Raw genomic sequence first — 72,089 nt, forward strand, 5'->3', positions numbered from 1 at the left:
CCATCGCTCTCATTCTTTAATTCTCCCTTGTTCACATGTGGCAGCTGTCAATTTGCCTCCAACACTTTTCCTTTCACTTTTTCCCCATTATGTAGATAGGGGCAAAATTGTTTGGTGAATTGGAATGCGCAGGGTTAAAATTTCACCTCACAACATAGCCTATGACGCTCTCGGGGTCCAGACGCGTGACTGTGCAAAATTTTGTGGCTGTAGCTGCGACGGTGCAGATGCCAATCCTGGACATACACACATACATACATACACACACACATTCAGCTTTATATATTAGATGGATGTCTGACTGGTTAGTGACCCAAGAACAAGGATTCCAAGGTCCCTGGTGTGAATGGAGCCTTAGTGCACAGTCCTGATTATTGCTCTGCTCTATTCACTTCTATGATAAAAAGGCCATCTCCATCAGCCCTGACGCTGTGATCACACAAATGCACACCGCCGCTCCCGTCACACCATTGACTCTCTGGGAAACCGCATCACTGGGGATCATACATTTATCACCTATCCTGCTGGTAGGTGATATATGTATTTATGGGATCCTGCGGCAGGTCTATGGCATTATGGGATCCTGTGGGTGAGTGATGTGTATATGGGAACCTATGGCCGGGGGCAACGTCTTTATAGGATCCTGTGGCCGAGTGATGCGTTTATGAGATCCTGTGGGTGGGTCATGTGATTATGGGATCCTGTGGGTGTGTCGATTATGGGATCCTGTGGGTGGGTCATGTGATTATGGGATCCTGTGGGTGGGTCATGTGATTATTGGATTCTGTGGGTGGGTCATGTGATTATGGGATTCTGTGGATGGGTCATTTGATTATAGGATACTGTGGGTGGGTCATGTGATTATGGGATCCTGTGGGTGGGTCATGTGATTATGGGATTCTGTGGATGGGTCATTTGATTATAGGATACTGTGGGTGGGTCATGTGATTATGGGATCCTGTGGGTGGGTCATGTGATTATGAGATCCTGTGGATGGGTCATGTGATTATAGGATACTGTGGGTGGGTCATGTGATTATGGCATCCTGTGGGTGGGTCATATGATTATAGGATCCTGTGGGTGGGTCATGTGATTATAGGATCCTGTGGGTGGGTCATCTGATTATGGGATCCTGTGGGTGGGTCATGTGATTATGGGATCCTGTGGGTGGGTCATGTGATTATGGGACCCTGTGGGTGGGTCATGTGATTATAGGATCCTGTGGGTGGGTCATGTGATTATGGGATCCTGTGGATGGGTCATTTGATTATAGGATACTGTGGGTGGGTCATGTGATTATGGGATCCTGTGGGTGGGTCATGTGATTATGGGATCCTGTGGGTGTGTCGATTATGGGATCCTGTGGGTGGGTCATGTGATTATGGGATCCTGTGGGTGGGTCATGTGATTATTGGATTCTGTGGGTGGGTCATGTGATTATGGGATCCTGTGGGTGGGTCATATGATTATAGGATCCTGTGGGTGGGTCATGTGATTATAGGATCCTGTGGGTGGGTCATCTGATTATGGGATCCTGTGGGTGGGTCATGTGATTATGGGATCCTGTGGGTGGGTCATGTGATTATGGGACCCTGTGGGTGGGTCATGTGATTATAGGATCCTGTGGGTGGGTCATGTGATTATGGGATCCTGTGGATGGGTCATTTGATTATAGGATACTGTGGGTGGGTCATGTGATTATGGGATCCTGTGGGTGGGTCATGTGATTATGAGATCCTGTGGATGGGTCATGTGATTATAGGATACTGTGGGTGGGTCATGTGATTATGGCATCCTGTGGGTGGGTCATATGATTATAGGATCCTGTGGGTGGGTCATGTGATTATAGGATCCTGTGGGTGGGTCATGTGATTATGGGATCCTGTGGATGGGTCATTTGATTATAGGATACTGTGGGTGGGTCATGTGATTATGGGATCCTGTGGGTGGGTCATGTGATTATGAGATCCTGTGGGTGGGTCATGTGATTATGGGATCCTGTGGGTGGGTCATGTGATTATGGGATCCTGTCGGTGGGTCATGGGATTATGGGACCCTGTGGGTGGGTCATGTGATTATAGGATCCTGTGGGTGGGTCATGTGATTATGGGATCCTGTGGATGGGTCATTTGATTATAGGATACTGTGGGTGGGTCATGTGATTATGGGATCCTGTGGGTGGGTCATGTGATTATGAGATCCTGTGGGTGGGTCATGTGATTATGGGATCCTGTGGGTGGGTCATGTGATTATGAGATCCTGTGGATGGGTCATGTGATTATAGGATACTGTGGGTGGGTCATGTGATTATGGCATCCTGTGGCCGGATGATGAGTTTAGGTGAACCTGTGACCGAGCTATACGTTTATGGGATCCTGTGACTGAGCTATACGTTTATGGGATCCTGTGACTGAGCTATACGTTTATGGGACCCTGTGACCGAGCTATACGTTTATGGGATCCTGTGACCGAGCTATACGTTTATGGGATCCTGTGACTGAGCTATACGTTTATGGGATCCTGTGACCGAGCTATACATTTATGGGATCCTGTGACCGAGCTATACGTTTATGGGACCCTGTGACCGAGCTATACGTTTATGGGATCCTGTGACCGAGCTATACGTTTATGGGACCCTGTGACTGAGCTATACGTTTATGGGATCCTGTGACCGAGCTATACGTTTATGGGATCCTGTGACCGAGCTATACGTTTATGGGACCCTGTGACTGAGCTATACGTTTATGGGATCCTGTGACTGAGCTATACGTTTATGGGCGCTATACGTTTATGGGATCCTGTGACCGAGCTATACGTTTATGGGATCCTGTGACCGAGCTATACATTTATGGGATCCTGTGACCGAGCTATACGTTTATGGGATCCTGTGACCGAGCTGTACATTTATGGGATCCTGTGACCGAGCTATACATTTATGGGATCCAGGGGCTGGGTGATATATGTATTTATAAGACAAACCCCTTAATGTGATGTAATTTTGGCAGGCTGCGAGCTTGGACAATTCCCTATATTATTGTGTAATGTATAAAAATCCCTCGCTCCTTGACGATCCATTTTACTCGGCGGCCACCCTCCTCTACACAACAGTTCATTCAGCCAGTACCACAGTCATCAAACACGAAGGTCCGTGATGTCTACGAGACAATCCCGCCCTCCTTGTTAGGCCACGCCCCTCCTTGTTAGGCCCCGCCCCCAGGCACAGCACAAGCGCCTTTAAGAAGTAGTCACATGGGAATGACGACGGTGCGGCTTTCGGCCGCGCATGCGCCATTTAAATTCCGTATATTTTCCTTCAAAATGGCTGCTGCGATGGATGTAGACATGCCGAGCGGAGCCAACAACAGCGCTGGAAAGAAGAGGTTCGAGGTGAAGAAGGTAGGGGAACCCTTCCCTGGAGACTGGCGTCTTGTCGGTAACTGGCGCTTGTTCTTCTGTCACCGTGCCGGCCTTACTTCCAGGATGGCGGGGTGAGGGAGGCCCTTGTGTTTAGCACCTCGGTATCTACAGATGAAGTAAGAGTCTCATGTGACAGCAGGCACGGCCGGCGGATGGCGCTGTAGAGCTGTGGCCCACACTGGGGCGGAAAGGTGGCCGGGATCACGTGATCCGTGCGCGGCTGCTCTGCGGCCCATACACGTCACATAGCGACTGACAGGGGTCCCGCTCCCGTACACAGGAGGACGCCCTCTGCCGGCTGCTCTGCGGCCCATACACGTCACATAGCGACTGACAGGTATCCCGCTCCCGTACACAGGAGGGCGCCCTCTGCCGGCTGCTCTGCGGCCCATACACGTCACATAGCGACTGACAGGTATCCCGCTCCCGTACACAGGAGGGCGCCCTCTGCCGGCTGCTCTGCGGCCCATACACGTCACATAGCGACTGACAGGTATCCCGCTCCCGTACACAGGAGGGCGCCCTCTGCCGGCTGCTCTACGGCCCATTTACGTAACGTAGCGACTGACAGGTGTCCCGCTCCCGTACACAGGAGGGCGCCCTCTGCCGGCTGCTCTGCGGCCCATACACATCACATAGCGACTGACAGGGGTCCCGCTCCCGTACACAGGAGGGCGCCCTCTGCCGGCTGCTCTGCGGCCCATACACGTCACATAGCGACTGACAGGTATCCCGCTCCCGTACACAGGAGGGCGCCCTCTGCCGGCTGCTTTGCGGCCCATACACGTCACATAGCGACTGACAGGTATCCCGCTCCCGTACACAGGAGGGCGTCCTCTGCCGGCTGCTCTGCGGCCCATACACGTCACATAGCGACTGACAGGTATCCCGCTCCCGTACACAGGAGGGCGCCCTCTGCCATGTGGCCCATACACGTCACATAGCGACTGACAGGTATCCCGCTCCCGTACACAGGAGGGTGCCCTCTGCCATGTGGCCCATACACGTCACATAGCGACTGACAGGTATCCCGCTCCTGTACACAGGAGGGCGCCCTCTGCCGGCTGCTCTGCGGCCCATACACGTCACATAGCGACTGACAGGTATCCCGCTCCCGTACACAGGAGGGCGCCCTCTGCCGGCTGCTTTGCGGCCCATACACGTCACATAGCGACTGACAGGTATCCCGCTCCCGTACACAGGAGGGCGTCCTCTGCCGGCTGCTCTGCGGCCCATACACGTCACATAGCGACTGACAGGTATCCTGCTCCCGTACACAGGAGGGCGCCCTCTGCCATGTGGCCCATACACGTCACATAGCGACTGACAGGTATCCCGCTCCCGTACACAGGAGGGTGCCCTCTGCCATGTGGCCCATACACGTCACATAGCGACTGACAGGTATCCCGCTCCCGTACACAGGAGGGCGCCCTCTGCCGGCTGCTTTGCGGCCCATACACGTCACATAGCGACTGACAGGTATCCCGCTCCCGTACACAGGAGGGCGTCCTCTGCCGGCTGCTCTGCGGCCCATACACGTCACATAGCGACTGACAGGTATCCCGCTCCCGTACACAGGAGGGCGCCCTCTGCCATGTGGCCCATACACGTCACATAGCGACTGACAGGTATCCCGCTCCCGTACACAGGAGGGTGCCCTCTGCCATGTGGCCCATACACGTCACATAGCGACTGACAGGTATCCCGCTCCTGTACACAGGAGGGCGCCCTCTGCCGGCTGCTCTGCGGCCCATACACGTCACATAGCGACTGACAGGTGTACCGCTCCCGTACACAGGAGGGTGTCCTCTGCCGGCTGCTCTGCGGCCCATACACGTCACATAGCGACTGACAGGTATCCCGCTCCCGTACACAGGAGGGCGTCCTCTGCCGGCTGCTCTGCGGCCCATACACGTCACATAGCGACTGACAGGTATCCCGCTCCCGTACACAGGAGGGCGCCCTCTGCCATGTGGCCCATACACGTCACATAGCGACTGACAGGTATCCCGCTCCCGTACACAGGAGGGCGCCCTCTGCCGGCTGTTCTTTGGCCCATTCACGTAACGTAGCGACTGACAGGTGTCCCGCTCCCGTACACAGGAGGGCGCCCTCTGCCGGCTGCTCTACGGCCCATTCACGTAACGTAGCGACTGACAGGTGTCCCCCTCCCATACACAGGAGGGCGCCCTCTGCCGGCTGCTCCCCTGTTTTGACAGCCGCTGTCACCTCTTTTAAAGGGGTTATGTAGTCTTGCAGTAACACCAGCCCTCCCCCAGCCCCCTCATCATAATACGAGATCTAATCTTCGTCTCCTTCGTGGAGCGCTTACCAGCCTGCCCTCTCCGCTGCCTGTGTGGCGCTGGCCGCAGTGCGATGTGGTCGGCTGCCTGCTACGTGTTGGGGCGCGAGGTGACGAGCGCTACTCTGCCACAGTGTTCAAATGTATTTTCTTCTAAAAGATGGGAATACATTTGAATATATGGAAAAAGGAGTCTACGTCCCCCTAAGTGCCACAACCAGCCCCTTGGCCGGCCCAAAGGCTGTATGTTGTGCAGACCTGGCATAAGAGATGGAGTTAGACACCGACCACAGTTTTCTATGCTGTGGCTGCCTCCTATGTGAACTGGGCTCCACCTGGGCAGCCTTTTTCACTGCTTATTTTCAGGCGCCATCTCGTTGTAGCCCAGTGCCCTCACTGTTGCCTATAGTGATCAGAGCAGCCATATCACTGCCAGCTGCTGTAATCGCTGGAGTTCATGGTGACCAGGGCTCTGGTGGTGACTACATCCACTGATCTGTACTCTACTGCACAGACCTGCTGTCACCACTCGCTCCCTGCTGACTACAGTCATTGCAGCGCTGCAGTCGGCAATGATATGGACGCTTTGCTCTAATCACTGTGTTATGGTGGGCAGTGAGCATGGCCGGCTAACTGCCCCCTTCTCTCCTCACTGAGAGAGCTTGTCCCCCAGCCTTCTCAGGGTCAGATACATTCTTCAACTGCTACTAGTTGTACCTGCGAAACATGGGTGTAATTTGGGCACCCATCACCACACACTTTCTCTCTACTGCACATCCTGGTCACTTCTCAATCCTATATAGCTATATAAATTATTAAATATATATTCAGTGATGAGCTCTATATAACCCCGCCCAATCACTGGCGGCTTTCTGCCTATGCACAGTGTACACAGAAAGCTGCCAATCAGTGATGTTGATGGGTTATTCAGAGCTCATGAATATGGAGGACTATATGGCAGCAGACTTACTAGTCCTCCTGTTTCATGCTAATAAAACCTTGATATTATCAATGCTACAGGGAGTGACCGCTGGAATTAGGGTCTCTGTGTCTACATTATCCAACTCTCAAATCTTGATGTCCAATTTCCCGCTCCGATTTGGATTCAATATCTGAAATAGATGTTCAAAACATAAAAACAAGCATGGACGACTTCAGCAGACCTCCGGCTGTTATGTCAATCCATGACATGTGACTGCAGACTTGTAAGTCCTCACAGCGTGCAATGTGTCCACTGTGAGGATTCTCCGGTGTCAAGAGCAGGTCGTCATGTGACTGCAAGTGTAAGGCTTGAATACTTCTGGCCACATTCTGACTTTACCGGCCTCCCTCATTCTCTTGCATTGAGCGAGGCTGGGCATGTCTAGTCGGCATGTGACCACATGTCTGCAAATTACATACTTGCAGTTATGTGCCCACCCGGCACTGAAGGATCCTGAGAATCCTGTGAGTAGTCACAAGTCTGGACAACCCCTTTAAGGCCTCGTTCAGATGAGCATATTATAATCATGTGTGCTGTCAGTGTTCACATCGGATAGCACGCTGACCAGTGTTATTGAACAGGGCTGTTCAGGTGACAGATATTTATTTATTTTTTTTCATGAAGACTCTCTGATTCAAGTCTATGGGAGTGTGCAAAAAAAAAAAAAACCCAAACTGTTCATTTGTATTACATCCAATTTTCATAGGTTCCATTTAAGAACTGGAATGTGTCAGCTGATACATGCCACCTATCCGTGGGCAGCCTGTATCAGGCAGGGGCTGTATGATCTCGGCCAGGTAAGCTTGACTCTGAAATGCTGCAGTGTTTTGGAGAAAAATGTACTTTAAAAGCCGCCAAGGGCCGAGACTGCATTGCTGTAGACTAGTCGGACAGGTGGGTCCCTGGCAGCTTCTCCCCACCCGCTGCCCCGGATTGTCAGGTCTCCAGCTATATGCACACATAGGCAGGTAGCTGCAGCGTTTCAGAGTCAAACATACCTGGCGGACTTATACAGCCAGTGCCGGACATCTGCTGCCCACTCATTTTAACATGGGAATGTTAGGACTAGCCTATGACTTCTATGTTAAAAAAATAAAAACGCACACTTGAGTTTTTCAAATTTTTTTTTTTTTTCATATGTGGGTTTTTGTTTTTGTTTTTTTCCTCTGTATGATTGTCTGGACCCGGCCTAACACTGGTGGGAACAGCCGGGACAGCGTGGAATCCATATAGCCACCTTACACAGCAGCCTGCTGGCATCGCTCGCATGCCTGGCCAATCACCGGACTGTTACTTGCGTCTGTCTACCCATGTGGCAGCACGGTGTATATGATGATGGTGTTTACATGCTTATATTTCCCTATATCTGGACATAATGTGTTATATTTTTTTTTCTCTTCGTCCATGCTCAGTGGAATGCAGTTGCTCTGTGGGCCTGGGATATTGTAGTTGATAACTGTGCTATTTGCAGAAACCACATCATGGACTTATGTAAGTACCTGTATTTAAAAAAATTTTTCAACCTCTAATTGTTGTCATATGGAAAGAAATGAACTTGTATGAGTTTGTAGCCTATATGGTCTCTAGGTCAGGAGGGTAATAGCCCTTATAAACCTTTAAAGGAGCACTCCAGCAGATTTTTGTTTTCTTGTCCCCTCTGTTTAACAATCAGTAATGTATTTGTGTGTGAAGAGTGGATTACCATACTTGCCAATCGTCCTCTTCTGCCGCATCAGCATCACACGGCTGAATTTGTGACCTACCTGCCATTGACATAACTAGACTCTGATGGGCCCCAGTGCAGAATTTGGACCTGGGCCCCAATGGACATGTTTGTCAGATGTATTGGCCCTTGTGACGTTCCAGATCCTGAGAAGACATACGTGTTCGCCCTCTTGTGTAGCAATGTCCTCCATCTTGGGCCTTTTCCTGGTATGTCTCCCATCCTGTGCCCCTTACAGTAAGACATAAGTGCTTGCCCTCTCATGTAACCATATCCTCCATCCTGGTATGTCGCCATGTGCCTCTTCCAGTAATGTATGTGTCCCCCCCCCCCCCCCCCCCCATCCTGGGCTTCTTCCAGTAATAATGTCTCTTTTCTGCTGCTCGTCAACAGATAAATACAGGTGCATCTCACTAAATTAAAGTATCATCAAAAAGTTAATTTATTTCAGTTCTTCAATACAAAAAATGAAACTCGTATATTATATAGTCATTACAAGCAAAGTGATCTATTTCAAGTGTTTATTTCTGTTAATGTTAACACAAGTCATTATCTCAGTAAACTAGAATAATTAACAAAACACCTGCAAAGGCTTCCTACATGTTTAAAAAGATCCTTTAGTCTGTTTGAGTAGGCTCCACAATCATGGGGAAGACTGCTGACTTGACAGATGTCCAGAAGGCAGTCACTATGTAAAGAGAGGAGAGCACAAGGCGCAATGGGTGACTCAGTATTGCAATTGTAGAGGGGTGTGGGGATGGCTACTAACCTTATGAAGTTGTGCACCTCTGCACAACCCCAGTGTAAAGCTCCACAAGCTCCGCTCTGTTGGTGGCTGTCATCTATTTCCAGCGGCGTTCACAGATCCTGATCTCTTGGTGGTATATCACGTGGTCAGGTTAGTAGCATGTAATGCCGAGATAGACGCCCAGCTTCACCAACACCCCCGGCAGCATTCCGGAGGGGTTAAGGCAGCGCAGCTTGGAAAACCAGGGTAGTGATTCTAATTAAATTGCTCCCACAGGTGAAAAAACAATAGGTTAAAGGCAGCTCTACCGCACCCCAACAGGGGGAAAGGGACAATCAGTGAATATGAATAGCACCTGATGAAGTGGCACCTGATGAAGGTGGCTGTGTCCACCGAAACGCGTTGTGTGTGTGTGTGTATTAATAAATCAGTCCTTTTAATATTTTTGCCCTGTTATTGGCGCTCTGGTACCGCTATTCATATTCACAGAAGGCAGTCACTGACACACTCCACAAGGTCCCAGAGTTCCAATTTTCATTTGGAAATCAAGGTCCCAGAGTCTGGAGGAAGAGTGGAGAGGCCACAATCCAAGCTGCTTGAGGACTAGTGTGAAGTTTCCACAATCAGTGATGGTTTGGGGAGCCATGTCATCTGCTGGTGTAGGTCCACTGTGTTTTATAAAGACCAAAGTCAGCGCAGCCGTCTACCAGGAAATTTTAGAGCACTTCATGCTTCCCTCTGCCGACAAGCTTTTTGGAGATGGAAATGTCATTCTCCAGCAGGACTTGGCACCTGTCCACACTGCCAAAAGTACCAATACCTGGTTTAAAAACAACAGTATCACTGTGCTTGATTGGCCAGCAAACTCGCCTGACCTTAACCCCATAGAGAATCTATGAGGTATTGTCAAGAGGAAGATGAGACACCAGACCCCACAATGCAGACGAGCTGAAGGCTGCTATCAAAGCAACCTGGGCTTCCATAACACCTCAGCAGTGCCACAGGCTGATTGCCTCCATGCCACGCTGCATTGATGCAGTAATTGATGCAAAAGGAGCCCCGACCAAGTATTGAGTGCAGTTACTGAACATACATTTCGGATTTTAAAAACATTTTTCAAGCTGGTGTTATAAAGTATTCTAATTTACTGAGATAATGACTTTTGTGTTTTCATTGACTGTAAGCCATAATCCTCAACATTAACAGAAATAAACACTTGAAATAGATCACTCTGTTTGTAATGACGCTATATGAGTTTCACTTTTTGTATTGAAGAACTGAAATAAATGAACTTTTTGATCTAATTTAGTGAGATGCACGTATGTGTGGGCATACATACATACATACATACATACATACATACATACATACATACATACATACATACATACATACATACATACAGTGCCTACAAGTAGTATTCAACCCCCTGCAGATTTAGCTGGTTGACACATGCGGAATTAACTTGGCATTGTGACATTTGTACTGTAGATCAGCCTGGAAGTGGGAAATGCACTGCAGCAAATTTTTTTTTTTTTTTTTTTTTTTTTTTAAACGTTAAAAGTTAATTCAGAGTGTCATTTATTATTCAACCCCTCAAACCACAAGAATTCTGTTTGGTCCCCCTAAAGTATTAAGAAGTAGTTCAGGCACCAAGAATAATGAGCTTCACATGTGTGGATTAAAGATCTTTTGCCAGCCTTTTCTGACTATTTAAGACCCTCCCCAAACTTGTGAACAGCACTCAGACATGGTCAACATGGGAAAGACAAAGGAGCATTCCAAGGCCATCAGAGACAAGATCGTGGAGGGTCACAAGGCTGGCAAGGGGTACAAAACCCTTTCCAAGGAGTTGGGCCTACCTGTCTCCACTGTTGGGAGCATCATCCGTAAGTGGAAGGCTTATGGAACTACTGTTAGCCTTCCACGGCCTGGACAGCCTTTGAAAGTGTCCTCCCGTGCCGAGGCCAGGCTTGTCCAAAGAGTCAAGGCTAACCCAAGGACAACAAGGAAAGGGCTCCGGGAAGATCTCATGGCAGTGGGGACATTGGTTTCGGTCAATACCATAAGTAACGTACTCCGCCGCAATGGTCTCCGTTCCAGACGAGCCCGTAAGGTACCTTTACTATCAAAGCGTCATGTCAAGGCTCGTCTACAGTTTGCTCATGATCACTTGGAGGACTCTGAGACAGACTGGTTCAAGGTTCTATGGTCTGATGAGACCAAGATCGAGATCTTTGGTGCCAACCACACACGTGACGTTTGGAGACTGGATGGCACTGCATACGACCCCAAGAATACCATCCCTACAGTCAAGCATGGTGGTGGCAGCATCATGCTGTGGGGCTGTTTCTCAGCCAAGGGGCCTGGCCATCTGGTCCGCATCCATGGGATGATGGATAGCACGGCCTACCTGGAGATTTTGGCCAAGAACCTCCGCTCCTCCATCAAGGATCTTAAGATGGGTCGTAATTTCATCTTCAAACAAGACAACGACCCAAAGCACACAGCCAAGAAAACCAAGGCCTGGTTCAAGAGGGAAAAAGTCAAGGTGTTGGAGTGGCCTAGTCAGTCTCCTGACCTTAACCTAATTGAAAACTTGTGGAAGGAGCTCAAGAATAAAGTCCACATGAGACACCCAAAGAACCTAGATAACTTGGAGAAGATCTGCATGGAGGAGTGGGCCAAGATAACTCCACAGACCTGTGCCGGCCTGATCAGGTCTTATAAAAGACGATTATTAGCTGTAATTGCAAACAAGGGTTATTCCACAAAATATTAAACATAGGGGTTGTATAATAATTGACCCACACTTTTATGTTTTAAAATTTAATAAAATTCAACTGAGCAACATAACTTTTTGGTTTGTAAGATTTATGCTTCTGTTCATAAAACCTACTCTCGTTTGCAGTTTGAAGGCTCTAACTTATTTGCAGCTTATCAAACCAGCTAAATCTGCAGGGGGTTGAATACTACTTGTAGGCACTGTACATACATACTTCTACTCTCCTTTCCTCACTCCCACGATGTGCGTAGTCTTCCCCCTATAGCTGACGTAGGAGTTGGCAGTGCATGCCTTTGGTCGGCAACATGTATTGCAGTGCAGGGACCCGGTGGCTGTCAGCGCTGCAGTACATTTCAGCTGTATGTGCCTCCGCATATCCAGCTGAAATAGTTGCTGGCACCGGTGGGCCTCCCTCCCTCACAGGCCTGGTTGCAGTCACACTCTTACGCCCCTGCTACCAGCTCACACAGTCTTGTGTGGTCCAGAGGTTGCTTCCTCAATATAAGATTAAATAAAGTCCGATTAGAGTAGAACAATATTCACATCGGTGGACACCACCAGTTACACTACCAATCAAATTGAGAAAGGGGAGAGAGGGAAAGGAGTTGTGATTAAAAAGTAACTTTTATTAATTTGATTTAAAATATCATAAATATCATAAGTGTGGAAAAAAAAAAAAAAAACACATACACCCTGTGTGGATGTATACAAGGTCACAGCTGTGGATAAGGTGGCTGTGACCCTGTAAATCCTGGAAGTTATAGGACAGCACAAATTTATATTGCCACAACCAGGGTCCCTTAAATTAGATGGTTGGGTAATAAATCAACCTAGGATTCTGAATTAAACCTATCCCAAGTATGTATCTATTCTCTATTCAGTGACAACTGCCCTTATTCACAGTGCTATACGTTTTGAGCACCTGCCACAATCTTATAAGTACCCATAGATCGCTAACATGCATTGTACTATTAGATGTGCCGATATATTAAAGGTTATTACAATTAAAGATCGCCCCTGTGTTGTGTGCGATCATATATCAAGGGTGCGGAGATTGTATCTACATCACCACCATTATCATACAGGTCAGGTAGTCAGCCATACCGTTTAGGTGGATGATAATCCATCCACACCGTACCATCTGACGGGAGTAGTACGGTCTCCAAAACTGATCGCGTGCACGTGGTGCGCATGCGGTCTGTGTAAGCAGCAGACTGTAAGGCTCCAGGGAGACTCTATCGCGTTCCACTTAACATATCAGCTGATGTGTCAGAGGCATGAGCGGCACTGTGGGACAGGACTCAGAACACCTAGTAGTGCTGTCACATATATTATCACAGGATCATTCGTTCCTGACGCGCTTTTCACCGGAGCTACCGGCTTTTTCTTACCGTCTCCTGCTTACACAGACCTCTCAGAGGATTGTAACGAGTTTTCTTTTCTATTAAAGTCTGGATCTGCTATATATTTTTGGGCCTTCTCTATTAATTCGTTCAATTTTTTAGTCGAGTCTTCTAGTAATGTTTTTTCCTCCCTGATGAGGATTTCCATAAATCTAAGTGAGGATTCAACTGATTCTTTTGCCCAGACTGCCAGTAATTGAGTGCTGGCAGTACGAGGTGATGGTTGAATCGTGGTTCTCAATCCTTTTGGTACAATACGATTCTTTATATAATTTTCTAGGCCTTTTATTTCCCACCAAGCTTTTATATTAGATTTATACGATGAATACAGATCTTTAAAGAGGGTTTTTAGGGAAGGACTCTCACTGCTCTCGTATGGGGCTCCAGTAATGGAAAACACCTGATTAGCCTCCTCCACCCACGGCTCTGTGTTTATTGGACCTGAGAGAAAGCTTGCCATACTCTAAAATCAGTTTGAACGTACAAAAAGCTCTATTGAAATAGAGGTAACCTGAATATGTGTAGACATGAAAAAACCTCTAAAAATAATTTTTATTCCGATTCCTTTTAAAACACAACAAAAAACCCCTGTGATATGCAAGTAAGAAGGTTCATGATTATATCAAGATCCGTCCAAAATCCCTTAGGGACTACTTAGCATTGAGTCAAAAAATGGAAATAGATAACCACACATGTGTCAGTGAAGTCTTAAACATGATAAACATTCATATATAATATAATCATGTTTAAGACTTCACTGACACATGTGTGGTTATCTATTTCCATTTTTTGACTCAATGCTAAGTAGTCCCTAAGGGATTTTGGACGGATCTTGATATAATCATGAACCTTCTTACTTGCATATCACAGGGGTTTTTTGGTGTGTTTTAAAAGGAATCGGAATAAAAATTATTTTTAGAGGTTTTTTCATGTTTACACTGATTTATTACCCAACCATCTAATTTAAGGGACTCTGGTTGTGGCAATATAAATTTGTGCTGTCCTATAACTTCCAGGATTTACAGGGTCACAGCCACCTTATCCACAGCTGTGACCTTGTATACATCCACACAGGGTGTATGTGTTTTTTTACACACTTATGATATTTATGATATTTTAAATCAAATTAATAAAAGTTACTTTTTAATCACAACTCCTTTCCCTCTCTCCCCTTTCTCAATTTGATTCCTCAATATAAGGCCTCATTCACGCATCAGTATTTGTGTATCTGTGTTTGTGTTTGGAGACGCTCCTGGTTTTGGCATAGAAATACTGATGCAATAAAACCGTGTGAATGAGGCCTTAGTCTGTGAGGCTCAGAACAATGCTAGGCGAGATGCATGCACTGTGACTAATGCATACAGGAGTCCTATTATTGCATACATGTCAAGCCAAATCTGGCATCCAGGATGGATAAATTTGGTCTGCTACACCAGAACCACCACCCATATGTGGGGATGCCAATATTCTGTATGGAGGACTATGTTGGACCCATTATACTATATACTGGTTGGCTCGTGACTTTGTCCAAGGTTTTCCTTCTAGCCCTCTGTGTGTTTTAAGTTTGACATCCCTGCAGTATTCCTACTCACCAAAGTGAGGTACATGGTATAAAAACCATCCAACCTCAACAAAGTGTACCTTATGGATGGAGCCTCTGTGATGGCTCACTTCCCCATGTGCCTCAAATGGCAGGATTCAGGCTTGGCTCTAATGTAAATCCTGACTGGGAATGATGGGTGGATAAGGATGCACAGCTCAGGCGGGGGGCAACAACCTGCCCCAATACGAACTACAACAAAAAAAAATAAGTTGGGGAGATAGGAGGTAGGGGTATGGGGTACACCGGAATGTGGTTGGATGGCATTAGCAGTTTCTGAACAAGATATTTGGGTACCTCGTGTTTTTTCTGTGTATAGCAATGATGGAATTCATGCAGTCATTAATTCTCAAACATCTGTGGTAGAGCTAAAGATACAAATCTCCTCCAGTAACACCACTGCATTTAGCATTGTAAATAACTTGCCCCAGTGGGGGGTAAGCAGAACGTGTACATCCATTTTCACCACTGAGTGTTCCCTTCATAAGACATGAGCTATGTCAGAAGGAAACACTGAGCAACATGTGCACATTTTTGTTTGTTTTTCCCATTCATTTGTTTGAAAAGCACTGAAAAAACCAAAGAATGGACATGCTTACAGGTACAGTGCCTTGAAAAGGTATTCATCCCCATGAACTTGTCCACTTTATTTTTTTTTACGTTACATTTAATTTGTGGGTGTATTTGAGACTTTATACAACATACTAACAAAGTAGAAAGTATTTGTGAAGCGTAAAGCAAATGATGCATGTGGTTTTCTAAATTATTTTTTAAATTGTGATGTGCTTTTGTGTTCAGTTCCCCTGAGTCAACACTATCACTGTACTTCTTATATATGTGACTGACATGTTTCTATCTATCTAATCTGTGTGATGCTCTATTCTTTCTGTTCTACATTGTCGGGTATCGGTGTATGCCGCTGCTGAATTGCCGGCTTTTCATATTTCACTGTGAGCACTGTTCCCATCGATTTGGGCAATCACTGTAATGCCACAACCACCATGACTGTGACATTACAGTGAATGGCAGACAATCCCTGCATGATGTAACATATTAACATAGTTTTTAAGGTTGAAGGAAGACTAAGTCCATCTAGTTCAACCCATAGCCTAACATGTTTATCCAGAGGAAGGCAAAAAAAACCATGTGGCAAACACTAAGCTCCACATTGGGGGAAAAAAATTCCTTCCCGACTCCATACGACAATCAGACTAGTTCCCTGGATCAAAGCCCTATCAAGGAATCTAGTATATATAACCTGTAATATTATACATTTCAAGAAAGGCATCCATGCCCTTCCTAAATTTTAATAGTGAATCACTCATTACAACATCATGAGGCAGAGAGTTCCATAGTCTCACTGCTCTTACAGTAAAGAATCCACGTGTGTGATTATGATTAAACCTTCTTTCCTCCAGACGTAGAAGATGCCCCCTTGTCCCCGTCTCTGGCCTCAGAGTAAAAAGATCACTAGAAAGGTCTTTGTACTGTCCCCTCATATACTTGTACATAGTAATAAGATCACCCCTAAGCCTTCTTTTTTCCACAGTAAATAGCCCCAAGTGTAATAACCTGTCTTGGTATTGCAGACCCCCCCCAGTCCTCTAATAACCTTGGTCGCTCTTCTCTGCACCCGCTCTAGTTCAGCTATGTCTTTCTCATACACCGGAGACCAGAACTGTACACAGTATTCTAAGTGTGGTCGCACTAATGACTTGTACAAAGGTAAAATTATGTTCTCCTCATGAGCATCTATGCCTCTTTTAATGCATCCCTTTATTTTATTTGCCTTTGCAGCAGCTGCCTGACACTGGCCACTAAACGTGAGCTTGTCGTCCACCAATACACCCAGGTCTTTTTCAGTTACAGTTTTGCCCAGTGTTTTACAATTAAGCATATAATTATACATTTTATTTCCTCTGCCCAAGTGCATTACCTTACATTTATCCCCATTAAAGCTCATTTGCCATTTATCAGCCCAAGCTTCTAGTTTACATAGATCCTCCTGTAATATAAAATTGTCCTCCTCTGTATTGATTACCCTGCAGAGTTTAGTGTCATCTGCAAATATTGAAATACTACTCCGTATGCCCCCTACAAGGTCATTAATAAATATGTTAAAAAGAAGGGGGCTCAATACTGACCCCTGTGGTACCCCACTGTTAACTGAGACCCGGTCTGAGTGTTTTCCATTAATAACCACCCTTTGTTTCCTATCACTGAGCCTATTCTTAACCCACATCCCCTACCCCCATTGTTCTCATTTTATGTATCAACCTTTTGTGTGGAACCGTATCAAAAGCTTTTGAAAGGTCCATATACACAACATCCACTGCATTTCCTTGGTCCAGTCCAGAACTTGCCTCCTCATAAAAACTGATCAAATTAGTTTGACAGGAACGGTCCCTCGTAAACCCATGTTGATATTGGGTCATGAGGTTATTCTTCTTCAGATACTGTAGTATAGCATCTCTTAGGAAACCCTCCAGGATTTTACCCACAGTAGAGGTTAAGCTTACTGGTCTATAATTTCCAAGTTAAGTTTTTGTCCCCTTTTTGAATATTGGCACCACATTTTCTATACCCCAGTCGTGTGGTACAGACCCTGTTATTATTGAGTCTTTAAAGATTAAAAATAATGGTCTATCTATGACGTTACTTAATTCCTGCAGTACTCGCGGGTGTATCCCATCCGGGCCCGGGGATTTGTCAACTTTAGTGGTTTTTAGACGCCGCCGTACTTCCTGCTGGGTTAAGCAAGTGACATTTAATGGAGAATTTTGTTATCACAGATCATGTTTTCTGTCGTGCGATTTTTCTTGTGTAAATACGGTTGAAAAAAAAAAAATCATTTAGCATATTGGCTTTTTCCTCATCCTCATCCACCATTTCACCCAGACTATTTTTAAGGGGGCCGACACTATCATTTTTTAGCTTTTTACTATTTATGTAGTTAAAGAATATTTTGGGATTATTTTTACTTTCTCTGGCAATGAATCTCTCTGCCTCAATCTTTGCTGCCTTGATTTGGTTTTTACAGAATTTATTTAATTTTCTATATTTATTTAATGCCTCATCACTATCCAACTTGATTTAGTTCTCTAAATGCTTTCTTTTTGTCGCTTATTGCGCCCCTTACAGCTCTATTTAGCCATAGTGGTTTCCTCCTATTTCTAGCATGTTTATTCCCAAAGGGTATATATTGTGCACAGGTCCTATTCAGGATGCTAATAAATGTCTCCCATTTGCTTTGTGTAGCTTTATGTCTCAGGATATCGTCCCAGTTTATTGCACTAAGATCATCTCTCAACCGTTGGAAATTTGCCTTCCTGAAGTTTAGTGTCCTTATAACCCCCCTACTACAATTCTTATTAAAGGTTACATGAAAACGTATTATTTTGTGATCACTATTACCCAAGTGACCCCCAACTCGTATATTTGATATGCTTTCTGGCCTATTGGTTAATATTAGGTCTAGCAGTGCCCCCATTCTTGTTGGGTCCTGAACCAGTTGTGAAAGGTAATTGTCTCTCATAGTTGTCAAAAACCTATTACCCTTGCTTGAACTACAGGTTTCTGTCCCCCAATGTATTTCAGGGTAGTTGAAGTCTCCCATAATAATGACTTCTCCTTGAGGCGCTGCTTCATCTATTTGCTTTACGAGGATATTCTCCGCTACTTCCATTATTTTTGGAGACTTATAACAAACCCCCATCAGTAATTTATTACTTTTTCCCCCTCCCCTTATCTCCACCCACAGGGACTCTACATTTTCATTATATTCACATATATCCTCCCGCAAGATGGGTTTTAAGGATGATTTTACATATAAACACCCCCCCCCCCCCCCCCTTCGCTTGTTTGTACGGTCATTTCTGAGTAGACTATAGCCCTGAAAATTAACTGCCCAGTCATGGCTCTCGTCCAGCCACATCTCAGATATCCCTACCATGTCATAATTATTTTCCAACAAAATTAATTCTAACTCCTCCATTTTGTTGGTGAGGCTTCTGGCATTAGTGTATATGCACTTTATGTATCTCTCTGTACCTCTATTCCTTCTTACTTTATTGACTGTTCTAACCCCACCCCCAATTTCTTTAATAGTGCAGATAGTGACCTGGGCACAATCTTTCCCACCTATAAAATGAATACCCCCCCCATCCCCAATCCCTAGTTTAAACACTCCTCCAACCTTCTAGCCATTTCTCCCCCAGCACAGCTGCACCCTCCCCATTGAGGTGCAGCCGGTACCTAGCGTAGAGTCTGTAGCCAACTGAGAAGTCGGCCCAGTTCTCTAGGAACCCAAATCCATCCTTCCTACACCAGTTCTTGAGCCACTTATTTATCTCCCTAATCTCCCGTTGCCTCTCTGGCGTGGTACCGGTAGTATTTCAGAGAATACCACCTTGGAGGTCCTTGCTTTCAGCTTGCAGCCTAATTCCCTGAAATCATCTTTAAGGACCTTCCACCTACCTCTAACTTTGTCATTTATGCCAATGTGCACCATGACCGCTGGGTCCTCACCAGCCCCTCCCAGTAATCTGTCAACCCGATCAGCGATGTGCCGGACTCGAGCGCCAGGTAGGCAGCACACTGTTCGACGATCCCTGTCTTTGTGACAGATTGCCCTATCTATTCCCCTAATAATTGAGTCCCCCACTACCAGCACCTGCCTGGCCTGCCCTACTCTCCCATTTCCCTCTTTACTGGAGCTGACACTCCTCCGGCTTTCAGGGGACATGCCTTGCTGCAGCAGTGCTACCCCTGTACCGTCACTCCCCTCATCTGCCAACTTTGCAAACTTATTGGGGTGTGCCAGATCAGGACTAGCCTCCCTGGCACTCTTCCCTCTTTCCCCCCCCCCCCCCCCTTTTTAACTGTCACCCAACTAACGGCCTCACTGTCCTGCAGCTCCCTACTACCACCCTCCCCCACATCTACCCCAGTGAGCAGCTACTCAGTGAGCAGCAGACTCCTTTCTATATTGTCAATGGATCTCAGTGTTGCCAGCTGCTCATTTAGATCCAGTACCTGGGCTTCCAAATGCACAACGTGCACACATCTCGCGCAGCAGTAAGCAACCCCGACCGGCTGTTCAAGGAATGAATACTTGTGGCAAGATGTACACTGGATAGCATTGTCAATAATGGAGCTCATTTCCTAATGGGGATTGCACTAGACAGAATGTTAAGCAAAAAGAAAAGTAAAGAATTAATTAAATACTGACAGCAATTCAGTCCAAATTCCTCCCTTCCAAACTCCCTGAATCCAAGTCACTGAAAAACAAGTCACACACTTACTTTCGTTCGCACTTGCGCTCCGGTCAAACTCAGCCCGTTCACACTTGCAAACTAAAAGATTTAAAGAGGGTTTTTTTTGTTTGAGTTGTGTATCTCTCTGTCCCTCCAGAGTGACCATGGACCCCTTGGCTGCTTTCCTTTCTTCGGATGCCAGTTTAAGTGGATGGCCATGTCTTGGTAGGTTTTCAGTTGTCATACTGTTTCCTTTTTTAGGTGATGAATTGAGCAATGTTCTGTGAAACGTTCAAAGTTTGGGCTATTTTATTATATATGTATGTATGTATGTTTTATACAGGGTGGACAAAGTATAATAAGGTTATGGAACAGTCACAGGAGATCTAATGAATCAAGTTGTTCCCCAGTTTCAGCAACAGCCTAATTCAAATGACCTTTATTTCCAACAAGATGGGGCCCCTCCACATTATTCAAGAGTAGTCCGCGAGTATCTTGATGAAACATTTCCTAATAAATGGATTGGCCAAAGAGGCCCACTTGATTGGCCGGCACGTTCACCAGACTTGACCCCAATGGATTTTTTTCTTTTGGGGAGTACTCAAGGACAAAGTTTATAGTTGAAAACCAAAAAGTGTCAGTGATTTGAAAAATTACATAAGAGATGCATTTCAAGAAATTAATGCCCAAAGAGACTTGTGCAAAAAAGTTTGTCGAAGCTTAAGAGGTGGACTTCAAAGCTGTGCAAATTGTAATGGAAAACAGCTTGAGCACCTGCGTTGATAAAATTTAAGGGCTTTTGTATTATTGTTCAGAATAAAATTTAATTGTCAATGTTATGCTTGTGTTAGTAAATATAATTTTATATATAAATCAAAATAAATGTTATTATTTTATGTCCACCTACTTTTGGACCACCCTGTATATGTATGTGTATATACAGTACAGACCAAAAGTTTGGACACACCACCTCATTTAAAGATTTTTCTGTATTTTCATGACTATGAAAATTGTACATTCACACTGAAGGCATCAGAACTATGAATTAACACATGTGGAATTATATACTTAACAAAAAAGTGTGAAACAACTGAAAATATGTCTTATATTCTAGGTTCTTCAAAGTAGCCACCTTTTGCTTTGATGACTGCTTTACACACTCTTGGCATTCTCTTGATGAGCTTCAAGAGGTAGTCACCGGAAATGGTCTTCCAACAATCTTGAATGAGTTCCCAGAGATGCGTAGCACTTGTTGGCCCTTTTGCCTTCACTCTGCGGTCCAGCTCACCCCAAACCATCTCGATTGGGTTCAGGTCTGGTGACTGTGAAGGCCAGGTCATCTGGCGTAGCACCCCATCACTCTTCTTCTTGGTCAAATAGCCCTTACACAGCCTGGAGGTGTGTTTGGGGTCATTGTCCTGCTGAAAAATAAATGATGGTCAAACTAAACGCAAACCGGATGGAATAGCATGCTGCTGCAAGATGCTGTGGTAGCCATGCTGGTTCAGTATGCCTTCAATTTTGAATAAATCCCCAACAGTGTCACCAGCAAAGCACCCCCACACCATCACACCTCCTCCTCCATGCTTCACGGTGGGAACCAGGCATGTAGAGTCCATCCGTTCACCTTTTCTGCGTCGCACAAAGACACGGTGGTTGGAACCAAAGAGCTCAAATTTGGACTCGTCAGACCAAAGCACAGATTTCCACTGGTCTAATTTCCATTCCTTGTGTTCTTTAGCCCAAACAAGTCTCTTCTGCTTGTTGCTTGTCCTTAGCAGTGGTTTCCTAGCAGCTATTTTACCATGAAGGCCTGCTGCACAAAGTCTCCTCTTAACAGTTGTTGAAGAGATGTCTGCTGCTAGAACTCTGTGTGGCATTGACCTGGTCTCTAATCTGAGCTGCTGTTAACCTGCGATTTCTAAGGCTGGTGACTCAGATAAACTTATCCTCAGAAGCAGAGGTGACTCTTGGTCTTCCTTTCCTGGGGCAGTCCTCATGTGAGCCAGTTTCTTTGTAGCGCTTGATGGTTTTTGCAACTCCACTTGGGGACACTTTCAAAGTTTTCCCAATTTTTCGGACTGACTGACCTTCATTTCTTAAAGTAATGATGGCCACTCGTTTTTCTTTACTTAGCTGCTTTTTTCTTGCCATAATACAAATTCTAACAGTCTATTCAGTAGGACTATCAGCTGTGTATCCATCAGACTTCTGCACAACACAACTGATGGTCCCAACCCCATTTATAAGGCAAGAAATCCCACTTATTAAACCTGACAGGGCACACCTGTGAAGTGAAAACCATTTCCGGTGACTACCTCTTGAAGCTCATTAAGAGAATGCCAAGAGTGTGCAAAGCAGTCATCAAAGCAAAAGGTGGCTACTTTGAAGAACCTAGAATATGACATATTTTCAGTTGTTTCACACTTTTTTGTTAAGTATATAATTCCACATGTGTTAATTCATAGTTTTGATGCCTTCAGTGTGAATGTACAATTTTCAAAGTCATGAAAATACAGAAAAATCTTTAAATGAGTAGGTGTGTCAAAACTTTTGGTCTGTACTGTACATTTCAAAGAACATTGCTCAATAAATAAATCTTTAATATAACCGGGGATGCGTCCCTCTGTCCTGAAGCCTCGATAGACTGCGCATGCGTGACGTTCAGTGGCTCCAGACAGAAGCAGGCTTCCAGCTGTTACAGGTGTGACAGTGTCACTGGTTATATATGTGAGGGGAGGTATGTGTCACTCAGGATGCTCTCCTGTGTGAACTAAAACCTACTTTATTTTTCTGCCAGCGTGTTATATGCTGGTAGGCTTACTCTGTTAAAGGGTGTGCGGTTTTATGGGAATGGCAAAGAAGGCGGGACGCCATTCCCCCTACCTCCCCTCAGGGTGTGGCTGAGCAATGTGTAAAAGCTCAGTCCCTTTTTTTTTCTCAGGAGTGTGGTCTGGAGAGGGAAGTCTCCAGACAGTATTGTGGAAGCTGCAGAGCTTTTCACATGGACTTTAGCAGTGCAGTTTATGCTACCGAGAGCGGGCGGAACTCGCTCATCTATGGACTGAGTTATACTTTGTTTTGTTTTTTTTCCTTTTAACCCAGAGGGGTCATGTTTGTTTTTCCTGTAAAACCTGCATGAGTTTATGGCTGATAATAAACCAGCAGAAAGGAAACCTGAGAACGTGTGTCCTGAGTCTGCCTCCAGGAGAGCCGAGCGAGTCGTCTTGCTACACAGGTAAGAGGAGGTTTATGGCGCCGGAGATCGTGGTATGCGTAGACACTGAACGCATACCGCGATCTCCAGTGCCATACTTAGATACTTAACTGACTGGGAGGAGCGTTGCCACGGCGCCTCTCTTCTGGCCGGAGACCGGGGGCGGAGTGAGGCGTCGGATCGGCGCGTGCGCATATCGCTATCCTTCGCCATTTTACTGAAGACACATTTACAGTGTGTCTTCAGCAAAATGGCGCCGGACAGCGCGGTGCTTCGGCGCCTCTCTCTTCCCCCGGCCTCCGGCAGAACAGGACTCTGCAGCGCTGGAGTGCAGAAAAGAAAGGCGAGTATAACTGTTTATTTTTTTTTTTTTGTATGTGTGTTCAGTGTGAAAGGGATGAGGGGACCATGCATATACCAGGATTGTGGGGTGAGGGGACCATGCATATACCAGGATTGTGGGGTGAGGGGACCATGCATATACCAGGATTGGGGATGGGGTGAGGGGTGCCACGTGTACCGGGATTGGGCATGAGGGATGGGGAGCCAGCACAAATACCAGGAGGGGGGCAGCACATACCACACATACCAGCATGGGAGACCATATACCAATAAAAATGCTCACCACCTAGGCGTAGAACGGGTTCAATGGCTAATAAATGATATAATATAACTCTCCTGACCCTGCTTTACTCTTCACAACTTTATCCCTCACCTGTCTGGTGTGTTCCATGGTTTGATCCGTAATGTTCTCATACAAACCTCCTGAGGCCTTCACAGAACAGCTGTACTTATACTAAGAATACATTACACACAGGTGGACTCAATTTACTAAAAATGTGACTTCTGGAGGCAAATAGACACTTAGGATTTTATTTGGGGCTTTTACACTGCAGGGGGCTGAATACTAATGCGTGTTACAATTTTTTATTTTTAGACAACTATGTACAATTTCCTTTAAACTTCACAAATACATACTACTTTGGTGTATCACAAAATACAATTAAGTTTGTGGAAAAGTTCACAAAGTATGAATACTTTTTTTTTTTTTTTTTCCCCTAGGCACTGTGGGAAACTGCTTCAAATATTTAAGGAAAAATTAGGCAGCATGAACTTTCAGAAATCTCATTCACTTTGATGGGACAGAAATGATGTGTTTTTTTTTTTTTTGCGTCAAAATGCAGCATGTGAACACACCCTAACATGTCTGATTTGGTTCTACTATACTCCTCCGCAGATTTACTAATTGGTAAAATGCAGCATTTCTGCTACTTGTGAATGTACTTGCTTTACTTGCAAAGTTTTATAAATATAATGGAAATGAGAATCTAGAAATTACTTATTTATGGTAATCATCTGCACTGATTATTTTCCCTGTAAGCCACATTCCTCGTTAATGACGTCTGTCCTGACAATGACCGTAGATGACGTGTCAATCACCAACTCCTTTTAAGGCTAAATTCAGCCATCGTCTATCAGTGTCTTGGTATAGACTGCGACTTAACTGACCGGCTCCCTTGATTTGAGCTCAACAACCTAGGCCTTTCACTTTGATGGTTTTCCAGTCTTCTGTTAAATGTTTGCAATTCCCACCCCTGACACTCATCTCAGGGGTGGGAATACTCACTGAAAAAAATCTCAGAATAAGTAGAGCATGTCCTTAAACTATTTGTAAGAAATAGGTCCGCTCCCCAAGGGTGCCATCTAAGAAACCATGGATGCTCCCTACATTCTAACATCACACACGATGGGCTAACCGCCTAATGTTTCTTGAAGACAAAGGGATCCCTTCTGCGTCTGTATGAACTCGCCAAATTTATTCACTGGCACCCCAGTATGCCAACCGTTTCATAGCTAAACTGGCAATTTTTTATTTATTTATTTTATTTTTTTTGCATCCTGCTCTATCGATGACATGTTAATAATCTGGACTGCGCCTGAACAAGACTTCAAAAGTATTGAATCTTTCATGGAATTTCAGATCTCCACATAAACTTTACATTGGATTATTCAAATACAAAAATAAACTTTCCGGTTACCATCCAAAATGGTTCAATCCAGACATCAGTATATTGGAAACCAATTGACATAACCAATGGACGGCTTCCATCGGAAACACGTTAAAAAGTCCATTGTCTACAGCATGGTCTTAGATTAGAACAGATATGATTTATATCCGAACAGACAGTAATGAACACTAAACCCATCTTTAAAAAAAACAAACAAACAAAAAAAACAACAAACTTTAAACCTAGGCTACCACCTCTCCTCCATTGTTGAGAATAGATCACTGGAGCAATAAGGATCCCTAGCCGTCAATTACTCCAAAAAAGAAAAAGCAGAAAATAATCATGAGCTGCACAACCTGAACTGATATAATGACCTCACATGGGAGACAGATCTGCAACGCAAAACAGGACTATAAGATTCCTGGTATGTTTCAATGTTCTTCCACTGTGGTGTACTTAATTCTGTGCACTATATGACCTACTGGGGGTCTTCATATTGGAGAAACAGGACCGAAACTGAAAGCAAGAATGAGGTCTCATCACCACACAATTACAGACCAAAAACCCCAAAACATTTCTGTGTTCCAGGACACAAAATACACGATCTGAAAGGCAACTTCAAATCACAAAAACTCCAAAGGGTCTGGGAATATAAATTTCTGACTCTTCACACAGGACTAAATCTGTCAGAGGGATTTATTACCTGCTACAAAATCTGAGGAATCTGCTCCAGAGACAGTGAGGGCATCAGGTCTCTGATGTTACATGACTATTGGGACAAAACTTTCATACCACTTAAAAGTGCTTCTCACTAAATTTAGAATATCATCAAAAAGTTGATTTTATTTCAGTTCTTCAATACAAAAAGTGAAACTCGTATAGAGTCATTACAAACAGTGATCTATTTCAAGTGTTTATTTCTGTTAATGTTGATGATTATGGCTTACAGCCAACAAAAACACAAGTCATTATCTCAGTAAATTATAATAATAATAATAAAAAAAACACCTGCAAAGGCTTCCTACACGTTTAGAAAGGTCCCTTAGTCTGTTTCAGTATGCTCTACAATAATGGGGAAGACTGTTGACTTGACTCACCTGACCTTAATCCCATAGATTCGGTATTGTCAAGAGGAAAATGAGACCCCCAGACCCAACCATGCAGACGAGCTGAAGGCTGCTATCAAAGCAACCTGGGCTTCCATAACACCTCAGGAGTGCCACAGGCTCATCGCCTCCATGCCACATCGCATTGATGCAGCAATTGATGCAAAAAGAGCCCCGACCAAGTATTGAGTGCATTTACTGAACATACATTTCAGTAAGCCAACATTTTGGATTTTAAAAACCTTTTTCAAGCTGTTATAAAGTATTCTAATTTACTGAGATAATGACTTTTGTGTTTTCATTGGCTGTAAGCCATAATCATCATTAACAGAAATATACCAAGGTTACTTACCGGTAGCCGGTTTTTCCTGAACCCATGACAGCACACCTTGAGGGAGGGATCCGCCCCATCAAAGACAGGAAACTGTCTGAAATAAAAGGGCAGTACCTCTCCCTTTCTTCAGTTGTTTACAGAGCATTGAGAGGACCTCCCAAAAAGGTTAGACCTATAACCAACACCTACAATATATATAACACCCAAAACAGTGCACACCAGAGTGTGAGAAACAAAAAAATAGGGGGGGGGGGACTACGGGTGCTGTCATGGGTTCTGGAAAAACCAGCTACAGGCAAGTAACCTTGGTGTTTTCCCCTCACCAATGACAGCATACCTTGAGAGAATTTTGGAGAATTATGAGCATCCTAAGGAGGGACCACTGCCTGAAGTACCCTTCTCCCAAAGGTGAGGTCAGAGGAGGACAGATCCAACCGAGAGTGTTTATAGAAGGTGGATGGTGTAGACAAAGTAGCAGCTCTACATATCTGATTGATTTGAGACGTCTGCCCTCTCCGCCCATGAGGTTGCGACTACGCTGGTGGAATGAGCCTTGACATGGTCCGGGGCTGGAACTCCTGTGGATGTATATGCTAAACAATTGGCCTCACTAAGCCACCTAGCAATGGTACCCTTGGACACTCCGTGACCTTTCCTATTCCCCTGAAAGGCCAGGAACAAGGAGTGGTCCTTCCTCCATACACTAGTCATGTTAATGTACTGTAGTAGGGATCTTCTAACATCTAGGTTATGGAACCTAACTTCCCCTAATTTTTTTGGGGATTTCTGCAAAATGAGGGTAGTACAATCTCCTGGTTACAGTGAAATCTAGATACCACTTTGGGAAGGTGTGCTGGATCTGGTCTCAAGGTGACCCTATCATCATAAATTTGTGTGTAGGGAGGATCAACCGAAAGGGCCTGCAGGTCACCCACCCTACGAGCAGACGTTAAGGCCACTAAGAGGATGGTCTTAAGGGTGAGGATCTTTGGAGAGACATCCTGTAGGGGCTCGAACGGGTCACTGGTAAGTGCGTTCAAGACCAAATTCAGGTCCCAGGAAGGAACTCTAAGGGACCGAACCGGTCTGGCTCTGGCACAGGACTTGATAAATCTAGAGACCCACCTGTTCCCAGCCAAGTTACAATTAGAGTGCCCCCAAGGCCGACACCTGAACTTTGAGTCCCCATGGCTAGACCCAGGTCATGCCCCTTTTGCAGAAACTCCAGGATTCCCTTGATTGGAGGCTTGTCTGGGCATCAATAAATTCTAGAAACTTCCTCCAGACTCGGTTATAAATTTTAGTCGTTATTGGTTTTCTATTACCCAGCAAGGTAGAGACTAACCCTGGTGAAAACCACTTATTACTTAGTAGTGACCTCTCAAATTCCATGCCGCAAGATGGAAACCTCTGGCTTGGGCGTGGAATACTGGTCCCTGGATGAGAAGGTACAGCTTTTCTGGTAGAACCCAGGGATCTGAAATCGACATTAGTCGAAGCAGGGAGAACCAAGGCCTCTTGGGCCAAAAAAGGGCTATAAGAATTATCCTTGCGCCATCCTCCCGAATCTTCCTCACCACTGCTGGAACCAATACCAACTGGGGAAAGGCACAGGCCTTCCTGAACTTCCAAGGAATCTGGAGGGCATCTACAGCATGGGGATTTTCTGCTGGGTTTAAGGAACAGAATCTGTCTACTTTCCTGTTTGCTCTTGTGGCGGACAGATCTATGTCCAGTTATGGGGACAGCCAATCTGTTGGAAGACCCCTGGGTTTAAGCTCCATTCCCCCCAGTCTTAGGGTGTGGCAGCTGAGAAAATCTGCCCTTACGTTTTCCACCCCCCCCCCCTTATGTGAAGGGCACTGAGGGATGGGAGGTGTTTCTCTGCCAGATGAAGGATTCTGTCTGCCACAGCCATCAGGGAGCGTGACCTTGTTCCTCCCCTGGTGATTTACATAGGCTACTGATGTCCGGTTGTCGGACCTGACCTGAATGTGGTGACCCTGAATGTGAGGAAGGAAGCCTAATAGGGATTTCTCCACTGCCCAAAGTTCTTTTAAGTTTGAGGATGCCCCCATCTCTTGGTATGTCCAGTGACCCTGTACTGAGAGCTCTGCTAGATGACCCCCTCCCCCCATCCGGAGCTGCTGGTGTCGGTCGTAATCATCCGATCTACTGGTATGGACCACTGCACGCCTGAGGTCAGATTTCCCCTGTCTGTCCACCATGAAAGGGAATCTACAGCTTCTGGGGAGAGAGAAAACTTGCTTTCTAAACGCCCATTGAAGGACCTCTGAGCTGACAGGACCTCCCACTGAAGAAGTCTCATATGCCCCTGAGCCCATTTGACTGCTGGGAGACAGGCTGTCATAGAGCCCAGGAGGGACATTGCCTCTCTTGGGGATATCACTGGAGACCGTATGGCTTTCAAGTCTAAATTGATAATTTTGCGGACCTTGTCTTCTGGGAGGAAGCAGGCTTGGAGACGAGAATCCAGGATTAGGCCTAGGAAGATCTGAGTCCGTGAGGGGGTTAGTTTTGACTTTTGGAAATTTACCAACCACCCTAGCTGTTGTAACACAGCCGTGACTTCTAGAAGATGACTGGACCATTGGACTTCTAATTTCCCTATTACTAAAAAGTCGTGTAAATAGGGAACGATCACTACGTTTTTGATTCATAGAAAGGCTGTTACTTCAGCTATTAGCCCCGAGAATATTCACGAAATTATGGAGAGGCCAAAGGGTAGGGCAGTAAACTGAAAAATGTCTCAGCTCTTTCTGAATGAACAGGGCTACTCTCAGATACCTCTAGTAGTCTGGATGAATTGGGATGTGATAATATGCGTCCTTCAAGTCTATTACTGCCATAAAGCAATTGTGGTGCAAGAGCTTCACTGCCGAGCTCACTGACTCCATCTTGAAGGTCTGGTTTTCTATCAACTGGTTTAGACTCCTGAGGTGGTTGATGGTCCTTAAGGACCCGTTGTTTTTTTTTTTTCATCATGAACAGAGGGGAATAGAACCCCCTTCCCCCTTTGTGGTATCGGAACTACGAGAAGGACCCTTTTCTCTACTAGCCCTAATATTTCCGACTCCAGGGCTATTTGTTCTTCCTGGACCTTCCTTTTCATAAATCATAAAGGTCCGGCGAGGAATCTGGCTGAACCGTACTTTCAGGCCACCACTCACAATATTCAGAATCCAGGGGTTTGATATAATGGCTTTACAAGCTGGAAGAAAGTGGGAAAGCCCCCCCCCCCCCCCCCCAAACCTACCTCCGGCCTGGTGTCATTCATTGGGAAGACTTTTTTGTATTTGAGGACGGTCCTCCAAACATATAGCCTGACTCCCTCTTTCATTTGGACTCCCATCTTCTCCTGTCTCCCGGAGGGCGACCCCCCCCCCCCCCCCCGATTTTAAATTTTCTCCTCCGAAAACTAAACCTTTTTTGAGTCCCCTGACAATCCTTTGAACCCTTTTGTTCCTATCGCCCGCTTTTTCTAAAAGGTCATCCAGCTTCTGGCCAAACAGGAGTCTGCCGTCACACGGGAAGGAATATAATTTATGTTTGGATTGTAGGTCGCCTGGACAACCCTTGAGCCACAAGGCCTGTCTGGCAGCATTAGATAGACTTGCTGATCTAGCCAAAAGCCTGACAGAGTCCGCTGAAGAGTCTGCCAGGAAGGCTGATGCTGCCTGGGTTAGGGGTAGATTTGAAAGGATTCTATCCCTAGGGATATTTTTATCTCTAAATTGGTCTTCCAATTGTTGGAGCCACATCATTAGAGATCTCGCCACACAGGTGCCAGCTACCGCTGGCTTCAGGCCTCCTGCTGCAGCTTTCCAAGTGTGATGCAGAAAAGAGTCAGCCTTTTTATCCAGGGCATCCTTTAGGATGTCTGAATCCTCCAAGGGTAGGGAAGATTTTTTTTTTGGATGACCTGGCTACAGTCCCGTCAACTTTGGGGATTTTATCCAAAGGCTCAGAGTCCTTCTCTTCAAAGGGGTACCTTTTTTTTTTTTTTTTTTTTTTCCTCCAAGGCCTGCAAACATAACGTCTTCCCGGGATTTGGATGCTTTCTCCTCCCCCAGACCCATGGTTGATCTGACTGCTCTAACCAGTCTGTCTGTACTCTCAATGGGGAAGCAGGATCTACCGCTATCCGATGAGGAAGAGGATGATGAATCGCTCAGCCATAGATCCCTGGACTGGGAGGAATCAGAGTTGGAGGAGACATCTCTATGGGATTTTTTCTTCCCTCTAAACAACCCTTTCAGGGATCCCTGAACCTCTGCGTGGACTATGGATTCCCTGTGCTTTTGCTTGGCGCTACTCTTCCTAGGCTCCTACAAAAGGAAGCACATAAGAGACTTCCCATTACTAAAAGGTGACATTCACGAAGATCACTCACCCCTGAAGTCACAAACGGGTACTGGATTCGGAGGCTGTAGAGGAACCGATGATTCCTTTCTGGATGGTCCAGAGGTGTTTGACACCTTGCTCCTGCGGCTGCCACTGCGATTGCTCGAGCGGCTGTCCGTGTAAGAGGCGTCCGTCCGTTGATGAGGAGGGGGCGGGGGTTTGCTTTTGCTGCTGCTCTTGGCTATCCTGGTCAGCCATGTTTCAGAAGCGTTCCACGCTCCCAGGATAAACCCACCCACCCTAATATAGGGCCATCCAGAATCTCCTCTGGTACAAGGGCCCTCCTTATGGACAGGAAACTGGGTAGAGTCCTACCCCATCACAGATACTTTTCAACATTGAAATTATAACACTAAGAAAAAAGTGGTAAAATTATGGTGATCACACCAACATCTATAGACATGTTAATGAAAACTTTCTTTTCATAAGTTGCCAAATTTCTTGATTTAATTCAGTATCAAGTACTTGTTATGTACAGAAATGCCAACACTTTGGCTATCAGTGATGTTATTAATAATTGGTTGAGGACTGTTTTGTTGCACCAAATGAACTTGGACAAATCCTCAAGATCCGCTGCTGGCAGCTCCCTTTGCAATTACCTATGACGTCCCAGATATGTTCGATGACCGATGAGCCCAGAGACACCGCAGTCCATGGTAGCACATTTATGCCTTGCAGACTGTTTGCTCTAGTGTGAGCAACATGCAGCCTCCTGTTGTCATGTTTGGAAAAACTGCTTCTGGGACACTTTAGAGAAATGGCTGTACCACTGGTTCCACCACCCAATCATTATAATGTCGAGCTGTTAGTGTGCCTGAAACAAAGACCTGAGAGGTCCAATAGGACCAGTGTGACGGTCCCTCGTGAAGGCCTCTGCCTTGACCTTACCGACAATTCTCAAAGGATACCATGGTATAGAACAAGATTGCAGTTGAGGCTGAAATGTAGGTCGATCCTATTCTGTGATGAGACCTGCTTTTGTCTTGGATGAAATGATAGCCGGAGATTGGACTGGAGACAACATGGGCAATGCTATGAAGAGGCCTTCAAGAGGAAGTATCACATTGGTCCCCCTCCCTGGATTATAGTATGGGATAGCATAATATACGGTAGTTATACCCCTCTAGTCTTCATTCCACGTTGGCGTTGCATTGATTTGTTCGTAGAAAAATAGTACGGCCATTTCTACAAAGTCTCCCAAAAGTTTTCAACACTGCATGTTCTCACATTTTAGGACGAACGACATGCACCTAGCCTTTTGTGGCCTAAATTTGCTACCATGACCTGCAGCATCTCCTGACTTGTCTTCCATCGAACAAATCTAGATGTTATTTGTCAGCAGTTACAAAGGAAGCCGCCCGCAGCAGATCTTGCTGATTTGCCTAAGTACATCGAGCATCACAGAACATTCCTTCACCAACCATTAATAGCCGCCAAGGTGTGTAAGTGCATGTATTTCTGCAGGGGGTGCTCATAACTGGTACTGAATAAATCAAGATGTCTTTTAAACTTTGTTTCCATATTTATATGTATATATTTTTTTCATATTAAAATTTTATATCGATCTTGTGATTTATAGAATGCAATAACTTTTCATTCTTGGTGTTGCAGTTTCATGGTGAGGAGTGTATAAAGTTGGCACTGCAAATTAGCCAACACTCCTTCCTTGCTTATGTACGTAGCAAACATCCAAAAAAACAAACCTATAAATGCTGCACATCATATCTAAAACCTAAATCTAGAAAAAAAAAAAATCACTTAACTGTCCAGACAATAAGTCATGGCTTATAATTAAAAAAAAACAAAAAAAACATGGATAGCCAGGAGAAGAATGGTGCAGAAAAACAATAGTTCACTTGACTAGGTTGGTGATAAACACGTATGAAGCAATGTTTTATAGTTGTGCCAGTAATAGCTTACCTCCCTCTATAAATGTATGTGCCATAATGGATTATATAAGACATACACCAATAATGGTGAACTCAGTGTAGTTACCATAAGAATAATACACTGAGGTGTCCATGAAAAGGAACAAAGTATATATCCGAGTTCTCAAAGCTAACCAAGTGTGGACCGCGTTTCCAAGATGGCTTCCTCAAGGGTCATGAGTGGTAGGATTCGATCTGTGTGAGGTTAACTGCACACCCTAATTATTTACAGGAATTCCAGATATGTTATAATCCCACCACAATTCTATTCCAGTGTTTTTCCTGTCTTTAGACCTCATTCAGATGTATGTGTTTGTATCTGTTTTTTTTCATGGATACCACACGTACCCATTATAATCTATGTTGCTGTTCACATGTTCGTGGTGGGGTTTTTTTTCCCCATGGACAATGTGACCATGCAAAACACACGGAGACATGTCTGTGTGTGTTTTTACAGCAGCATGAATGAAAAAGGCCTATAAAAGTCTTATGGATCTGTGGAAAAAAAAACGTAGAGGACACTGATGGAATCTTTGTACCATATCCATGTGCTGTCTGTATTGAACATTGCAAAGTACAGGATAAGCTTTGTAATTTCTTTATCCATCCGTGAAAAACGCTGATGGCAAAAGACACACTGACACCGATACCATTTTTTCACCTACATGTTTCAACACTGACTTGTGAATGAGCCCTTATGGGGCATGTTTGAGATTAAAGGGAATCTGTCACCAGGTTTTTGCCATCTGAGAGCAGTATGATGTAGGGGTAGAGACCCTGATTCCAGCTATGTATCACTTACTGGCCTGCTTGCTTTAGTTTAGTCTGCTGCAGATCTACCAGTTCTCTGAATGATGCGCTCTCCATAAACCCGCTCACACCACTAATTAGCACCTTTCTGCCTATGCGCAGAATACACAAAGCTGCCAATCAGTAGCGCGGTTATACAGAGCTCATGAATATGGAGGACTACCTGGCAGCAGATTACTAGTTCTCTAGTGATAATCTCCTGCTCATTAAAAGTAATTTTTATCAAAACTGCAACCCAATAAGTGACACGTCGTTGGAATTAGAATCATAGAATCATAGAATGGTAGAGTTGGAAGGGACCTCCTGGGTCATCTGGTCCAACCCCCTGCTCAAAGCAGGATTCACTAGATCATCTCAGACAGATGTCTGTCCAGCCTCTGTTTGAAGACGTCCATTGAAGGGGAACTCACCACCTCTCGTGGCAGCCTGTTCCACTCTTTAATCACCCTAACTGTCAAAAAGTTTTTTCTAATATCTAATCTGTGTCTCCTCCCATTTAGTTTCATCCCATTGCTTCTAGTCTTTCCTTGTGCAAATGAGAATAAAGATGATCCTTCTACAATGTGACAGCCCTTGACATATTTGTAGACAGCTATTAAGTCTCCTCTCAGTCTTCTTTTTTGCAAGCTAAACATTCCCAAATCCTGCAACCGTTCCTCATAGGACATGGTTTGCAGACCAGTCACCATTCTGGTCGCTCTTCTCTGAACTTGCTCCAGTTTGTCTATGTCTTTTTTAAAATGTGGTGCCCAAAACTGTACACAGTATTCCAGATGAGGTCTGACCAAAGAGGAGTAAAGACCGATAATGACTTCACGTGATCTAGACTGTATGCTTCTGTTAATACATCCCAGAATTGTATTTGCCTTTTTTGCTGCTGCATCACACTGTTGACTCATGTTCAGTCTATGATCTATTAGTATACCTAAGTCTTTTTCACATGTTCTGTTGCTTAGCTCTATTCCTCCCATTCTGTATATGCTTTTTTCATTTTTATTGCCCAGATGTAGTACTTTGCATTTTTCCCTGTTAAAAACCATTCTGTTGGTTGCTGCCCACTGCTCCAGTTTATTTAGGTCTTTTTGAATCCTCTCTCTCTCTTCTCTAGTATTAGCTATCCCTCCTAGCTTTGTGTCATCAGCAAATTTAATCAGCTTACCCTCAATTCCTTCATCTAAATCATTGATAAAGATGTTGAACAATACAGGTCCCAGGACGGAGCCCTGTGGTACCCCACTTGAGACATTCATCCAGCTGGATGTGAAGCCATTTACAACCACCCTTTGAGTCCGATCACTAAGCCAGTTATGAATCCACCTAACAGTTGCCTGGTCCATTGCATACTTGGTCATATTTTCAATAAGGATGGTGTGAGATACTTTGTCAAATGCTTTGCTGAAGTCAAGATATACTATATCTACAGCATTTCCCTGATCCACCCAGTCAGTGATTCTGTCATAGAAGGAAATTAAGTTAGTCTGACATGACTTGTTAGTTACAAACCCATGCTGACTCTGGTTAATCACTTCATTCTTATCCATGTACTTACATACATGTTGTTTAATAATTTGTTCAAAGATCTTTCCTGGTATAGAAGTCAGACTCACCGGCCTATAGTTCCCTGGGTCCACCTTCTTCCCCTTTTTGAAGATAGGAACAACATTTGCTCTTCTCCAGTCTTCTGGGACTTCTCCTGTTCTCCAAGAATTTTCAAAGATTATGGAGAGTGGTTCTAAAATTTCTTCTACGATCTCCTTCAGTACTCTGGGGTGTAATTCATCTGGACCTGGAGACTTGAACTCATTTATGTTAGCTAAATATTCCCTCACAATCTTTCGGTTTACAGATAACTTGGATTCCTCTATTCCTTTAAAAGGACAGTGAAGATCAGTTGATGTTACATTTTCTTTCTGAGAGAAAACAGATGCAAAATAGGAATTAAAAAGTTCGGCCTTCTCAACATCCTCTCTTACCATTTCTCCATTTTCATGCTGTAAAAATCCTATAGCATCTTTGACTTTTCTTTTACTTTTGACATACCCCCAAAATCCTTTTTTATTGCTTTTGACATCTCTTGCAAGCCTTAATTCATTGTCAGCTTTAGCTAACCTGATACGTGCCCTACAGGATCTGCAGACTGCATTATAATCTTCTTTAGATATGCCTCCCTCTTTCCATTTAATAAACATTTCTTTCTTTCTTTTTAGCATGTGTTTAAGTTCTGTGTTCATCCATCCTGGTTTCCTTAAATGCTTCCCATTCTTCCTACTTTTCGGGATTGTTAACGATTGTGCTTTGAGAATCTCATTTTTAAAAATTTCCCATCCTTCCTGGACATTTTTGTCCTTAAGGACATCCAGCCATTGGATCCCTCCTATTCTCTTTCTGAGTCTCTTAAAATCTGCCTTTCTAAAATCTAACCTTGAAGTTTGAGTCTTCACATGTCTTCCTCATCTAGTTATCCAAAATTCTATAATAGCATGATCGCTGCCTCCTAGGGTCCCAGCCACCTTTACCTCCTCAACCATTTCCTCCCTGTTTATAAGGATTAGATCCAAAGTAGCAGATCCCCTTGTTTTCTCCCCTACCTTTTGGAAGATAAAGTTGTCAGCAAGAGAGGATAAGAATTTGCTTGACCTGTTAGTTTTACTTGAGAGAGATTCCCAACAAATGTCTGGATAGTTGAAATCTCCCATGACCACTACGTCATATTTTTTGGAGAACTTGGTCATTTGATACATAAAGAGTTCATCCATATCTTCAGCTTGCCCAGGTGGCCTGTAGTAAATGCCTACAATGGTGTCCTTTCTGTTGTTCTCTCCTTGTATTCTTACCCAAACAGTTTCCACAGAACTCCCAGTCTCTGAAGCTTCAATCTCTGTGCAGATATACGCTTTTCTAACATACAATGCAACACCTCCTCCTCGTTTATCAAGTCTGTTTCTTGCAAATAAGTTGTATCCTTTTAGCCTTTTATTCCAATCATGTGTATCGTCCCACCAAGTTTCAGTGATTCCAATGACATCATATTTCTTTTCCTGCATTAGTAGTTCCAATTCTCCTTGTTTGTTGCCCATGCTTTGTGCATTTGTATAAAAACATTTTAGTTTGTGATTGGTTTCTCTTCCTCCCATATTTTTATTATTTAAATTGTTTTGTCTTTGTTCTTCTTTTCCACTTCCAGTAGCAGAGATCTCAATAGTATTTGTCAGCTGTATGGCTTTTTCTGGCCTTTTGCTTCCCTTCCCACATTGTTCTAGTTTAAAGCTCTTCTGATGAGTGTAGCAAGGCGACTTCCAAATACATGTTTTCCAGTCTTCGTAAGGTGCACCCCATCTCTAGCAAGTAGTCCATCGTATAGGTAATTCATTCCGTGATCCAGAAATCCAAATCCTTGTTGACGGCACCATCGACGTAGCCAGTTGTTCACCTGTAGAATCTTATTCCACCTCATTGTTCCATGGCCATCCACTGGGAGGATGGATGAGAAGACCACCTGCGCTCCCAATTCTTTCACTTTCTTGCCTAAGTCTTCAAAGTCACTGCAGATGGTTTCCAGGTCCTTTCTTGCGGTGTCATTTGTCCCCACATGTATTAGCAGGAATGGGTAGTGATCTGTAGGTCTGAAGAGTCTTGATATCCTGTCAGACACATCTTTAATTTTTGCTCCTGGAAGACAGCACATTTCTCTTGAGGTTATGTCTGGTCTGCAGATAGCGGCCTCTGTTCCTCTTAACAGGGAATCCCCCATAACCACCACTCTCCGTTTTTTCTTCACAACATTCTTCTTTCTCCATCCAGGAGGATTCTGAGGGCTTACAAGGTTATTCATTGCTGGCAAAGTCTTATTTTGCTGTATTTCTTCATGGTTCTCCTGCGTGAGAGCCTGGTACTGGTTCCTGAGCAGTATGGGTGCTGACTGCCTCTCGATCCTCCTGCTTCTGTGGGTCACATGCTTCCATTCCTCTGTTTCGTCAGGTGCAGTTCGAATTTCTTCTCTTTCTGAATCATGAAGAGATAATTCTGCTCTGTCTAAGAACTCTTCACCTTCCTTAATGATTTTCAAGGTAGTTAACCTCTCTTCTAGATTTCGCAACTTTTCCTCCAACAGGGACACAAGCTTGCATTTCTGGCATGTGAAGTTTGGCTTTTCCACTGGCAAGTCTGTGAACATGTAGCAGGATATGCAGCTCACCAAATGGCTCCTGGACTCTTCCATGTTCTTATTGTTAATGTTCTGAAAACAGTGAAAAAAGCTTAAAAAAAAAAAGCTGCAAAATGCGCGCGCCTACCGGCGCGCGGTTTACCGATGTCCTCTTTTCAGCTCCAACAGCCAAAATCCAGTGTTCTTTGAGCTCGCGGAGACTCTTCACTTGCCCCAAAATGCAGTGGGAATATGCAAATTATCTCCTCAGGACTCCTCCCCTGGTTTACCGATGTCCTCTTTTCAGCTCCAACAGCCAAAATCCAGTGTTCTTTGAGCTCGCGGAGACTCTTCACTTGCCCCAAAATGCAGTGGGAATATGCAAATTATCTCCTCAGGACTCCTCCCCTGGTTTACCGATGTCCTCTTTTCAGCTCCAACAGCCAAAATCCAGTGTTCTTTGAGCTCGCGGAGACTCTTCACTTGCCCCAAAATGCAGTGGGAATATGCAAATTATCTCCTCAGGACTCCTCCCCTGGTTTACCGATGTCCTCTTTTCAGCTCCAACAGCCAAAATCCAGTGTTCTTTGAGCTCGCGAGACTCTTCACTTACCCCAAAATGCAGTGGGAATATGCAAATTATCTCCTCAGGACTCCTCCCCTGGTTTACCGATGTCCTCTTTTCAGCTCCAACAGCCAAAATCCAGTGTTCTTTGAGCTCGCGGAGACTCTTCACTTACCCCAAAATGCAGTGGGAATATGCAAATTATCTCCTCAGGACTCCTCCCCTGGTTTACCGATGTCCTCTTTTCAGCTCCAACAGCCAAAATCCAGTGTTCTTTGAGCTCGCGGAGACTCTTCACTTACCCCAAAATGCAGTGGGAATATGCAAATTATCTCCTCGGACCCTAAATTATGCTGATCTTGGATTAGGTGACATTCCCTTCAAGTAATAGAATTATGTAGCTGGTGACAAGATTGCTGGTTATCTCAAATTGTGAACTCTCCAAGCAGATGAGGTTGATGGCTATGATTTTCTATTTTTTTTTTTTTTATGTGCCGCTGCTGTTTCTTTTGGACTTTTCATCACCCCTCCATCTCTAATGAGGTGTCTGTTGATTCCAGTTGTTATTGAGTTCCTTTGTCACTCACCTTCCCAATGCTTCTTTCCCTCTCCATTCTGAATTCAGCATGTCCCTGCTGTCTATCGAGCTGTGAGTAGCGCTGTGGTCACATGACACATACTTTTGGGTTGCAAGCCGGTGAGAAGATGCACTTTCGGTTGCACAGATGATGTTTCTGGTCCGGGGGCATAAATGACTATGCTCCAGGGGAAATGCTGTTACCAGCAATGGCATTCCTGTACTACCCTGGCATGCGGTGTATCCACATTGGTACCTGCAGTCATAGGGAGAAGACTCCTCCATTGATTGGATGGTAGTGCATAGAAGTTCTGGTGACTACCTATTAAGTAGCCCTGACTGAGACCCTTCTCAGACCGGACATGTTCCTGGTGACTTGCTGTCTCCATTATGCCTGAAACTGAAGATGCTTCATCCTCACTGTGAATCTGCAGAGCTCGGCACAAAGCCGGCCCAGTAAGTGTAGCCTGGGAGGGGTGGTACTATTATCTTAGGTGGGTAGTGCGGTCATAGTTTTTATATCCTCTTCCACGGTTTTGCCTTTTATCTGATCTATATAGGTAAACTAACTCTGATTTAAGATAAAACGTTGATCGGAATTTATGATGTCTGTAATATAAATATTCTACTAATTAAAAATTAGAGAAAAACCTTATTTAATAGATGAAATCAAAGCGCTATGTCAAGAGTTCTAGCCTCATTTTCTCAGATATACCCACCTACGCCGCTTGTTTAGTCTGATTCCCAATCAAAAGTACACACTTTCTGGTAGAAGGGGAATTTATTAATCCCGTGATGGTTCAGGAAAATATGAAGTACTACTTTTCTTCAGAAGATATGGAAGAATTGCTTCAAGCAGTAAGAAGCCCTATGGCTATAGAAGAGGTGAAAATGACTGTCCATGATGTTTAATGGGTTGAGGTCCAAGAAGAAAACTGTGTTTCCAATATATGAGATTGTCAGGAATCGAATTCTAGATGAATAGCAATATCCAGAGCGACATCTGACCACTGCTCCTCAGATGAGAGGTTTCCATTTGCTGGTCAGAAATCCCCAAGATTGACAAACAAGTGGCACAAGTACAGAAAACTGCTACACTTTCGTTTGATTCTTAGTGGGGCTGTGGCCTTTAGATATCAGTATTTGGTCAGTATTTTTTTCTCAGGAGTGGGAGCCAAAACCAGGAGTGGGTGATAAATGTGGAATTGGTGACTTTTTTTCTATTCTACCTTTTCTCTGATTGCTCCTCACCTGGGTTTAGCTCCCACTCCTGAGAAAAAACACTGACCAAATACTGATTGTGGGGCCGTGGCCTAAGGACCCAAGTTACCAAAAAACTTGCCTACAAAAGAAATCCTGGGAAACATCTGTGACTTTATTAAACTAATGTATCCTCTACAGGTGTGGTCAGCTCTGTATGTCGTTGGTTAGGACAGTTAAAATATCATCTGAGATGAGACACTTATGAAAGGAGTAAAAGGGATAAGACTTCATCTAGATCAGAGATGTCAAATTCAAATACAGAGAGGGTCAAAATTAACAAAGTCATGGGCCAACCTTCATATGTATTAACACCCCTCCACACAGAATAATGGGTCCCACCGGGTCCTCCATACTGTATAATAGTCTTACATATAGTATAATTGTCTCAACGTACCGTAGTCCTCCATACAGTATAATGGCCTCACCTAGTTCTCCTTACAGTATAATGGAGGGGCAGTGCCGGCGTTGCTGGCCAAATATTATCACCCTGCAAGCCAGATTTCATAGAATCATAGAATGGTAGAGTTGGAAGGGACCTCCTGGGTCATCTGGTCCAACCCCCTGCTCAAAGCAGGATTCACTAGATCATCTCAGACAGATGTCTGTCCAGCCTCTGTTTGAAGACGTCCATTGAAGGGGAACTCAATGAGATTTGGCCCTCGGGCCAGAGTTTGCCATGTGTGCTCTAGATGTACAAGACACCAGCAGGGAGACCTATTGCTGAGACCTTTAACATCGCTGCCAGAACATCCGTGCTGTCTAAATATGGCAAGACAGACCCTGTGGCTGAAAATGTGGACTAGTGATGTTCTCTCCAAATCCAATTTTTTTTTTTTGTCCAGAGTAAACCATTGGACGATTACTGGAGAAAGTTATGGATAAAAATAAATCCTCTCCAAAGGATAAAAGGTTTTAATTTTTTATTTCCAACGGAGCCAACCACCTCAGCACAATGATATAAAAGTCTGGACATTCACATTACCCTAAGGGGAGTAAAGGCCCCGTCACACTTAGCGACGCTGCAACGATACGACCTGTCAGGGATTGTTGCTGCGTCGCTATGTGGTCGTGGTGAGCTGTCAAACAGGCAGGCTCACCAACGATCAGGGGAGCAGCGACATCGTGGAAAGAATCTTTCCACTATGTCCTGCTCCTGGTTGCCAGCCTGCTGAAGCAGGAACAGGCTGGTAACCATGATAAACATTGGGTTACTAGGAGCACACGCGCACCTAGTAACCCGTTGTTTATCATGGTTACGAGCCTGCTAAAGTGAGCGGTAACCTCCCGCTCACTGTAGCAGAGTGGTAACCATGATAAACATCGGGTTACTAGGTGTGCTTGTGCCCCTAGTAACCCGATTACTTTTTTCCAATGCATTGTACAGGCAAATACGCATGCAGAAACGCACAAGAATTGGTCATGTCTGTATTTTTCTGCGAGTAAAATCCGCGCAGAAAAAATCCTGACCATGTGCACAGAACTTGCAGAATGTCATGGGATAAGGTATGCAATACGTATCCGCACCAAAAACGCATCGTGGGCACACAGCCTTAGGCTGACCACAATAAAAGGCCACTCTAAAATGTGCAGTGTATCACACAGCACAATGTCACAGATGTCGCACATTTTGATGGAGTGTGCTGTTGGCGTGCTGACTGCAGGAATGTACACAGAGCTGCTGCTCGTGAATTGAATGTTCATTTCTCTACCATAAGCCGTCTCCAAAGGCGTACAGAGAATTTGGCAGTACATCCAACCGGCCTCACAACCACAGACGACTTGTAACTACACCAGCCCAGGACCTTAACATCCAGCATCTTCACCCTCAAGATCGTCTGAGACCAGCCACCCGGACCGCTGCTGCAACAATCTGTTTGCATAACCAAAGTGTTCCTGCACAACCTATCGTATACCGTCTCAGGGAAGTTCATTTGCATGCTCGATGTTTTGGGGTTGATTTATTACCTCTGGCACTGGGTGCCCTGACTGCGTGCAAGGCCTTATGAAATCTGAAGATTACCAAAGGATTTTGGGTGGCAATATAGTGCCCAGTGTAAGAAAGCTGGGTTTGTGTCATTTGTCTTCCAGCAGGACAATGACCCCAAACATACTTCAAGAAACCCCCAGAAACGGATGGAAACAAAGCGCTGGAGAGTTCTGAAGTGGCAGCAATGACTCCAGATCTAAATCCCATTAATCACTTGTGGAGAGATCATAAAATTGCTGTTGGGTGAAGGCGCCCTTCAAATATGAGAGACCTGGAGCAGTTTGCAATAGAGTGGTACAAAATTCCAGTAGAGAGATGTAAGAAGCTTGTTGATGGTTATAGGAAGCGATTGATTACTGTTATTTATTCCAAATGGTGCGCACCCAAATATTACATTTAGGGTGCCAACAATTTTGACCGGCCCAGTTTGGGGGCTTTGTGTGAAATTATGTCCAATTTGCCTTCCCTTCTGTTTTTTTTTTGTGTTGTTCCATTATACACAAAGGAAATGAACGTGTATAACAAAACAAGAAAATTGCAATAATTTTCTGGGAGAAATACTTAATTTTCTGGAACAATTTCAAGGGTGCCAATGTTTTTGGCCATGATACATTGTATAGCACGCACACACACACGCACAATGTTTCTTAAAAGGGTTCTCCCCTTTTTAAGAAAAAAATGTGTAGTACATCTGTTTGCTGGGCATGTGTAATTATCAGCGCCATGTTTAATTATTCTTACCGATTATGTAACTGTTGTTCTGTGTGCAGCCCTGTCCTCACAGGTATCGTGTATATTTTAAAATAAATAATCCTTGTAAAACATATAAAGGAAAAGATTTAGGATGCTTTATTTAAAGTGATGTAACTACAAAATCCGTTCATTAATGCAAAAATCTTGTAATATCTCTTCTAGGTATAGAATGTCAAGCTAACCAAGCATCAGCCACTTCAGAGGAATGCACTGTGGCATGGGGCGTGTGCAATGTAAGTGCTTAAATGGTCCTTGTCACTTCCAACTTCTTGCTTTTTCGATTACCAATGTTCATTTCAAAAGTGTAATATAATCTTATTACCAAAAATGTGTTTTGTAAATGGTTAACAAATTGACAGCTACACTTCAACAAATAAGTTGCCAGTGCGTGCACACACTGGCTCCCATTGGCCCTCACCAACATTACTGCAGATCATCAATGAATAACTATGATAACCGTGGACCTGCTGAAAGATCCCGTGTGGCTGCCATCTTGGTACTCCTGTGGAGCTCAGCTTTGTAGGAGACCACTATGTACAGTGGCATGCAAACGTTTTGACACCCCTGGTTAAAATTACTGTTATTGTAAACAGTTAAGTAAGTTGAAGATGAAATTCTCTCTAAAAGGGCTAAAGATGACACATTTCCTTTGTATTTTAGGCAAAAAATAGTCTTTTTTTTTTTTTACATTTTTAAAGATTACAAAAAGGAAAATGGGCTGATGAAAAAGGTTGGGCACCCTTGGAGATTTGTGTGCTCAGATAACTTTGATCAAGGTTTCAGACCTTAGTTAGCCTGTTAGGGTTATGGCTTGTTCACTATGATTGTTGGGAAAGGCCAGATGATGCAAACCGGAACAGTGGATGTCAAGATGAGGTCTGGAAGACCAGGCAAAATTTCAGTGAAAGCTGCTCATTGGATTGCCAGAGAGGCAAATCAGAACCCCTGCTTGACTGCAAAAGACCTTCAGAAAGATTTAGGACACTCTTTAGTTGTGGTAGACTGTTTTACTGTTCAGAGACACCTGCACAAATATGGCCTTCATGGAAGAGTCATCAGAAGAGAACCTCTACTGCGTTCTCCTCATCAAATTCAGCATCAGAAGTATGCAAAAGAACATTTAAACAAGTCAGGTGGACCGATGTAGTTAAAATAGAACTCTTTTGGCCTCAATGATCAAATGAACAGTACAGACCAAAAGTTTAGACACACCGTCTCATTTAAAGATTTTTCTGCATTTTCATGACTATGAAAATTGTACATTCACACTGAAGGCATCAAAACTATGAATTAACACATGTGGAATTATATACTTAACAAAAAAGTGTGAAACAACTGAAAATATGTCTTATATTCTAGGTTCTTCAAAGTAGCCACCTTTTGCTTTGATGACTGCTTTACACACTCTTGGCATTCTCTTGATGAGCTTCAAGAGGTAGTCACCGGAAATGGTCTTCCAACAATCTTGAAGGAGTTCCCAGAGATGCTTAGCACTTGTTGGCCCTTTTGCCTTCACTCTGCGGTCCAGCTCACCCCAACCCATCTCGATTGGGTTCAGGTCTGGTGACTGTGGAGGCTAGGTCATCTGGCGTAGCACCCCATCACTCTCCCTCTTGGTCAAATAGCCCTTACACAGCCTGGAGGTGTGCTTGGGGTCATTGTCCTGTTGAAAAATAAATGATGGTCCAACTAAACACAAACAGGATGGAATAGCATGCCGCTGCAAGAGGCTGTGGTAGCCATGCTGGTTCAGTATGCCTTCAATTTTGAATAAATCCTCAACAGTGTCACCAGCAAAGCACCCCCACACCATCACACCTCCTCCTCCATGCTTCACGGTGTGAACCCGGCATGTAGAGTCCATCCGTTCACCTTTTCTGCGTTGCACAAAGACATGGTAGTTGGAACCAAAGATTTCAAATTTGGACTCATCAGACCAAAGCACAGATTTCCACTGGTCTAATGTCCATTCTTTGTGTTCTTTAGCCCAAACAAGTCTCTTCTGCTTGTTGCTTGTCCTTAGCAGTGGCTTCCTAGCAGCTATTTTACCATGAAGGCCTGCTGCACAAAGTCTCCTCTTAACAGTTGTTGTAGAGATATGTCTGCTGCTAGAACTCTGTGTGGCATTGACCTGGTCTCTAATCTGAGCTGCTGTTAACCTGCGATTTCTGAGGCTGGTGACTCAGATAAACTTATCCTCAGAAGCAGAGGTGACTCTTGGTCTTCCTTTCCTGGGGCGGTCCTCATGTGAACCAGTTTCTTTGTAGCGCTTGATGGTTCTTGCAACTGCACTTGTGGACACTTTCAAAGTTTGCCCAATTTTTCAGACTGACTGACCTTCATTTCTTAAAGTAATGATGGCCACTCGTTTTTCTTTACTTAGCTGCTTTTTTCTTGCCATAATACAAATTCTAACCGTCTATTCAGCAGGACTATCAGCTGTGTATCCACCAGACTTCTGCACAACACAACTGATGGTCCCAACCCCATTTATAAGGCAAGAAATCCCACTTAATAAACCTGACAGGGCACACCTGTGAAGTGAAAACCATTTCCGGTGACTACCTCTTGAAGCTCATCAAGAGAATGCCAAGAGTGTGCAAAGCAGTCATCAAAGCAAAAGGTGGCTACTTTGAAGAACCTAGAATATAAGACATATTTTCAGTTGTTTCACACTTTTTTGTTAGGTATATAATTCCACATGTGTTAAATCATAGTTTTGATGCCTTCAGTGTGAATGTACAATTCTCATAGTCATGAAAAATCTTTAAATGAGAAGGTATGTCCAAACTTTTGGTCTGTACTGTATATGTGGAGAAAAAAGGGCACAGAATTTCAGGAAAAGAGCATCTTGCCAACCTTTAAGCATGTGGTAGATCAATCATGCTTTGGGTTTGTGTTGCAGCCAATGACAGTGGGTAAATTTCATGGGTAGAGGGAAGAATGGATCCAATGAAATATCAACAAATTCTTGTTGTAAAGATTACACAATCTGTAAAAAATTTGAAAAGAGGATGGCTTCTACAAATGGATAATGATCCTAAACTCTCATCAAAATCCACAATACACTTCCTCAAAAGGCGCAAGCTGCAGGTTTTACAATGGCCCTCACAGTTCCCTGATCTGAACATTCATTGGAAATCTGTGGCTAGACCTCAAAATAGCAGTGCATGCAAGACGATGCAGGAATCTCACAGAACTGGAAGAATTTTCCAAGGAAGAATGAATTGAAAGACTCTTGTCTGGCTACAAAAAGTGTTTACAAGCTGTGATACTTTAAAAAGGGGGTGCTACTAGGTACTAACCATGCAGTGTGCCCAAACTTTTTCTTCTTCAGCCCATTTTCCTTTTTGTAATTTTTAAAATTTAAAAGATGAAATCTACATATATAGATATATACACATATACACACACACACACACACACACACACACACACACACACACACACACACACACACACACACACACACACACACACACACACACACACACACACACTGCTCAAAAAAATAAAGGGAACACTCAAATAACACATCCTAGATCTGAATGAATGAAATATTCTCATTGAATACTTTGTTCTGTATGAAGTTGAACAAAATCACACACAAATAATCAATGGAAATCAAATTAATTAACCAATGGAGGCCTGGATTTGGAGTCACCCCCAAAATTAAAGTGGAAAACACACTACAGGCTGATCCAACTTTGATGTAATGTCCTTTTAAAACAAGTCAAAATGAGGCTCAGTATTGTGTGTGGCCTCCACGTGCCTGTATGACCTCCCTACAACGCCTGGGCATGCTCCTGATGAGGTTGCGGATGGTCTCCTGTGGGACCTCCTCCCAGACTTGGACTAAAGCATCCACCAACTCCTGGACAGTCTGTGGTGTGACGTTGGTGGATGGAGCGAGACATGATGTTCCAGATGTGCTCAATCGGAGTCGGGTCTGGGGAACGGGTGGGCCAGTCCATAGCTTCAATGCCTTCATCTTGCAGGAACTGCTGACACTCCAGCCACATGAGGTCTGGCATTGTCCTGCATTAGGAGGAACCCAGGGCCAACCGCACCAGCATATGGTCTCACATGGGGTCTGAGGATCTCATCTCTGTACCTAATGGCAGTCAGGCTACCTCTGGCGAGCACATGGAGGACTGTACGGCCCTCCAAAGAAATGCCACCCCACATCATTGCTGACTCACTGCCAAACCAGTCATGCTGAAGGATGTTGCAGGCAGCAGATTGCTCTCCACGGCGTCTCCAGACTCTGTCACATCTGTCACATGTGCTCAGTGTGAACCTGCTTTCATCCGTGAAGAGCACAGGCGGCAGTGGTGACTTTACCAATCCTGGTGTTCTGTGGCAAATGCCAAGCATCCTACACGGTGTTGGGCTGTGAGCACAACCCCGATCTGGGGACGTTGGGCCCTCATACCACCCTCCATGGAGTCTGTTTCTAACCGTTTGTGCAGACACATGCACATTTGTGGACTGCTGGAGGTCATTTTGCAGGGCTCTGGCAGTGCTCCTCCTGTTCCTCCTTGCATAAAGGCGGAGGTAGCAGTCCTACTGCTGGGTTGTTGTCCTCCTACGGCCTCCTCCACGTCTCCTAGTGTACTGGCCTGTCTTCTGGTAGCGCCTCCAGCCTCTGGAAACTACGCTGACAGACACAGCAAACCTTCTTGCCACAGCTCGCATTGATGTGCCATCCTGGATGAGCTGCACTACCTGAGCAACTTCTGTGGGTTGTAGAGTCCGTCTCATGCTACCATGAGTGTGAAAGCACAACCAACTTTCAAAAGTGACCAAAACATCAGTCAGAAAGCATTGGTACTGAGATGTGGTCTGTGGTCCCCATCTGCAGAACCACTCCTTTTATTGAGTGTGTCTTGATAATTGCCAATAATTTCCATCTATTGTCCATTCCATTTGCACAACTGCATGTGAAATTGATTGTCAATCAGTGTTGCTTCCTAACTGGACAGTTTGATTTCACAGAAGTTTGATTTACTTGGAGTTATATTCTGTTGTTTAAGTGTTCCCTTTATTTTTTTTTTGAGCAGTGTATTTGTGTTACCTAAAATACAAAGGAAATGTCCTCTTTAACTTTAGCCCTTTTATGGATCATTTAATCTTCAACTTGCTTAACTGTTCAAAATAACAGTAATTTTGCCCAGGGGTGCCCAAACTGTTGTATTCCTGTATATAATTCAAGAAAACAGACGGCCGCAGGTTCAAGTCTAACAAAAAAATATACACTACCGTTCAAAAGTTTGGGGTCACCCAGACAATTTTGTGTTTTCCATGGAAACTCATACTTTTATTTATCAAATGAGTTGCAAAATAATTAGAAAATCTAGTCGACATTGACAAGGTTCGAAATAATGATTTTTATTTGAAAGAATAATTTTCTCCTTCAAACTTTGCTTTCGCCACAGAATGCTCCCATTGCAGACCTTTGGCATTCTAGCTGTTAATTTGCTGAGGTAATCTTTAGAAATTTCGAAATTTCACCCCACGCTTCCTGAAACCCCTCTCACAAGTTGGATTGGCTTGATGGGCACTTTTTGCTTACCATACAGTCAATCTGCTCCCACAACAGCTCAATGGGGTTGAGATCTGGTGACTGCGCTGGCCACTCCATTACAGATAGAATACCAGCTGCCTGCTTCTTCCATAAATAGTTCATGCATAATTTGGAGGTGTGCTTTGGGTCATTGTCCTGTTGTAGGATGAAATTGGTTCCAATCAAGCGCTGTCCACAGGGTATGGCATGGCGTTGCAAAATGTAGTGATAGCCTTCCTTATTCAAAATCCCATTTACCTTGTACAAATCTCCCACTTTACCAGCACTAAAGCCACCCCAGACCATCACATTACTTCCACCATGCTTGACAGATGGCGTCAGGCACTCTTTCAGCATCTTTTCAGTTGTTCTGCATCTCACAAATGTTCTTCTGTGTGATCCAAACACCCCAAACTTTGATTCGTCTGTCCATAAAACTTTTTTCCAATCTTCCTCTGTCCAATGTCTGTGTTCTTTTGCCCATATTAATCTTTTCCTTTTATTAGCCAGTCTCCGATATGGCTTTCTCTTTGCCACTTTGCCCTGAAGGCCAGCATCCCGGAGTCGCCTCTTCACTGTAGACGTTGACACTGGCGTTATGCGTGTACTATTTAATGAAGCTGCCAGTTGAGGAGCTGTGAGGCGTCGATTTCTCAAACTAGAGACTCTAATGTACTTGTCTTGTTGCTCAGTTGTGCAGCGGGGCCTCCCACTTCTTTCTACTCTGGTTAGAGCCTGTTTGTGCTCTCCTCTGAAGGGAATAGTGCACACCGTTGTAGGAAATCTTCAGTTTCTTGGTAATTTCTCGCATGGAATAGTCTTCATTTCTAAGAACAAGAATAGACTGTCGAGTTTCACATGAAAGTTCTCTTTTTCTGGCCATTTTGAGAGTTTCATAGAACAAACAAATGTAATGCTCCAGATTCTCAACTAGCTCAAAGGAAGGTCAATTTTATAGCTTCTCAAATCAGTCAAACCGTTTTCAGCTGGGCTAACATACTTGTGCAAGGGTTTTCTAGGGTTTTCTAAACATTCATTAGCCTTCTTACACAGTTAGCCAACACAATGTACCATTAAAACACTGGAGTGGTGGTTGTTGGAAATGGGCCTCGCTACACCTCTGTAGATATTGCAATAAAAACAAGACGTTTGCAGCTAGAATAGTCATTTACCACATTAACAATGTATAGAGTGTATTTCTGATTCATTTAATGTTAGCTTCATTGAAAAAAAAATGTGCTTTTCTTTAAAAAATGACATTTCTAAATTACCCCAAACTTTTGAACGGTAGTGTATATATGAAAAAATATATATTTTCTCTTGTAAACCCCTACCTCCCCTTGCATCAACCCACTTATTGCCTATTATAAATAAAAAAAAATTAAAAGTAGGCATTTTGCTATAGCAGTGTCCGTAAAAGTCCATTCTTTTCAAAATACATTCCATATGGAATTATTAGTGTGTTATTTTACATACAATAGAGAAAGCAGAAAAATCCAGCTCACACTCCAAAAAAGTGCATTTTATTTTCAAAGGTACATGAAGCAAAGATTAAAATTGTGTGCTCACAAAAATAGAGAATGCAGGCATCTTTCGACACGTTTCGAGGGGCAAGCGCTCTTTGTCAAGATACCATCCAAGTGAACGCACAATATTTAAAAACAATTTCAACATGTGCACACACCAATTTCCTAATTGCCAAACAAGTCAATTAAATCACAGGTGGAAAACCTTGACAAAGAGCGCTTGCCGATCGAAACGCGTCGAAAGATGCCTGCATTCTTTTTTTGTGAACACACAATTTTAATCTTTGCTTAATGTACCTTGGAAAATAAAATGCACTTTTTGGACTTCATCTGTGAGCTGGATTTTTCTGCTTTCTCTATCGGATGTTGCGCCCTGACCAGGTACTATCCGTGCTCCAGAAGTGTGGAAATGCAGGTGGTGCGCTGGATTTCTGTGACTTATTTTACATACACTGTAATGTTAAAAAAAAGAAGAAAAAAAAAGCCTGAATTGCCTGTGTTTTTGTTTTTATTATTTTTTTTTTTTTGTGTCCACACCATCCTAAAAGAAAAATGCTTAAAGGGGTTGTCCAGTACTTTATATTACCTCCACCCCCCCAATGTATCCCCCCGGGGTCCCTAAGGATTTTTGTAATTGCGTTACGTTGCAGATAATGCCTGTGAGCGGCGCTATCACTGGTCTCACAGGCATCACGTGACCCCCGGCTGCAGCCGGCTCTGACATCCGCTGATGTGCTGGCAGCAGCCGGGGGTCTTTGTCTTCCGCATTCCAGGTGGATGCTAGGCTGTGGGTAGGGTTAATCCCCCGCGTCACACCCGACATCAACCGCGTGCTCTGCCTCTCCCCATTCATTGGGAAAGTGCGCAGTGGATACTGGGTGTACCGTGGGGGGTAACCCCGCCCACAACCCAGCAGGGACCCCAGTGCTGAGTCACGCCTCACTTGTCGAGACGTCAGCGCGGGGTCACGTGATGCCAGTGATAGCGCCCCTCACAGGCATTATCTGCAACGTAAGGTAATTACAAAAAGTCTTAGGGGCCCCGTGGGGATACATTGGTTGGGGGGGGGGGGGGGGGGTTGTTAATATAAAGTACTGTACAACTTCTTTAAAAGATAAGAATCAAAATACATAATATACATATATCTCTATTTTATAATGCTCAGCATAAATGAGTACACCCACTTTCAAAAGTAAGATTTCAATCCATATCTTACTGAACTCTAGAACAATTTCAAAAGTTTTGACCAAGACTTGAGTTTCATAAAACATTTTTTAACCCATAACATAAAAGGTTAATAATTTAATTTTAAATTTCATTACAACCTCTTCAGTTTTACTCATATAAGTTGATGCAAAAATTGTTAAACCCTACCTCAAACTACTCCATCTAGTATTTTGTTTGACCTCCATAATTTTTAAGGACCACGCAAAGTCTTCTAGGCATGTAATAGCCAAGTTGGTAACATATTGCAACCTCTACCTTTTTCGATTCTTCAAGAACATCCTCTTTTAAAGCCTTAGTGCTGGATGGAGGGTGATGCTCAACTTGTCTCTTCAGAATTCCCCATAGGTGTTTCGGTTGGGTTCAGATCAGGAGACCTACTTGGGCACTGAATCCCTTTCACCCGGTTCTGCAGAAAAGGAACAATGGCCTTAGATGATGTGTGTTTCAGATCGTTGTCATGTTGTAAAAGTGCACTTCTACTAAGGGCACAGAATGATGGTAGCATCTTAACTTTTAATATAGAGGAGTACATCTGTGAATTCATGATGCCATCAATGAAATGTAGCTCCCCAAAACCAGCAGCACTTGTAGCCCCACAAAAGGACACTACTGAGTACTGCTTTTGTTGGGGAGCTACACGGCAATGATAGCCAAGAAGAGGCTTTCATAAGGGAATGACAAACCAGTTCTATTCCTAGGATTATAGTGTGGGGTACAATGTGTACGGTAGCTAGACATTTCTATTCTTCATTCCAGGTACACTAACATCTCAGACTTAGATTGATTTGTTTGTGGACATAGTGATATGTGGTCGGCGCTCATAGCACAGGACCATTTCTGCTACATACAGGTGATCTGCTGATCATCTGTATGTAGCAGAGGCGATCAGACAAGTGCTGCTTCTAGTCTCCCATGGAGACTATAGAAGCAAGCAAAAAGTGAAAAAAAAAGTTTTTAAAAATATAAAAAAATATATAAGTTTAAATCACCCCCCCCTTTCGCCCCATTCAAAATAAAATAATAAAAAAAAAACCCACATACACATATTTGGTATCTCCGCGTTCAGAATCGCTCGATCTATCAATATAAAAAAAAGAATTAATCCGATCGATAAACGGCATAACGAGAAAAAAATTCTAAACGCCAGAATTATGTTTTTTGGTCGCCGCAACATTGCAATAAAATGCAATAACGGGTGATCAAAACATCGGATCTACCCCAAAATGGTATCAATAAAAACTTCAGCTCGGTGCGCAAAAAATAAGCCCTCACCCAGCCACAGATCCCGAAAAATGGAGACGCTACAGGTCTTAGAAAATGGCGCTATTTTATTAATTTTTTTACCAAACTTTGGAATTTTTTTTCACCGCTTAAATCAAAAAGAACCTATACATGTTTGTTGTCTACGAACTCGTAATGACCTGGAGAATAAGAATGGCAGGTCAGTTTTAGCATTCAGTGAACGTGGTAAAAAAAATAATAAAAAAAAACATCTGTGGTATTGCACTTTTTTTTGCTATTTCACCGCACTTGGAATTTTTTCCTGTACATGACATGGTAAAACTAGTAATGGCGTTGAAAAGTACAACTTGTCCCGCAAAAAAATAAGCCCTCACACGGCCATATTGACCAAAAAATAAAAACGTTATGGCTCTGGGAACAAGGGGAGCAAAAACGAAAATGCAAAAAAGGAAAATCCCATGGTTGCGAAAGGGTTAATATGCCCCACGTCAGAAAGGGGTTAAAGGGGTTTTCCCATGAACAAAAGTTGATTTTAATCAATACATCTTGGAATAATAATAATTTCCAGAATTGGATGTGTTTTAAAAGAAAATGTCCCTGTGCTGAGATAATCTTATAAATGTGCTCCTGCTGTGTACTGTGTAATGGCTGTGTCTGATCGTGCAGGAACATGGTCTGATCATACCACAGCTCCTGGGCAGGGGAGGAAGCAAAACAAAAGTGTACAGACATTACAGCACATTGTGACAGCTGATTCTTTTTGTGAGGTAAAACTTTTCCCTGCCTGTTTTTAAACAATATTGCAAAAAGTGGCGCTGGTAGGCTAGTCACTGACCTGCTGCGAATTAAAGACAGTTACCACTAATTGTCAGAGGGTGGGGGTAAAAAATCAATAAAAGATTAATAATTCTCTCTGGTATAGTGGATGAAACTCGAGATGAACAAGTTAAAAAGTGATAAATTTTATTTTAATAGAAGTTAAAATAACATTGAATAAAAGGATGGTCACTTGTAGCTTGCAAATTCCTAGCGTGGTTATATTAAACCAGTATGCTCTGGGGCGGATGACCTATAAGGGGAGATGAAAGATCAAATTAATAGACCTAGTTAAAGGGCTGGTGATATTAAAGCGAGATCGATGTACGAGCATATACCTGGTTCAGTGGCAGGTATGATGGCAGGTACGGTGGGTTTCTGACCGGATTAGGTGAGGATGGAGAGCTCTTTGATGAATCCTTTTGGGATAGATGTGAGGGGTGAGCTAAATATAGATGGGATGCAAGAATCAATATATGCAGTGCACGGTCTAGGGTGGCCAAAGGATATGGTAGATACCTGTGTGCAGTTGATCACGGTATGCAGGGACACGCTTATATTTCAAACAGGCTGACGGAATGGATTTAGAGATGGTCAGCTACCCTTCATTAGAGTTCTCAACAGATCCAGGAGAGGGTGAGGAGGTTCTGGAGGGTCTTTTTAGGGCTGATGAAAAGGTTATGCTAGGTATAGAGAGGGAACAGTAGTTAATAGGGTTGCGTACTAACTAGATTAACTAGGAGAGTATATATACCTATATAACATGCCTGTAAATGTTTACCGTGGTGTAGGTAGATAGATGGTGCCTATGGATAGTCTGGGCTACCCTATAGATGGGTTAGGTAGGTGATCGGTCTGTCATGTACCTGGGGGTGAGCAGATGCTGCTGGAGACGTCCAGGGGTGCTCACGTTGTGGAGAAGGCTTGATGGTGGCCGGAGCAATGCAGAGTCCCGGCCGGTGACTTCGCTACTCTCGTGCCTCCGGGGGTTGTGCGCGCAGCACTCGGTGAAGACCTGATAGGACCTGTGTGACGCGGCGGCACGTGACACACACGTGATCCGGGCAGTACGGAGGCTGAATTTGTATCAGTTCCAATGCGTTTCGGAAGCTCCTGCTTCCTGCCTCAGGGTTGGTTCTATCCAGCTATGGGGTGCCTTTATATACTGTGCCGCAATTGGAAACCTATGGTTTATTCATTAAAGACAAATAGTTTGATTTCACTGTTCAATCCTTTTGGCCTGAGAATATTCAGCTTAAAAATCCATTGGCTTTCCGTTCGTGACATCATTTTAATAAAATCACCTGATCTCCAGTGTTCTGGTACAACTTGAATGCCTGTCACCTGGATCCCTTGAATGGATCTGTTACGGATCCGGGTGGTGGAGGGACCAGAGGGGCGTAACTAGGTATCAACTCGGACTGACCAAGGTCGCACGGCGGCTCAATCGACTCCGTGAACCAGGGAAGGACCGAGCAGAGGGACCAGGTGCTACCCTGGACCAGTCTTTGTATGAGAGCAGGTGACTCCCACGGATCAGAAGGCAGCGACTGACCGGTACAGCAGATGAGCACGGCAGGCAGGCTGACAGGTGATCCAGGAAGACGGACTGGCAGACACCACGGGTAACTGGCAGGAGCCTCCAGGTAGGCTGGCTGGTAGGCATGGCAGGTAACTGGTACGTTCTCCGGGTAGGCAGGCAAGCCTGGCCCATAGACAGACTGGCGGGTTAGGACCGTAGGCTGACCGTCGGGCTGGAGAGTGTACTTGGCTGGCGGACAAAGGTAGTCAGGCTGGCGGACTGGACTGGTAGTCAGGCTGGCAGCGGGACCTGAGGGCTGAAGCAGAGTTTAGAACACAGAGCTACAACCTTGCACGGGCACCTCCATTTTGCAGGAGGTTCCTTTTATATGAGAGGTCCTCCGGCCATTGGCCGGGGACTCCTTAGGACGGCGTACGCGGCCCCTTTAAGAGGGAGGGAGCGCGCCCTAAGCACAGTGCTCGGGAAGCTGCACGCGCCAGGAGGGCTGGAAGACGCCGGGCCAGGAGCGCGGCGGTAAGGAGGACGGCGTCTCTGCTTGTCAGGGGGCAGAGACGCCGATGCTACAGGATCCATTGTGTTTCTCTAGGAAATGTTTGGAAAGTGGGTGGCCTGTGTATTTGTGTTTTAATATGGCGTAAATGCTCATTAATTCTAACATTCATGGCGCGTTTGGTCTGCCCAACATACATTTTATTACAGGGGCACTTAAGGCCATAGATGACCCCTGTAGTTGTGCAAGTAATGAAGTCTGAGATGGGATATGTATCCTCTCCATGACTGACAGTTTTCTGTTTGTGTGTGCCTATTGTTTTGCACATTTTGCACTTCTTACAAGGGAAATAGCCTTTAATTTTTTGATTAAATGGGGTTAGAAGTTGGTTTCTTGGTTGATGATTCTTTACAGTAGGGGCTATGATGCTGCCCAGATTTTGGGCTTTTTTAAAGATTAATTTTGCTTACTAGACATCTGATCGCCAATCACTTTGTCATATTTCAGTATGTGCCAATGTTTTTCTACTATTTTTCTAATTAATGGGAAAAGCTCCTAAGTAAACCCGCCACCACCAAATCTGAATTTAATATGTATACTTTGAGCAATACAGAGTAATAATGGGTATATTCAAACATGCATTTAATTAGAAAAATAGTAATTGCTCTTGGAAGACTAGGAGGATAACGTTTAAAAAAATAGTCCACAGTGCAAAGGGGGTAAAGAGAGAAAGTAAAGTTGGAAAACAAGTTTTTGAAATTTTCTGTAAACTTCATACAGTATATTTTCCATTTTATAACAAATAACCAACCTGAAATTATCACTAGCATAACTTTTTGAATATGTAGGAGAATCGGGAATTGATACTACACACATGTGAAAAAATGGTGCTGATAGGAATGGCAAAGCGGTCAGCGTCACAGGTTAAATTTTACCAAATGTTATGATTGCAAAAATGGCAATAGTTTTTGTTTTTCTTTCTATAGCATGCATTCCATTTCCATTGCATCTCGCGTTGGTTGAAAACCCGGCAGGTTTGTCCACTGGATAACAGAGAATGGGAATTTCAAAAGTACGTAAGACTATTTATAATGTTTGCCTTGTTGGTAATGAAAGGTGAAAGTTTGGTGCTTGATTAAAACTCAAAGGCCTCTCATTCCTAAAGAAAAAAAAAAAATAAAAAATGTGTGTGTGTGTGTGTGTGTGTGTGTGTGTGTGTGTGTGTGTGTGTGTGTGTGTGTGTGTGCAGCTTTCAAAATCAAATGTAAAATAACATCTAGTCTATGGTTGGATTGGCCCAAACTTACCCCCGTGCCTCCCGCCCCAAATAACTACTAACATTTTCCAGAATATGTGGCATCAGTCAAATCATTTACCTTGGCTAATCTTCACTATTTTCTAATTGCAAATAATTAAGAAATAATTTGCCATTATAAACTTAGACAGATTAATGATTAAGTTTTGTTTCTGAGTTGATAAAAATTGCTGCTGGTGACAGAATCTGCAAACGCCACTCCCCCACCAGTGGTGCACGCATTTTCTATTTTAATGTTGTATTTTTTTTGTCTTTTTAGGTATGGTCATTGAATCAACTTGGGCCTCTGGGAGCAATAATTTATGTTTGCAACCCAACGTTCTTGCAAAGACCAGAAGAATCTGTTTAACAATATAAACCTGATTTATTCATATACTTGCTATTTTATTTTCTAGTATGTAAAAAAAATAGTCTCTTCCTCATGTCAAATAAACATGGCGTACTGTTGTTTTGCTTTTGTCTGTGTTTGGACCTCAGTCCATGAGTAGTGTTGCCTCTATCACAGTGGGTGAGGTTTCAAATCTAGCAGACGGTGGGAGCATGTAATACTCTCGCATTAGCACCGATGTGGACCCGATTCTATCTACTGATGGAAAGGCTTTATGTGCAGAACGTCACATAAGGAATAACAATAAACCATCACTGTTCTAACACTTTCTTCCAGGAATCCATAGTAAAACCCTGCATCTCTGTGAGCTCATGGCTAATAATTTTTTTTGGGACATACCGGTAACTAAGTCCGCCATTTTTAAAAGATATATAGAGATATTTAAAATGATCCATATTCTTCTGTTTCTAGTCATATACAGTACAGACCAAAAGTTTGGACACACCTTCTCATTTAAAGATTTTTCAGTATTTTCATGAGTATGAAAATTGTACATTCACACTGAAGGCATCAAAACTATGAATTAACACATGTGGAATTATATACTTAACAAAAAAGTGTGAAACAACTGAAAATATGTCTTATATTCTAGGTTCTTCAAAGTAGCCACCTTTTGCTTTGATGACTGCTTTGCACACTCTTGGCATTCTCTTGATGAGCTTCAAGAGGTAGTCACCGGAAATGGTCTTCCAACAATCTTGAAGGAGTTCCCAGAGATGCTTAGCACTTGTTGGCCCTTTTGCCTTCACTCTGTGGTCCTGCTCACCCCAAACCATCTTGATTGGGTTCAGGTCTGGTGACTGTGGAGGCCAGGTCATCTGGCGTAGCACCCCATCACTCTCCTTCTTGGTCAAATAGCCGTTACACAGCCTGAAGGTGTGTTTGGGGTCATTGTCATGTTGAAAAATAAATGATGGTCTAACAAACGCAAACCGGATGTAATAGCATGCCGCTGCAAGATGCTGTGGTAGCCATGCTGGTTCAGTATACCTTCAATTTTGAATAAATCTCCAACAGTGTCACAAGCAAAGCACCCCCACACCATCACACCTCCTCCTCCATGCTTCACGGTGGAACCAGGCATGTAGAGTCCACCCGTTCACCTTTTCTGCGTCGCACAAAGACACGGTGGAGGGAACCAAAGATCTCAAATTTGGACTCATCAGACCAAAGCCCAGTTGTTGTAGAGATGTGTCTGCTGCTAGAACTCTGTGTGGCATTGACCTGGTCTCTAATCTGAGCTGCTGTTAACCTGCGATTTCTGAGGCTGGTGACTCGGATAAACTTATCCTCAGAAGCAGAGGTGACTCTTGTTCTTCCTTTCCTGGGGCGGTCCTCATGTGAGCCAGTTTCTTTGTAGCGCTTGATGGTTTTTGCAACTGCACTTGTGGACACTTTCAAAGTTTTCCCAATTTTTCGGACCGACTGACCTTCATTTCTTAAAGTAATGATTGCCACTTGTTTTTCTTTACTTAGCTGCTTTTTTCTTGCCATAATACAAATTATAACAGTCTATTCAGTAGGACTATCAGCTGTGTATCCACCTGACTTCCATTTATAAGGCAAGAAATCCCACTTATTAAACCTGACAGGGCACACATGTGAAGTGAAAACCATTTCCGGTGACTACCTCTTGAAGCTCATCAAGAGAATGCCAAGAGTGTGCAAAGCAGTCATCAAAGCAAAAGGTGGCTACTTTGAAGAACCTAGAATATAAGACATATTTTCAGTTGTTTCACACTTTTTTGTTAAGTATATAATTCCACATGTGTTAAATCATAGTTTTGATGCCTTCAGTGTGAATGTACAATTTTCATAGTCATGAAAATACAGAAATTTCTTTAAATGAGAAGGTGTGTCCAAACTTTTGGTCTGTACTGTAAATGTATATCCACTTCTTGGCAGAACTCTGGTCCTCTTGTTTGGAACGGGCTCAGGTTCAAGTCCCTCCAATAGGATTAAAGTTTTATAAAAATCAAAAAATTTGAATCCTCCCCCCTTTTTTCTCTGTTTAAAGATAAAGTAAACAAAAAAAACATTTGGCATCACCGTGTCAGTAAAAGTTTGATCAAAGATATAATTACGGGTACCTGTTTAGTAAAGAGGAGAGAAAAATTGAATCGCCAAAGTTTAGTTTGCAGATGTCATACCTCCTGAGGAAAAAATGTATACCACAGAATGGTATCAATAAAAAAGTATCAACATTTTAACTTTTTTTTTTTTTTTTTTTTTAACATTTTCACTACTTGTAAAGTTGGGAATATCACAGCAGTTATCCTGAATTTGAGATTCATATTGCCGATTCATTTTTACCTTACAGTGAACACTTTTTAAAACAAAACTAAAGAAAAAATGGCGAAATTGAATTTTTTTTTTTCATTATTTCACTAAATTTAATTATTCCTCACCCACCCACCCACAAAATTTAAGCCATCATCTTGCTATTTCGATGGGAAAATAAAGTTAGGGCTTTTGAAAGAAGGGGGGGAATTTTTGAGATTTGTCCCTTAGTGAATTGGTGAAATAATAAATTATAAAGCGGGGCAAGAGCATCTAATTTACGGTAAATATCCTGTCTAGGGTACCAGCGAAATCAAGAAGGCTAAAGCGCAAAAATTAGCCAGATGCGCTAAATTTATATGTATGGACGATAGTGCCATTACGCACTGAAACATTGTATGAGAATAGCAAGTGTAGTCTTACAAACCACAGTGGTGCAAAATATGGGTACATGGGCTCTCACCCCATTGGCATCCCCACAATGTGACTTGTACCTCCCTATTTCATTTAAAATTTACTCTGGAAGTAGATTCTCAGGGAGATTTATGTCCTGGCCATAGGTCTTTACAGCAAATTTAAATATTCAAGAAGCACCCCCAACCAAATTTGTATCCTCTTAATGCATTGCAATCCTCATACTCTATGGTATTGTGTACAACTGCTCATTTTCCCCTTCTAATGTAAAACAGAAGAATTAGCTGGGTAGGTCTATGACATCACATGATTAAAAACTGACTAGCTGAATCCTTCTAAACTCTCTGTTCAAACAGGAGGTCAATTTTCTCTGCACAAGTCATGAGTCACTGTGAAAGTCCATGGCGTGTGGGAGGAGGGGGAGCAGCTGGGTCAGGAGTTAAAGGGAATGATTTTTTGCAGAGGCAAGATGCTTCCTGTTTATACATGAGCGTAGAGAAAAGAGAACCATTCACTGTGTAGAAAGGCAAAATGAGCAATTGTAAATACACAGTGCTATATAATTGCAATATATTAAAAGGATAAAAACTGTGATGTGAGTGCTTCTTTAAGAAAAACATGAATTTCTCAGGTAACCATTCATCAGATCGTAGATATCATTTTATTCAACTTTCTATGACCTACATGCCGAGGACAGTTGGACCTACTGACAGATTCCCTTTTACGTCTGCTAATAAAAAAAAAAGACATTTATAAAGTGATGCTGACATAAAGTAGACAAATGGTAAATAATAGTTAATAACAAATGTGGTATGATTATTTTAACCCCTTACTGCCAAATAATGGTTTCACTTACATGACAGCCCCATTTCTCAAATCTGACTTGTCATTTTATGTGGTAATAACTCTGCTACTACACCTACAAGTGATTATGAGGATGTTCTATTGCAACATATTTGGTGAAAATTTGGAAAAATTAGCAATTTTCAAACAATTTTTATGCCCTTATCGCACAGTATTCCCTCACAAAATGGACATATGGAAAATGTTATTAACTAATTTACAGTAGCATTGTTTTTGGAATGTTCTTTTATTTTATTAGTTTAGCAGCAATTTTTATTTTTTCAACAAAATTTACAAAACCTATTTCTTTTACAGACCTATTCATTTTTTTAAGTGACTTTGAGGGGCCCATGTGTCAGAAAAAAAACAAAAGTGATGCCATTGTAAAAAATGCACTCATTAAAGCAGGTGTGGGCAACCTTTTTTCTGCTAAAGGCCATTTGACTTTTTATAACCTCAGTTATGACCATTACAAAATTATCAAATTCACATTTAACCGGCAATATTTGGTCAGACATTTCATTAACTCACCCCTAATTTGATGAATGGAGCTGCTTCTCTTTGTTAGGTGGTAGTGATGATGCTGCTACTCGCAACTGCTTTTCGAGTTTGCTTCCGGCTGGAGCGCAGTCAACTTTGTCATAAATTTTGTAAAGAACTTTCAGCAGTAAGTTGTTCCAAACACAGATGTAGATTACATTGCATGTCTCCTCAAAGGGGGGTATTAATCACTGCTTATTTTACATTTTTAAAACCTAATCAATGGGAGGTGCCTGCTGTATATATCACATAGGAGACACTGCGACTGCTATATATGCATCACATAGGAGACACAGACTACTGTATATACATTAGACAGACTGCTGTATGTACATCACATCGGAGACACTAAGACTAATGTGTATACAACTCACATAGACGCTGAGACTGCTATATATACGCCACATAGGAGACACTGAGACTGCTATATATACATTACATAGACACTGAGACTGCTATATATACATTACATAGACACTGAGACTGCTATATATACATTACATAAGAGTCACTGAGACTGCTATATATGCATTACATAGGAGACACTGAGACTGCTATATATGCATTACATAGGATACACTGAGACTATTATGTATATCACATAAGAAACACTAAGATTGCTATATAAGTATCACATGGACAATGAGACTACTGTGTATATATATATCACATAGGAGACAGACTACTATATATACGCTTTACCTAGGAGAAACTGACCACTGTATACTTGACACAGGAGACACCAAGACTGCTGTTTACATCACGTAGAAAATACTAAGACTGCTGTATATAAATCGCCTAGAAGACACCGGGGCTGATGCATATACATCACATTGGAGAAGTCGGGGCATTTACATCACAGGAGAGAGTGGGGCTGGAGCATATACATTGCATACTGGGGCTGCTGTCTTCATCTTTGTGATGAAAGTGCTGAGCATGCTGACTCCACCCAGAAAGTATGTCCTATCACTGGGATTAGCCTGCTTCAGGACTTAATTCTTCAGTGCATGCACCACAGCGGAAGCCGGAGAAATGAACCACGGACTGGAGGTTCCCAACCCTGCTTTAAAGTGTTAAAAATCGCATTCAGGAAGTTTAACCCTTCAAGTGCTTCACAGGAATTCAAAGTGGAATGAAAAATTAAATTTTTTCAACTAAAATGTTGCTTTAGCTTCAGGTTTTTCATTTCCGCAAGTTGTGATCAGGAAATTAAAAAAATTTGTTAAGCAATTTGTAATGGACCCACCGATACAAGATACTTTATGAATTCTATTGTTTGTACACTAGTCAGGGCTCGGAAGGGAAGGAGTGCTATGTGACTTAGATTTTGAAGTACAATTTTGGCTGGACAACACTGCAGACACTATGTCACATTTGAAAAGCTCCTGATATGGCAAAATAGCAGATTCGCCGCACAAAGTGACCCCATTTTGGAAACTAAACCTCTTTAGGAATTCATCTACGTTTTAGTGACCTTTTTGAATCCGGAGGTGCTTTGCAAAAGTTTATAACTGTGGGATGTGAAAAAGAAAAATGTTGTTTTAGCCCCAAATTTTTCATTTTCTCAGTAATCATATTACAAAATGGACTCCACATTTTTTAAGGAAATTTCTCCTGAGTAGACTGATACCACATATGTGGTTGGAATCTACTGTTGGAGCACTATTTGATGGTTTTTTTTTTTTTTTTTTTATAAAAATGTTGTGTTGGCCTCAAATTTTTCACCATTTACAAATTCATCAGTGAAGAATAATTTGAAAATGTAAGTCAGTGAGGCCTGCAGTGTCAATTTTGATTTCTGAGCTGCCTGTGAAATCTTGAATAACAGGCTCATAATTTTCAAGAAGAAAAAAATTGAAGAATAAAATCATTTTATTTAAAAAAACTAGAATCAGTAAAATTAAAAAAACCTAAATACTATTGTCAATTTTTTTTCCAAACAATTGATGTCACTAGCACTGCAATGTCGCTTCTCTACTACTCATAATTATTATATGTTATATTTTCGTTTTTACTATTTCTTTTGCAAAAAAATGCATCAAAAATTTTGGTGCAAGTGAAAAAAAAATTGGCACAAAAAAATACTTGCGTCAAAATTTGATCATGGATGCTGATTAGTGATGAGCGAACGTGCTCGGTACTCGACCCAGCATCACGGTGCTCGACAAGCTTGGCGAGTATTTCCGGGTTGCTCGGCCGGGAGCTCGGGTCCCTTCCCTGCATGTTTGGCGCTCTTTAGAGAGCCAATGAACATGGAGGGATTACTTGTCACACACTGTAATGCCATAGCCATATTGGTTGTTGCATAACGGTGATTAGCTGGCCGCACAGCATCATCAGGTCTATAAAAGACCTGGCGCCTCTGCTCGTCACAGTCTACTCCGAAAACAGGCAGAGTAGCGAGAGGCACTGCTGAGCTAGGGAGAGATTTGCTTGTTTATAGTTAGTATAGGTATTCCACAACATATATATATATACAGCTCTGGTAAAAATTAAGAGACCACTGAACAGTTTTCTATTGGAAAGCATGGAAAGACTGGTGGAAAGCATGCCAAGATGCATGAAAGCTGTGATTTCTTTACTCAGCTGCTTTTTTCTTGCCATAATACAAATTATAACAGTCTGTTCAGTAGGACTATCAGCTGTGTATCCACCTGACTTCTGCACAACACAACTGATGGTCCCAACCCCATTTATAAGGCAAGAAATCCCACTTATTAAACCTGACAGGGCACACATGTGAAGTGAAAACCATTTCCGGTGACTACCTCTTGAAGCTCATCAAGAGAATGCCAAGAGTGTGCAAAGCAGTCATCAAAGCAAAAGGTGCCTACTTTGAAGAACCTAGAATATAAGACATATTTTCAGTTGTTTCACACTTTTTTGTTAAGTATATAATTCCACATGTGTTAAATCATAGTTTTGATGCCTTCAGTGTGAATGTACAATTTTCATAGTCAAGAAAATACAGAAAAATCTTTAAATGAGAAGGTGTGTCCAAACTTTTGGTCTGTACTGTATATATGTGTATATATATATATATATATATATATATATATATATATATATATATATATATATATTGTGGCAAGATGACTCGCTCGGCTCTCCTGGAGGCAGACTCAGTACACACGTTCCCAGGTTTCCTTTCTGCTGGTTTATTATCAGCCATAAACTCATGCAGGTTTCGCAGGAAAAACAAACATGACCCCTCTGGGTTAAACGGAAAAAAAACAAAACAAAGTATAACTCAGTCCATAGATGAGCGGGTTCCGCCCGCTCTCGGTAGCATAAACTGCACTGCTAAAGTCCTTGTGAAAAGCTCTGCAGCTTCCACAATACTGTCTGGAGACTTCCCTCGCCAGAACACACTCCACAGGATAAAAAACAGGACTGAGCTTTTACACATTGCTCAGCCACACCCTGAGGGGAGGTAGGGGGAATGGCGTCCTGCCCTCTTTGCCATTCCCATAAAACCGCACACCCTTTAACAGAGTAAATCTACCAGCATATAACACGCTGGCAGAAAAATAAAGTAGGTCTTAGTTCACACAGGAGAGCATCCTGAGTGACACATACCTCCCCTCACATATAAAACCAGTGACACTGTCACATATTCCCCCCCTCTGCCCAAAGCTGGGGGTTTGGGCACCTTCTGACACCAGGCACGGAATCCTAGAGAGAGCATCTGCATTCCCATGTAACTTCCCGGGCCTATGCTCCACGTGAAAGTTAAACTCTTGAAGCCCTAGGAACCATCTAGTTACCCTGGCATTTTTACCCCTCTTCTCCCTCAACCATCTCAACGGGGCATGGTCTGATACTAATCTAAACTTCCGGCCTAGTAGGTGATATTTCAGTGTATCCACTGCCCATTTTATGGCTAAACACTCTTTCTCCACTATGGCGTAGTTCTCGCAGGAGGACAGCTTTCGGCTTAGATAGAGAATGGGATGTTCTTCCCCATTTATCTCTTGGGAGAGTACAGCCCCTAGACCAACCTCTGAAGCGTCCGTCTGGACCACAAATTCTTTCTTGAAGTCTGGCGCGACCAGGACCGGCTGCTTGCACAGTGTTAGCTTCAACTGTTGAAACACGGTCTCCGTTTCTTCCGTCCATTTCACCATGGTTGATTTGGTGCCTTTTAGAAGATCCGTTAGTGGCGCGGCAATCATGGCGAAATTCGGGATAAACCGCCGGTAGTATCCCACCATTCCTAGGAATGCTCTCACCTGCTTCTTCAAGAGTGGTTGCGGCCAGGTTTGAATTGCCTCCACTTTCTTGATTTGCGGCTTTATTTCGCCTCTCCCAACAACATAGCCCAGGTTTTTGGCCTCCTCCTTCCCTATGGCACACTTTTTCGGATTTACGGTAAATCCTGCCTTCCTTAGCGCGTCCAGAACGGCCTGTAGTTTAGGTAGGTGACTAGCCCATACTGGGCTAAAGACCACAATGTCGTCGAGTTAGGCTGCGGCATACTTCTTATGTGGGGCTAGGATCCGATCCATAGCCCTCTGGAAAGTGGCTGGGGCCCCCTGTAGTCCGAACGGCATCCGCGTGTATTGAAAACACCCATCAGGTGTTGAGAAAGCCGTCTTCTCCTTAGCCATCTGGGACATGGGGATCTGCCAGTAGCCCTTCGTCAGGTCGAGAGTGGTGATGTACCTCGCCGGTCCAAGCCTCTCGAGTTCGTTGATGCGGGGCATCGGGTACGCTTCACACTTGGATACCTCATTCAGCCGGCGGTAGTCATTACAAAACCTCCACTCTCCATTGGGTTTCGGCACGAGGACGATTGGGCTCGACCACCCACTCTTTGACTCCTCTATTACTCCGAGGTCTAACATCCTCTTCACCTCGGCCGAGATCACCTCCCGGCGTGCTTCCGGAATCCGATACGGCTTCAGATTCACTCGTACGTGCGGCTCTGTCAGCACATCATGCTCTACCACTTGAGTATGCCCCGGCAACTCTGAGAACAGCTTCCTATTCCGCTGTAGTAATTCTCGACACTGTTGCTTCTGGGCAGATGATAGAGTCTCTGCAATAGTGACCTCCTCCACCTTGCCTTCTGGTGCGGCTCCCAGGCAAGGAGTTTCCACAGGTTCACGGTCCCGCCACGGCTTGAGCAAATTTACATGATATATTTGATGCGGCTTTCTTCGGCCAGGCTGGTAGACTTTATAATTAACCTCGCTGACTTTCTCCACCACCTCGTATGGACCTTGCCATTTGGTGAGGAACTTGCTCTCGACGGTAGTGATCAGCACCAAAACATGGTCCCCGGGCTGGAACTGTCTTAGTCTCGCCGACCGGTTGTAGACCCTCGCCTGGGCTTCCTGCGCCTGGAGGAGATATTCCCTCACGATGGGCATCACCTTTGACATTCTCTCCTGTAACTGGGCGACATGTTCGATGATACTCCGGTGTGGCGTGACTTCAGCTTCCCAAGTTTCCTTGGCGATGTCTAGGAGACCTCTTGGATGCCGCCCATATAGGAGCTCAAATGGAGAGAAGCCAGTGGAGGCTTGAGGAACTTCTCTGACCGAGAAAAGCAGAAATGGGAGCAGGTAGTCCCAGTCTCGCCCATCCTTTTCAACGACCTTCTCGAGCATCGCCTTTAAGGTCTTGTTGAAGCGTTCCACTACGCCGTCCGTCTGTGGATGATAAACCGAGGTCCGAAGCTGAGTTATCTGAAGGACTCTGAAAAGCTCCTTCATCACCTTGCTCATGAAGGGGGTTCCTTGGTCTGTCAGAATCTCTTTTGTTAGACCTGTCCAAACAAAAATATGGACCAGCTCTCTGGCTATACTTTTACTGGACATGTTCCTTAGGGGAACCGCTTCCGGATACCGAGTCGCATAGTCCATGATGACCAGGATATATTGGTGGCCCCGAGCTGATTTAACTAAGGGGCCCACGAGGTCCATGGCAATCCTCTCAAAGGGAACCTCTATCACAGGTAGTGGGACTAAGGGGCTACGGAAGTGGGATGAGGGAGCGGTTATTTGGCAGGTGGGGCAGGACCTACAATAGTTTTGAACTTCTCGATAACACCCTGGCCAATAAAACCTTCTCAATATCCTCTCCTGAGTTTTCTTGACCCCTAGGTGTCCCCCCAGAACATGTGAATGGGCCATATCTAGCATCCGCCGTCTGTATGGCCCCGGCACTAACAGCTGTTCCACTATCTCACCGCCCCTCAGTTTGGCCACCCGATATAGCAACTCCCCCAGCAATGCAAAGTGGGGGAATCTGGTGTCAGCCCCCGGCTCTTGGGCAACCCCATTACATACAGTAACCTGGTCGAACGCCCCTTTTAAGGTCAGGTCTCGAACTTGAGCAGTCCCAAAGTTCTCTCTAGACATATCTAGCGCAGGGAGGTCGGCCTCCTCGGTCACCATCTCACCCTCATCACCGACAAGGACGCACAGTGGGAACTCCTCCATCTGAGACTTCGTCGGGGGTTCTTCTTCAAGGACCTGGCTTTTCCCCATGCTACTTAGTCCAGTTCCCTTCCCCCACAAGTCCCAGAATAAGGAAAAATCACGGCCCAATATGACGGGATGTATCAGGTCCTTTACTACCCCGACTTCATGGGACTGGGCACCACAGTCTGTCCCCACTGTTACTGTGGCCACGGGATAGTCCTTGGCGTCACCATGGATGCACCGAACGCCCAGGGTTTTGGAAGGGATCAACTGGTGGGGAAGGGATGCTCTGATCAAGGTTACCAGACTCCCGGAGTCCAACAGCCCAAGCACTTTTATTCCATTAATGGACACTGCACACGCCTGCGGCCCCTCGCCGGGTCGACAGTCCACGCTACAGGCTGGATAGGCATAATAGGAGACCCGTCTGCCTAGGCTGCAGTCCATGGGCTCAGGGGATATTTGACACCTGGCGGCTACATATCCAGGGTTGTGACACCGCCAGCAAACTATATCTTTACCAACTGTTCTAAAGGCACCTTCAGTAGGAGTGGGACGTCCCCCAGTGGTGGCTCTAGACCCCTTCTGTGGTGAACCCGCCCCCTTTTGGGTATCCCAGTAGGGAGAAGTGACTGCATCCGGTTTCCCAAGAGATCTCTCGACTACCTGGTACCTCTCTGCCAGGCCGATGAAGTCATCTGCGTTCTGGGGATCACCCTGGGCAACCCAGGTCTGTACTGGCTTGGGAAGGGAATGCATGAATCTGTCAATCACCACCCGCTCAACCATCTGGGCCGGAGTGGAGGACTCCGGTTGTAGCCACTTCTGAACAAGATGCAGGAGGTCAAACATCTGCGAACGAGGGGGTTTGTTGCTAGCATACACCCAGTGATGAACTCGCTGGGCTCTCACCGCCATATTTACTCCCATTCGTGCTAAGATCTCTGTCTTTAGTTTGGGATACTCCTTAGCATCTTGCAGTGCCAAGTCAAAATACACCTTCTGGGGTTCACCCGATAAATATGGCGCCAGAACCTCTTCCCACTGTGCTGGTGGAAGTCTCTCCCGATCAGCCACCCTCTCAAAAACAGTCATAAATGCTTCTACATCATCCCCAGGGGTCATCTTCTGCATGGCCCGCATTACCGCCTTCCTGATGTAAGAATCATCAGTCGTCCCTGAGGGTGGGGCGGCCGCCCTGCTCTGGATGGCGTCTGCCAAAAGCTGTATCTGCTGTTGCGCCTCCTGCTGGTGCTGCTGTTGCGACTTTTGCTGCAACTGGATCTGCTGAAGCAACAGTTTGGTCGTCTCCTGGTGCTGCTGCTGCATGCTCTGCTGGGCCTGCTGCATACTCTGCTGGGCCTGCTGCATACTCTGCTGGGCTTGTAGGTGTTGCTGCTGCATGCTCTGCTGGGCCTGGACCAGGTGCTTAACGAGCTCCTCCATGCTGCTGGACTTCTCTGGCTGGCAGCCTTCACCCAGGACATCCACCGGTCTTTGTGGCAGGTACACGTGTTCCTGGAATCCTGCACGCACTCTCACACCACCTGTGGCAAGACGACTCGCTCGGCTCTCCTGGAGGCAGACTCAGGACACACGTTCCCAGGTTTCCTTTCTGCTGGTTTATTATCAGCCATAAACTCATGCAGGTTTCGCAGGAAAAACAAACATGACCCCTCTGGGTTAAACGGAAAAAAAAACAAAACAAAGTATAACTCAGTCCATAGATGAGCGGGTTCCGCCCGCTCTCGGTAGCATAAACTGCACTGCTAAAGTCCTTGTGAAAAGCTCTGCAGCTTCCACAATACTGTCTGGAGACTTCCCTCTCCAGAACACACTCCACAGGAAAAGAAACAGGACTGAGCTTTTACACATTGCTCAGCCACACCCTGAGGGGAGGTAGGGGGAATGGCGTCCCGCCCTCTTTGCCATTCCCATAAAACCGCACACCTTTTAACAGAGTAAATCTACCAGCATATAACACGCTGGCAGAAAAATAAAGTAGGTCTTAGTTCACACAGGAGAGCATCCTGAGTGACACATACCTCCCCTCACATATAAAACCAGTGACACTGTCACAATATTTATATACAGTGGTGGCCAAAAGTATTGGCACCCCTGCAATTCTGTCAGATAATACTCAGTTTCTTCCTGAAAATGATTGCAATCACAAATTCTTTGGTATTATTATCTTCATTTAATTTGTCTTCAATGCAAAAACACAAAAAGAATTGTCCTAAAGCCAAATTGGATATAATTCCACACCAAACCTAAAAAAGGGGGTGGACAAAAGTATTGGCACTGTTTGAAAAATCATGTGATGCTTCTCTAATTCGTGTAATTAACAGCACCTGTAACTTACCTGTAGCACCTAACAGGTGTTGGCAATAACTAAATCACACTTGCAGCCAGTTAACATGGATTAAAGTTGACTCAACCTCTGTCCTGTGTCCTTGTGTGTACCACATTGAGCATGGAGAAAAGAAAGAAAACCAAAGAAATGTCTGAGGACTTGAGAAACCAAATTGTGAGGAAGCATGAGCAATCTCAAGGCTACAAGTCCATCTCCAAAGACCTGAATGTTCCTGTGTCTTCCTTGCGCAGTGTCATCAAGAAGTTTAAAGCCCATGGCACTGTGGCTAACCTCCCTAGATGTGGACGGAAAAGAAAAATTGACGAGAGATTTCAACGCAAGATTGTGCGATGGTGGATAAAGAACCTCGACTAACATCCAAACAAGTTCAAGCTGCCCTGCAGTCAGAGGGTACAACAGTGTCAACCCGTACTATCCGTCGGCGTCTGAATGAAAAGGGACTGTATGGTAGGATACCCAGGAAGACCCCACTTCTTACCCCGAGACATAAAAAAGCCAGGCTGGAGTTTGCCAAAACTTTCCTGAGAAAGCCTAAAACGTTTTGGAAGAATGTTCTCTGGTCAGATGAGACAAAAGTATAGCTTTTTGGGAAAAAGCATCAACATAGAGTGTACAGGAAAAAAAAGAGGCATTCAAAGAAAAGAAGACGGTCCCTACAGTCAAACATGGCGGAGGTTCTCTGATATTTTGGGGTTGCTTTGCTGCCTCTGGCACTAGACTGCTTGACCGTGTGCATGGCATTATGAAGTCTGAAGACTACCAACAAATTTTGCAGCATAATGTAGGGCCCAGTGTGAGAAAGCTGGGTCTCCCTCAGAGGTCATGGGTCTTCCAGCAGGACAATGACCCAAAACACACTTCCAAAAGCACTATAAAATGGTTTGAGAGAAAGCACTGGAGACTTCTAAGGTGGCCAGCAATGAGTCCAGACCTGAATCCCATAGAACACCTGTGGAGAGATCTCAAAATGGCACTTTGGAGAAGGCACCCTTCAAATATCAGGGACCTGGAGCAGTTTGCCAAAGAAGAATGGTCTACAATTCCAGCAGAGCATTGTAAGAAACTCATTGATGGTTACCGGAAGCTTTTGTTCGCAGTTATTTTGGCTAAAGGTTGTGCAACCAAGTATTGGCTGAGGGTGACAATACTTTTGTCTAGCCCATTTTTGGAGTTTTGTGTGAAATGATCAATGATTTGATTTTTGCTTCATTCTCTTTTGTGTTTTTTCCTTGCAAGGAAATTTAATGAAGATAATAATACCAAAGAATTTGTGATTGCAATCATTTTCAGGAAGAAACTGAGTATTATCTGACAGAATTGCAGGGGTGCCAATACTTTTGGCCACCACTGTATATCTGAACTAACAGTCCTTCTGAGGACTAATCCAGCTGCATATATTCAGATATTCAGTGGTGATAGCAGGAGCTAGTCAGGCAGAGTATGTGGCAGACTGCACTGCATATAGTGCAAGAGGGTCCATTGAACATCCTGTTAGTATAGGTATTCCATAACATATATGTAGCGCCGGCGTCCCTGCCCTCTGCTAGGCAGGGACGCTGTTCCCCTCACCTCTCTGCTCCGTGCCCAGCGTCCTCCTCCCGCTCTGCTGGCAGCGCGCGCTCCTTCCCGGCCACTGTGCTTAGGGCGCGCGCGCGCGCTCTCCCTCCCTCTTAAAGGGGCCGCGCGCGCCGTCCTAAGGAGTCCCCGGCCAATGGCCGGAGGACTTCACCATATATAAGGCACCTCCTCCAAAATGGAGGT

The 72,089-nt window shown here is 44.1% G+C and overlaps 1 protein-coding gene across 1 annotated transcript; it reads left to right on the forward strand.

The window, feature by feature from the left end:
- The first annotated feature begins 3,225 nt into the window (after positions 1–3,225).
- Positions 3,226–57,505, forward strand: RBX1 (ring-box 1). The gene is made up of 5 exons (XM_073642697.1): positions 3,226–3,396; positions 8,114–8,192; positions 43,496–43,566; positions 56,730–56,815; positions 57,318–57,505. The coding sequence occupies exons 1-5, from the start codon at positions 3,250–3,252 to the stop codon at positions 57,328–57,330; spliced, it is 396 nt and encodes a 131-aa protein (XP_073498798.1). The 5' UTR covers positions 3,226–3,249; the 3' UTR covers positions 57,331–57,505.
- Positions 57,506–72,089: the final 14,584 nt, after the last annotated feature.

Source organism: Phyllobates terribilis, unplaced genomic scaffold (assembly GCF_046119375.1).
Source record: "Phyllobates terribilis strain yellow unplaced genomic scaffold, ASM4611937v1 Scaffold_8__6_contigs__length_399053987, whole genome shotgun sequence".
Lineage (NCBI taxonomy): Eukaryota > Metazoa > Chordata > Amphibia > Anura > Dendrobatidae > Phyllobates > Phyllobates terribilis.

Excerpts from the sequence above, each read along its gene's own strand:
- RBX1 (XM_073642697.1), top strand. The coding sequence starts at position 3,250 with ATGGGAATGACGACGGTGCGGCTTTCGGCCGCGCATGCGCCATTTAAA. Across the intron at positions 3,397-8,113 it reads AGAGGTTCGAGGTGAAGAAG|TGGAATGCAGTTGCTCTGTG; the intron begins GTAGGGGAACCC and ends GTCCATGCTCAG. Across the intron at positions 8,193-43,495 it reads AAACCACATCATGGACTTAT|GTATAGAATGTCAAGCTAAC; the intron begins GTAAGTACCTGT and ends TATCTCTTCTAG.